This window comes from Scyliorhinus canicula, chromosome 16 (genome assembly GCF_902713615.1).
Source record: "Scyliorhinus canicula chromosome 16, sScyCan1.1, whole genome shotgun sequence".
Lineage (NCBI taxonomy): Eukaryota > Metazoa > Chordata > Chondrichthyes > Carcharhiniformes > Scyliorhinidae > Scyliorhinus > Scyliorhinus canicula.
This window is the reverse complement of record NC_052161.1, coordinates 126,481,617-126,553,705: the sequence shown is the minus strand read 5'-3', so window position 1 is coordinate 126,553,705 and position 72,089 is coordinate 126,481,617. Positions and strand designations below refer to the sequence as shown.

The 72,089-nt window shown below is 47.1% G+C and overlaps 1 protein-coding gene and 1 long non-coding RNA gene across 2 annotated transcripts in view; one reads left to right on the top strand and one right to left on the bottom strand.

The window, feature by feature from the left end:
- LOC119979416 (vesicle-associated membrane protein 3-like) overlaps positions 1 to 28,003 on the bottom strand; it is a 29,370-nt gene extending 1,367 nt beyond the window's left edge. The window contains exons 1-5 of the mRNA XM_038821613.1: positions 27,847 to 28,003; positions 11,303 to 11,396; positions 3,113 to 3,271; positions 2,094 to 2,145; positions 1 to 1,247 (exon numbers count right to left, since the gene is read on the bottom strand). The exon at positions 1 to 1,247 is cut by the window's left edge and continues 1,367 nt beyond it. Of these exons, the coding sequence (XP_038677541.1) occupies positions 1,231 to 1,247; positions 2,094 to 2,145; positions 3,113 to 3,271; positions 11,303 to 11,396; positions 27,847 to 27,848 (324 nt within the window). The 5' untranslated portion in view covers positions 27,849 to 28,003 and the 3' untranslated portion in view covers positions 1 to 1,230. The remainder of the gene's footprint in view (positions 1,248 to 2,093; positions 2,146 to 3,112; positions 3,272 to 11,302; positions 11,397 to 27,846) is intronic.
- Positions 28,004 to 32,801: 4,798 nt separating this feature from the next.
- LOC119950684 lies at positions 32,802 to 57,017 on the top strand. The gene is made up of 3 exons (XR_005457388.1): positions 32,802 to 32,824; positions 51,512 to 51,765; positions 56,817 to 57,017. It is a non-coding gene; the product is annotated as an uncharacterized LOC119950684 (long non-coding RNA).
- Positions 57,018 to 72,089: the final 15,072 nt, after the last annotated feature.

Genomic DNA, 72,089 nt, shown 5'->3' with positions numbered 1-72,089 from the left:
TTGAAAAAAGATTCTATTACTGCCCAAATCCAGAAGCTTGCAATGCTCCACCAAGATCATTCCAAGAGGTCACTCTCGGTACCCTCTTCCATCTCAAAGGGCAGCATTTGACCAAGGCTTTTCCTGCACCCATCACTAACCACTGGTGCTGAAGACAGGACAGCCCAGATGACCAAGACCACAAATGTCCTTCAAGGTCATCTTGGAAGTGGCCTGGGGAGGCTGAAGCCAAAACAAATGGTCACAGAAGAGCTAATGGTTTGAAAAAGTACATCATCCAACCTCAATAACAGGAAACTGCTTCAGAAAAGGGTGTTACCGTGGGCATGATTATTAACATGTTCAACAGAAAGTGGAATAGAGCATTGCAAACTTCAAATTCAGGAACCATCTTCCTGATTCTGACAAAAAGGGAACACACCACTCTGGCAAACTGGAACCGTTGGTTCTGACTGAAACTCGGATGTATGGGGACAATACTGTACTATTGTTATTGACTAGGAGTCTCACCTGGACATCCAAATAGCAAGAAGAATTTTTGCCCCTCATCCAGAGCATTCCTCCAAGACATGGGTGTGTGGGCAGCACACATCTCCATGCACACACCAACATTCATGATCAATTAATCAATCTTGGTCTAGTCCTAGTGGCCAGGACAAGCAACAGCAGCCTGCCATTTCAATCTGCATTCTAGTTTCATCTAAAACCTCCAAGTAGATGAGTTTTGATTGCCAGGAATTTACAAAATGCCCATTTAAAAAAAAGCAACAGGGTGATAGCTTGGAAAGGTGGGGAAAGAAAAAAAGAAATCACATTTGCTCAGCTCTACAGATAACCATCTTGATAAAGATTGATCATGATCAGGAGTTCAAGTGTGTGGCAACCGCCTCAATTAGGGCAATCAAGAGTTTGTAGCATTAGGACTCGTCTCCTGCAGAAGGTTTGGTCCCGCCGAAGGCAATGGTGCTAATCTCAGCTATCATCAATGGTGTCCCCCTGTTGCCTTGTTTGTCCATCACCAGTTTGTTGTGAGATCAGTGAGGGTCAAATTGAAGAGGAGAAGAATACTTTACAACTTTATCTGAACTCTTGATTATAATCAAATCTCCCCCAATTGTTAATTGTTTAAACCAACAGACAAACAAATTAACTCTCAAAAAGTAGATAAGGTGGGTTGAAACCAGAAAGTCCTCGTCTGTCTCCAAATTCCAACAGGCAAGAAGTTGGTCTTTATGTGGTCTGCCAAACTGCAAAAAGGTGGAAAAGGGGAAAAAAAGGCAGTTTAGTCACAAGAATAGTGCACAAAGATCTTTATTAATTGACCACTTCAGGCGATTGCAGGTTTGCGGTGTTGAATTTGTATCGAAGGAAGCATTCGGCAGCAAGAATCTGCTCAAACACTTTACAGAAATGACGATGCTTGAGATTACTTCAGATACACAAGCTTAGCAGGGCAACACCAAATCACTTGTTGCAGAAGAGGAGTTTAACCTTACTGAAAGTCTTGGACCTCAGCCTTAAAGTACCCAATTAACAGGCAATTTGGTGTGGCCAATCTACCTACCCTGCACATCTTTTGGGTTGTGAGGGTGAGACTCAGTGACATGGGGAGAATGTGCAAACTCTACACGGACAGTGACCTGGGGCCAGGATTGAACACGGGTCCTTGTCGTCGTGAGACAGCAAGTGCGAACTACCCTTATTGCTAGATTTTAAGAGAAGGCTCTGATGCGGGCAAGGCTGTTATTTATTACCCGTCTCTGGTTTTGGTTTCCTTGCCCATTTCACAGAGAGGAATGGAATGGAGAGTCAATTACATGCTGGGTGTGAATTGGGAGTCACAGAGCTTAGATTAAGCAAGGATAGCTGGCTTCCTTTTTGTCACTTTACTGAGACCATCTTTTTAAATTCTAGCTTTTTAAAAAAAAATGGAAGATAATAAATATGACCTCGTTGACTTGATGAGCAGAAGCTGTCCCTTCACAAGGGGGAAAACCCAACAGAAAAAGTGTGACAGGTTGACAGGAGAAAAGATTGAGAGCAATAAACAACAGCAACTGTAACAAAAAGGTATGAAGGATTTGGATACTCACTAATTATGACAATTATGATGATCAGGATGACGGCTATTAATATTGCCCACATCTGTGAGAAAGAGACAGACACAAAAAAGTTTTAATACGGAAGTATCAAGGTCAGAATAGTCATTGCTGAAGAAACAGTTGACCAACATTAACTGCTCACATGCATAGTTACAACTCTCTTCTAACTCCTATTCACATCAATTTCCTTGCACTCAACATTTGATGCTAAAAAGTGCAAATACAAAGTGAATGTTTGGAGGAGTGACTGATGTTCTTTTTCCAACCAACACTATTGCACCATGAAGTCGACTAGATGATCTGCCATAGAAAGCATCCTATCTGGCTGCAACACAACTTGGTGTGGCAACTACTTGGCCCAAGATTGTAAGAAACTACAAGAGAGTTGTGAACATAGCCCAGTCTATCACGCTAACCCACCTCCCATTCATTGACTCGGTCTACACCTCTCACTGCTTTGGGAAAGCAGGCAGCATAATCAAAGACCCGTCCAACCCAGGTTATTCTCTCTTCCAACCTCTATCAGGCAGAAGATACAGATGTTTGAGAACATGTACCAATAGATTTAAAAACAGCTTCCTCAGACTCCTGAATGACCCTTTTAGGGTTTGAACTGATCTTTCTACGTATCTTCTCTACAACTCTATATTCAGTATGCTGCACCCGATGTTTATGTATTCTCATGTATTTATCGTATGTTATGTTTTTATGTATGGAGCGATTATCAGGAATGTACATAGAACAATACATTTCAGTGTACCTCAGTACACGTGACAATAAATCTAAATCTGGAGTGGAATTGTGGAAAGTCAGCACCTCTCAACGTCATCATAGCAAGTATGGGGCTCGTACAACCTTCCGACCAGACCCAGACATGTGCTACATAAATCCAAATACCTGCTTCTTACGACAAGCAATCAACTGAAGGCGGATAGTTTTATTGCCATACTGGGAAGGGTTGTAAAACTGGATGGATGGAGCTAAAGTCAACAGAAGAACCTTGACCTTACCTTGCAGTTCTTCCACCAATATTTGCGTTTTAGTTTTGCGGCACTGGTCTCAAACTGAGACGCTCCGGCTTGAAGTGCATCAGCGCGGTCGTCCAACTCTGTAAGTTTCTGATCTCGTTCAAGAACTCTGTCTACATTCACTCTCATGATATCTACGACCTGAAGCCAAAAAAGCACAAGGGGGTGTAAAAATAAATTTCTCAAAGTTGATTATATGGACGACCGGGCAATTAGGGTACTTTCCATCTCTCATGAACTTCAAAAAAAAAATTATATTGAACAAACTGTAGAGATAAAAAAAATCTAGGCTTGATTAAAGGCTTCATAAGGATGCTGCAAAAGGGAAGGTAGAAGTAACATACATTTCTTTAATAATTGCTGTATAGCATTTCCTACTGGCAAGTGGGATATGATATTTCTCCATAGGTCGATAGCCAGGTATCTGCTCACACTTTACTTAGCACGCAAAACAAGTCCCAAGATAATCTAAACAGAAAATGCTAGATAGCCATAGCAGGTCTGGCAGCATCAGAGTTAATGCTTCAAATCCATATTACTCTACTTGAAAGTCCCAAGGGTCTAAAAGGAACTGGGGAGATAGGAGGGGTCTGGGAAGAGAATGGAACAATGGCAAATCATTGGTAGGGCAAAGGGGGATAATGCACAGGAGGCCATGGATTTTTGCATGGGGGGGGGGGGGTAAAGAGAAAGAGAAAGGTTGTTAGGACTAGCAGCTTACAAACAGATGTTGCTGATGGAGGGATTTAAAAATAAATTTCATGACTGGGAAAAAATGCGACAGGCTACAAACAGCAAGGTATTGGATGGGGTGAAAAGGTGGGTAGGAATGGAAAGTTGATCAGAACACTCGCAGCAAGTGTAATGGTGTAGAGTTTCAGCAGTAGCGGGACTGAAGCAGGGTGGAAGTCGGCGATGTTCTGCTGGGGAGATACTCTGGCACTTGGTAATTGGCTACTTGGTGCGACACCAGAGGCAAAACCGGAACCAACAATTCTATATCCACCCAATCAATTCCACTCAGGCTGAAAATCATTTTGTTGCCACCAAGATTTAGTCTCGATAGCAATGGAAAGGTAAACAGCAGTACCTAATCTTGTTTGCGAACTGCAACTCTTGGCCATCACATCAAGACCAGGTATTCCAGCATTGGATCACATACTCAAATCTGGATAACCCCTTTTGACGGCTGCCCATTTACAGAATATAGTTGATTCTGTGCCATGACCAGGCCCAAATCCTGGAATTCAATTTCAGCACATTGCATTTCCCCACACAACTTTGAGCAGATGTAGAAGCTGAAAAATCTTTCAGCCTATGAACAGAAGAGATCCTGGAGCTGTAGGCCAAGGGATTCAGGTGAGAATCAGTTTTCTTCTTCCCAGCCAATTCACAAATCACAATGAGACCTAGTAAGTGCACGGCATCCCATTCCAGGTGACATACTTGGGCATGATGTCAAGGCCTAGAGCAGAGATGTGGCAGAATGTAAACTATATTGAGAAAGGATAGAGAATTAATCGGGATGCTCACAAAGGGTTTTGATCAAGGAAGCAAGAAGTAAAGTTTCCAGCTGCAGGAGAGTCAGTCACTAAGGGACATATGCAGATCTGGAATGTGCTTTCATAAGTAATATAAGCAGATGATTTGATAGCAATTTTCAAAAAGGGAATTGGATAAATAGTTGGAGTAAAATTGCAGGATTACAGGAAAGAGAGGGAGACACTAATTGAATAGCTCTCGAAACAGAACCAGCCACGACACAATAAGTCAAAAGGCATCCTGGTACTTTGTACAAATCGATAATTCAAAAGTAGTTGAGTCTGGTGCCAAGCTTTGGGTTGGGTTACCTATTGTAACATATAACGTGCAAGAGTTCTTCCTGTTGATTTTCTCTCTTCCCATTTTCTTTTATTATTCTTGGTCCATGGACCCATGTGCCTTTAAACCAAGGATTCAAGCAGAAGAGACCTTGCCAGGACAGTGTGTTCCTAGGTTTTGTATTTTGGAGAGGAGAAAGTAGTCTCATAGGTGCTGAATGAATCTTAGGAACCGGAACTGGTTTTGGAGGAAGTCGATTCGATTGGCTAACTGGCAAGATATGGGTTGGCCAGGGACAGGTTCTGCCCGACAGTCAAGTGATTGGTTCCTGCATGAGAAAACTTGGCAGAAAGGATTAGACCTCAGAAGGAGAAGGAACAATCTCTCTCTCTCGCTACTGAAATAAAGAACTGTTTTATTGTTCTAAAACTGGAGAACGTCTGGCACATATTTGCTGTAAACCTGAAAACGACTCCAAATCTACAGAGAACGCAGACAACTTTGCAAGAGAAAACCATCAAGCCTAGAAGTACCACCAAAACAAAAGCCAAGACTTAACTAGAAGTTATCCCAGTGCAAAAATCCTTTATCCTTTTATTTTTATTAAAAATTCTTTACCTCTCAACTACCCTTTCCCCTCGTGTGTGTGGGTAATATTCACAGAATCTGCTTAAATCCACCTTCTGAGGGAGAGTTCCAAAGACCCACGACCCTCAAAAAAAAAAGAATTTCACCACATCTGTTTGAAATGGACAACCCCATCTTTTTTAAATAATGACCCTTCGTTCTAGATTCTCCCACAAGAGGAAACATCTGCTCACATCTACCCTGTCAAGACTCAGGAATTTACATGCTTCAATCAAGTTTCTTCTTACTGTAAATTACAAGCCTAGCCGGTCGAACCCTTTCCTCACAAGAGGACCAGCCCATGTCAGGTATTGGTCGGCTAAATCTTCTCAGAACAATTTCCAAGACGGTCATATCATTCCTGAAATAAGGTGACCAATACTGTACACTGTACTTCAAATGTGATCTCACTAGTGTCCTATACAACTGAAACCTACCTACCTAACTTTGTAATCAATTTCCTTCAAAATAAATGATAACATTCTATTAGCTTTCCCAATTACTTCTTGTACTTCCACACTAACCTTTTCAAATCATGCACAAAGGCACCCAGATCCCTCTGCAATCTCTCACCATTTAGTTAAGACGCTTGACTTTTATTCGTCCTGCCAAGGACAATTTCACGGTTTCCCACATTATACTCATTTGCCAGATCTCCATTTGCCCTAATGAGATAGAACATAGAACAGTGCAGCACAGAACAGGCCCTTCGGCCCTCGATGTTGTGCCGAGCAATGATCACCCTACTCAAACCCACGTATCCACCCTATACCCGTAACCCAACAACCCCCCCCTTAACCTTACTTTTTAGGACACTACGGGCAATTTAGCATGGCCAATCCACCTAACCCGCACATCTTTGGACTGTGGGAGGAAACCGGAGCACCCGGAGGAAACCCACGCACACACGGGGAGGACGTGCAGACTCCACACAGACAGTGACCCAGCCGGGAATCGAACCTGGGACCCTGAAGCTGTGAAGCATTTATGCTAACCACCATGCTACCGTGCTGCCCACCAGATAGTCCAGTCCAGTTCCTCGTGTCAGCTCAACAATGCATTCCAGGGAAGACGAAGCCACAACGAGTTGAAGATGGCGCCAGTGGCTTCTACTGAAATGTCTATGGTTCTATGAGCTGTACATAAACAAGCACCAAAATAATAAAAAGCTGAAAGGATGAGTGAACCAGTTATTTTCTTTTTAAAATGAGGCAAGTCAGGTAGTTTTATTAAGAGGGAACACTGATATGTCATCAACAGCAGACGTACCTCATCCAATCCAGCAACCATTATCCCAGCAGGAGACCGTACACTGTACATCCATCTACTCTATCTTTCTCTGCAACGGTCAAGGATAGCAACAAGGAAGTACCTTGAATAGTAGAGTGATGGACAATTCAAAAGACTTCAGAAAGAGTGTCGATGAATATTACCAGGATGTTATCAGGGATAAAAACTTCTAGAGGTTGAAAAAAGTTAAGACTATTCTCCTTGGAATAAAGAATATTAAGCAATGAGCCAACAGAGGTTTAAAGAAGAGCTTGGAACAATATATAGAGAAAAGCCCACCTCTGCAGGGCCAATAAATAACTAAGTCACAATGGAACATAAAACATCAGTGTCGGTAGGATGGGCCAAATGGTCTCTTGAGCTACGCACGATTCTACTTGTAATGAGTGCTTCCTGGAAGTATCTAGTCCCAAATTAACTTCCAACAACCACTATTCCACAGTATAAACGCCAGGTATCTAAAGCATCCTGCAAGAGTGGCACAGTGGTTAGCACTGCTGTCTCACGGCACCGAGGACCCAGGTTCCATCCCAGCCCCGAGTCACTGTGTGGAGTTTGCACATTCTCCCCGTGTCTGTGTGGGTTTCACCCCCACAACCCAAAGATGTGCAGGATAGGTGGATTGGCCATGCTAAGTTTTGGGGGGGGGGGGGGGGGGGGGGGGGGGGGGGAGAAAGAGAGGAAAGAGAATAAAAGAATAAGGTACTCTCCAAATTTAAAAAGATCAGACATCCTGTCTGCCAAACAGAATTGTGGGGTCTTGAAGGATGATGTTTTAGTAATTGCCTGTTAGCACTTTATGCTGAATAAACATTAGAAATCATAGCACATCAACCAAAGGCCTATATAAATACCTCAAATTAGCCAAATTATGGAGGAGCCATCGACTAACATTCTCAGACTCATTCACTTTGCACGCTGCTATTTGAAGTTGCAGTTCATTCTTTTGTGCATTGCAGCTCTTAACAAGCAGGTCTTAATCCAGTTTTCACACCAAATCGCCTTAAAGCAGAACAGTGCCATTCTGTTGTTTTGCAAAAAAGGCTGGCATCCAGAATCTGCCAAAGCTGTTTTGAGACCCAGAGCTGGGACCTTGCTGTGAAGTTAATGCAAAATCCCTTATATTTCAATTAGGCACTTTACAGCCTTCATCGAGTTCAACAATTTAAGATCATAACCAGTGTATTCCAATGTGGTAGATAGCATAGGAACAGTGCACTCAGAACAGGGGTCGGGCTATTAGCCGTTTGATAAGATGATAGCTGATTTAGTTGCTGGGGAGGCGGGGGGGGGGGGGGGGGGGGGGGGGGAAGAAGAGACAGAGTTCCTCATCTATCTTTTTTAAAAAAAATATTTATTTATTCTCCTCGTCGCATTTTCTCCCAAATTTACACCCACCAACAATAAACAGTAATCAATAATAAACAAAAATCAGTAACAAATAGGTCAATGCCATATCGATAACAACAATCCCATCCTCCCACCAAACCCCAAAACATCCTCGCCCACATGTTCACAATATCAACTGACAAAAAGGAATAAGGAATCACCCATGGCCACCATTAACATCCATCCCAACCCTCCCACCCACCCCAACTAATGTTCGATGTTATCCAGTTCTTGAAAGTGAATAATGTATAACGCCCATGAATTGTAGAACCCCTCCATCTTTCCCCTCAGTTCAAACTTAACCTTCAAGAGTCAAGAATTCCAACAGATCCCCTTGCCACGCCAGGGCACAGGGTAGAGAGGCTGCCCTCCAACCCATCAGGATCTGCCTTCGGGCAATCATCGAGGTGAAGGCTACAACATCTGCCTCCGCACCAGTTTCTGGTGCTAGTGCTTTCAATCCCGAACCCCTGCACAAACTCTCCTCCATTCTGACCCACTGGGAATCAACCCCTCTGACCCAGCTCCGCACCTTCTCCACATTCACCGCCCAGTAGTAATACATCAGGTTCGGAAGACCCAAACCCCCTGCCTGCCTTCCCTTCTGTAGCAGCATCTTTCTAACTCTGGCCACCTTCCCTCCCCATATGAACGGCGTAATCCTTCCCTCAAACTCTCTGAAAAAAGCCTTTTGGCAGGAAAATCGGCAGGCATTGAAAAATAAACAGAAATCGCGGCAACACATTCATTTCAATCGCCTGTACCCGACCTGCCAGTGACAGAGGGAGACCACCCCACCTTGCCAGAATTCCTCATCTATCTTGAGGGAGATCCCATTCTCAAACAGTGTTGCCTAGTTCCTACATCCTAACTCTTTGTGATTTATGTGCCAGGATGCTCAGATCCCTCTGTTCCATTGCAATCACTCTCCATTTCCATGTATTACTTTTCTACACTGCCTGCCAAAGCAGACTAGTTCACATTTTCCATCTTTGTGCCCACTCATTTAATATGCTGATATCATTTTGCAGATTCCCTACCTCCAAATTTAGCTACCTTACATTGGGTGCCTTCACTGGTAAGATTGTAAACAGTTTTAAGGCCTTAGCTTGCCAACCTGAAAAAGACCCATTTTTCCCTAATCTGCTTCCTATTGGCTTAACAATCTTTTATCCATGTAACATGTCACCAATACACCATATGCTCTTATCTGATGTAGTAACCTTTTAGGCAGCAGCTTATCAATTGCCCTCTGGAAACCCAAGATTCCCCATTATCCACTCAGCTCATTATTCGAGATTTCTCGTAAATAAATAAATTGAACATGATTTCTCTTTCATAAAGTTGGCTCTGGCTGATTTGTGATTTTCCAAACATACTGCTGGAACCTCCTTCTCTACAACATGTGTAACATTAGCTGGCCCACAGTTCTCTCTTTTCTTGATTAAAAAAAAAATTGTTAATTTTCCAATCCACTCAGATTCTTCCAGAGTCAAAGGAATATTGGATGATTATAACCAATGCCATTACAATCTCTTCTGCCACTTCTCAAGACCCTAGGGTGCAGGCCATCTGGTCCTGGGGAGTAATCAGCCTCCGTTCAAATACTATTCTTCCCCCCCCCCCCCCCCCCCCCCCCCCCCACCCCCTTTCAGATGGCTTCCTTCCTTTTCTCCTCTATTCAAATATGAGCCCCCGCCCCCATCCCACCAAGTCTTCCACAATGAAGACCGGCTTGTTCATTTTTTCATTTCAATGCTGCCATTTCCTGGATTTACATGATCAATTCCCCAGATTTAAGAGGACCAACATTAGCTTTACTAAGTCTTTTCCCATTTTAACCCCAAGTTTCACTATTCACTTTAGCTAGCTCTGCCTTCATACCCATGTAATTTCCTTCATTTAGGTTTAAAAACTCTAGGTTTAGCTCTACACATTTCTTCAATCCGAATGTGAAAGGTCGAGGATTAATGCCAACTACAGGCTCCTGATTAATTCTGTCTCATTTCTCGATTACCAGATCTAGAATAGCATACCTCTTGGTTGGCTTTAGAGCATACCTCCAACAAATTGTCTCAAATGCATGATGAACTAGGGCAGCACGGTAGCATGGTGGTTAGCACAGTTGCTTCACAGCTCCAGGGTCTCATGTTCGATTCCCAGCTTTGTTCACTGTTTGTGTGGCGTCTGCACGTTCTACCCGTGTCTGCATGGGTTTCCTCCTGTTTCCTCCCACAGTCCAAAGATGTGCAGGTTAGGTGGATTGGCCATGATAAATTGCCCTTTCCAAAAAGGTTAATTGGATTACTGGGTTAAGGGGATGTGGTAGAGGAGGTATGTGCTTTAGTGGGGTGCTCTTTCCCAGGGCCGGTGCAGACTTGATGGGCCAAAAGGTCTCCCTTCTGCACTGCAAATTCTATGAAATCTATGAACTAATTATCCAGGCTACCTTTGCCAAATCGGATTCATTCAATTCAGAGTTGCCCATGATTATTGTGGCACTTTTGTCGCCCCAATTTATTTTTTCCCCCCCCCCCCCCCATTTATTTTTTCCTATATACACCATCCCAGGGTGTAACTACCATTAGGGGGTCAACAAACTGCTACCACAAGTGATCCATTTCTGGCAGATGCTGCTTCTGGCAAAAATAAAAATCAAATCTCTCTATTGACACTGCCAGATTTATTGAGCATTCCCCCATGATCTAGGAATTCCAGTATCTACCTGTTTTTGTGTGGGTGCTGGTAATGATTGTGCTGTTAACATTTACAGCTCTTCTGGATACATCTTGTTTCTTTACATAGGTCTCGCATGTCACTACCAATCTCTTTCTAGCACCATCCTCTGTCATTTATATCAGGCATACCTTGCAGCTAAATTGGATCTCTTCCTACAGATACATATATTACCTTATGAGTATTTCCATCATTTTAATGTGCATACTGTGTATAGAGTGCCCAGCTTGAAGGGTACATCGTTGTGTTATTATATAAAAGCACACTGAACTGATCACTCAGATATTGCCTTGAACTCCTGCTTCTTACCTCATCCACTTGGGCTTGGGTCTGCTGCAGTTTCCTGTTGCTGCCATAGGGTGCCGGTCCAACCGGTGGATTACTCGAGGGGCCTGGGGCAGACCTGAAATAGAGTGGGACAGATTATTCCTGCAGAATTGAGAGATCTTAACATATGGGACAATGTGACTTGAAGTGAGAGGCCATGTTGGCTTGAGGTTAAAAGCAGATTTCTGAAAGATCAGGTTTATCCATCCATCAATCAAGGGGGTGATAGAATCCAAGCTGGAGTGCATTTATAGTCTACAAAAGTGTCAGCCACTCAAAAATAAAACAGCTCGTGAAGGTAGGGTTCATGCAAGTGCATATATTTGTACCGGGGTCACATTGAAAAATCATTAAACCAATTCTACAAAATCAGAAGCAGAGTGCCCCCCTCTCCCAGAGTAAGGACTGCAGTGGGCAATTCCTGGTCGGTTCCAAGGCAGCAGTCTGTGGGTGCTCCAATTTCTTTCAACAGTCTTGGTAGGTGTGGTGATTGGGTTCGCCAGCTAACTACAGATATTGATTTATTACCAACTGCTACAGTTCACAAGCATGAAGAGTGAGGCACAACAATTGATGTACTACACAGCAAATGATTAAGAATTGGAAAATACTGGAACTGCCAAAAATAAAAACCCAGAGGAAAATTTAGGGTTGACCCTCCACACACGGGCTGTACAGCTGTCACAAAGCACGCTGATGTCATTTGCGATATTTAAACTGCTTTTATGAAGGTTTTCTGCACTGCCTTGGCTTCAAGACTCAAGAGGCTGTTAGCTGGAAACTGGTTTGTCTGCCGCTACCCGCTAATGTTAACTGGCCCCTCTTGCTTCTGAGGGTCCAGCCAATTATACCTTTGTTCTAGTTTGACTCGGCTTTCAATGTATTTGGCTGTCTTCCCCCATGAATTTCCTTGACCCTTGACATGATCATATGTATATCTCATTGATCCTCTCAATCGCCTAGGTAAGCTGCTTCTATTCAATCAATTCACATCTGATTCTCATCAAAGAACAGCCTTTTAATCTCATTACCCAGCCTTTTGAATACTGGCTACTGCTACCTCCAAGCAGGTTTCTACCCGTTGATGGGCAGGTTGCACTTGTTAAATTGTTTTTTCTGCTGTTGCTGGGCAAATTCACGACAACATCAAATTCAGTCTAGAAATGGACATTGGCTAATGCTTTAAAGAATATGCCAGTTTCATATCCAATTTGAAGTACGAAGTGTAAAAGAAACTCCAAACCTGAACCACTATTAAAGATAACCAGACAAAGGGCAGCAGGGTGGCGCAGTGGTTAGCACTCTTGCAGCCGAGGTCCCAGGCTCGCTCCCGGCTCTGAGTCACTGTCCGTGGGGAGATTGCACATTCTCCCCGTGTTTGCGTGGGTTTCGCCCCCACAACCAAAAAGATGTGAGGGTAGGTGGATTGAACACACTAAATTGCCCTTAATTGGAAAAATAAATTGGTACTCCAAATTTAAAAAAAAAGATAACCAGGCACACACGGGATTGAAAATTCCATCCCAAACTCCAGGACATGGTAAAGTGTGGAGATGCAATTCGACCTTCTGCCACGAGAGGGAGTTCTGATCTGTAGAGTGAAACAGGAGCACTGTCCTTGCATTCCAATTAGATTCCTGGCTTATTTTAAAACTTCCCGGTCTATTCTTGCAGCACAGCCTACCCCGCCCGTTATACCACGACCGAGATCACAGGAAAAACCAACTGACCAAGATCACAGAACCCATTCTAGCCTCTAGATCCATCATAAAGACTGCCCTTCATGGCTCTGTTCCCAGGCCCTTATTGGGGCAGTGGACTGTCAGAATAAGCATATTGGACTGAAAGTGCACAACTCTGCCGGATAGCATTCCTGGCACTTTGCGCAAACAGTATCTTTGGAAGGAATGGTGCGAGAGAAGGATGAAGTGATGAAGATTTATCCATCAATGATGATTTCTCCCGGATGGGCTCAACTTGGGAGGAGAAAAACGGCACAGAGCAAACTCACAAACACTAAAAATAAGTGACAAACTGCAAGATTATCAGTTTGAATATTGTTTCAGGAATACAGGCAAAGACACTGGGGGAAAAATACTCTTCAAAACAGTGCCTTCCATATGGGGCATCAGTTTAAGCTTTTATCTAAAGATAAACATTGTAGCACTCCCTCAGTATTAGAACTGGGAGTGTCAGCCTAGATCAACTATCTTCAGCTTATTAATCATTGAACTTCCCTCCATCAATGTCAGAACTGGGGATGTTCACAGATGATTATTGTTCAGTACCATTCGAGACTCCTCAGATACTGAAAACAATCTGTGTCCATGTGCAGTATAACCAAGATACCACTGGGCTGATCAGTGGCAAATAACTTCACACCACACAAGTGCCAGGCAATGACCATCTCCAAAAAAAGACAGAATCTAACCATCAACCCTGGACATACAATGGCATTACCACTGCTGAATCCCCCACTACTGTATCAACATCCTGGGGGTTACCATTGATGAAGAACTGAACCACCCATATGAATACTGTGGCGATAAGAGCACGTCAAGAGGCTGGGAATTCTGTGGCAAGTAACTCACTCGACTCCTCAAAGCCTGTCCACTATCTAAAAGACAAAGTCCGGAGCATGATGGAATACACTCCAGAGCTCCAAAAATACTTATGAAGAAGCTCGGCAACACCCAGGATGAGGCAGCCAACTTAATCAGTAACCAATCTATTACCTCACCACCACCAGTGTCAAGTGTGTACAATCTACAAGACGCACTGCAGCAACTCATCAAGGCTTCTTTGACAGCTATCTAGCTCCACCAGCTAGAAGGACAAGAGCACAGACATATGGGAACTCCACCACCTCCAAGTTCCCTCAAAGTCACACAATTGATGTGGATCTATACTACAATCCCGTCATTGTTGCTGGGTCAAAAATCTGGAATTCTCCAACAACACTGTCAGTGTACCTACACCAGATGGATGGCAACAGTTCAAGAAATGGGCAATTAGGGATGGACAACTAAATGCTGGCCTGGACATCATCCCTCACGTTCCATGAAAGAATTAAACAAAACTCTGGAGCAGTGTTTGAAGAAAAGTCTGACCCAGGTACGAGTGTTATCCACAGTTATAGCAGACCCTATTCATTGATCTGGAACAGTTACTCATTCAAACTCCACTGTATATACCTAAACAAATGCTGGAAAAATCATCCTGCTGCATCTATGGAGAGAGAAACAGTTAGCATTTTGAATCCGTATGATTCTTCTTCGGAGCTGAAGAGAAGGTAGTAATGTGCTGAGTTTTATATTGTGGAGGTGGAGCAAAATAGGTCAGGGATAGGTAGGAGCTCAGGAGGGGCTCAGGAGGGATTTGACAAAAGATGTCACGGGCACAAGACAAAGGGAGTGCCAATGGTAATGTTAAAGACTAAGGGAGGTGTTTATAGTGGCCCAAAAGGCTCTCTCTGAAAGGAAAACACGAAGAGCCAAGGCTCTACCATACATTGACACAAATGTGGTAAAACTTGCTTAGAAGGAAACATTCTCTATGAAGGGGAGCGGGGCAGAACATAATAACTCATAGGCTTCAATTAGGTTACTGTGAAAAGCCCCTAGTCGCCACATTCCGGCACCTGTTTGGTAAGCCACTTGCTGCATGCCGATTAACTAATTTTATCCCCTTTAAGATATTCCTTCAGGGAAAGGTTGCGAGGGAGGTGCATTATGGTTCCCGGGGTTGAGCTAACGCGCTAGCTATTACCATACTGTAGGGAGAAGCATCCGAACTCACTTTTGAGGGCGAGTTGAATTTTGGTGCATTAAATTATATTCGAGGGAAATAAAAGCTTCTTCCATTTGTTTTTACATGTCCCAGGGCTTGTGGTAGATGGCAGCTTTCGTTCTCCATCCAACTTAAATGACGTTGTTTGAATTGTTAAAAAGCAGAAGAGTTTAGTGGGTCTGTGTTCAAGTTGCGTTTATTTTAAAAAAGCTTCAGTGAAGTTTGGGAAAGTTAATCTGGGTTGTGCTGGATCTCACCTCCAGTAAGGTTTGCAGTGACTGAATTACTCCTGTTGTAAGGGAGGGCCAAGAGCACATGGCTGAAGGCTACTTAAACTCAGCAATCTTTTAAATCATTGTAACTGTAGGTTCAGCGGGCCCTGGCACCAATAACCAGTTTGTTGAACTTTGTTTCACCCATGTCTGCTTGGGGGTCTCTCCCCACAAGCCAAAGATGTGCAGGCTAGGTGGATTGGACACACTAAATTGCCCCTTAATTGGAAAAGAAATTTGGGTACTCTTCAGAGTGCACTGGACTGTAGAGTTCCAGTGACACTGGTTCTGCAGTGACCAGATTGTTCAAACAAAACTTTAATTCAACGTTTTGATGGCTCTTGGCTTTGTATGAATCATCTTCAGATGACATAGCTGACAGGAACCTGACCTTTTCCTAGAGTCTGAAGGTTAGGTTTGACACTTCAAAAGAAAAAAAAAATCCCGACCAGCAATGAAATTTCACAGACTTCCAGTGGTTATCGCTAGGCAATAACCAGCTCTTAACTCATTCAACAGCTAGCCTTTGGGTAGGTAGCCTGTGGTGTGTGGCTGGAGGGCAATACAGTGGCATAGTGGTTAGCATTACTGCCTCCGCGTGTCCGCGTGGGTTTCCTCCGAGCTCCGGTTTCCTCCCACAGTCCAAAGATGTGCAGGTCAGGTGGATTGGCCATGCTAAATTGTCCTTAGTGTCCAAAAACGTTGGGTGGGCTGCTCTTTCCAAGGGCCGGTGCAGACTCGATGGGCCGAATAGCCTCCTTCTGCACTGTAGATTCTATGAAACGTTAAAGATGGCTGCCAAACGGCACCTGATCTTTTACAACTGCAATGTGGTGAAGCTTCTAGGAGGCTCCAAGTGGATTACAAATACATATATCCAGACATGGAAAAGGGTAAACAGAAACTCACTGCAATGGCTTCCCTGGAGGGGTGGAGTAGCTCTTCGCTGGATGAGACTATGCACCCCCTCTCCAATATGGAAGCATGATTCAACAGTGTGGGATTGCAGCCAGTGTGTGTTTTTGGACTCTGCAAAGGAAGCAGTAAGAAACCTTTTTTGTATGGCAGAGAGAGACAATGGCAATACGCAGTATTCAGCTGAAACAGCCACGTAAATCACATGAGAGCTGCGGTTCCCAGCCATGGGGAATTAGATTAAAAGGCATCCAGAAAAATCATCCCTGGGTGGCTGAGGCAATCTTCAAGTGTTGGTACCCAAAGTCTTCAGCAAGGACAGGCGCCCATACTCTCTCCTAGCATCTGCGCTTCCGATCGCCATCTACAAAGGAAAACTCCGACACTTCAACTTCAGCCATCACAGCTTCTAAACCAAACCTCGTTGCAAACCGTTCACTTTGGAAAGGAAATTCAAGCAACAGGCTCACAACAACCTCGCTCTTTTTATCCCTGTACCTGCATCTTAATCTTGCGTTTAAGTAACAATGATATTAACTAAACTAAAGTAGCAGTAGCTTTGTGATTTAACCAACTTTTGTCTGGTTGAATAAACTTGACTGATGTCGCAAATTAAAAAAGGGGGCTACATATATATACTTTAAGGAAATGCCGTTAGATGGTCATGACAACATTTTAAAATTAGTGAATTTACAGTGTGAGGGTCTTGGCCAGAGGCACTTTTCAAACTAAAACAGCACCCAAGTGCATCATGCTATTAATAGCATCACTTAGTGCATCACTTAACAACAACTGGAAAAAAGAATCACATCTCCTGTGCGCACTTCCTGTTGCGATCTCCTAATTGCATAAACTAGCTCGGGGCGATGAGGGTAGGAAGGGAAGAGAAAAATTGCTGACTGAAGGTTCGAGTGGAAAATCACAGGGTTATTTTTGTAATAGTAGGCATTGTACAGGAAAGCTTCCATCACTCCCCCTAAAGAATCAACCAAATAAAAATTGTCAATAATCCTTCGTTGAACAGTGATTGCTAATGAGGTCACTGGGAGAATGGTTATGAAGGAGTTACTCTCGCAGCCAGAAAAGAAAACTGAAATCACTTGATAATAATTAGGGGGGGGGGGGGGGGGGGGGGAGAAAGAGACAATGAAGCTCCTTATCTGTATTTGCCGATGATGTTTTGGAGCCAATCTCTCTCATCTCCTCTGCTCCCATGACCATCTGCGTGGCATATTCCAGAAACAAACTACACTAAACAGACGCTAAATCTTTGCATCTGTTTATTGTAAAATGGCCCCATGACAAGACTCCAAGTGCAGAGCCTGTATAAAATGTATTCAATTGGGTGCTTTGATATCCAACACACCAGAAAATGACCATTTTTATCATTGTGTAGGTTATGGGTTTCACGAGTAAGATTTAGCATTTACCACCCATCCCCAATTAGTAGCAAGCCACCTTCTTGAGCAGCTGCAGTTTGTATGTGAAGGTGCTGCCAAATGCCACAAAGAGGTGTTCCAGAATTTTTGACTCAGTGACAGTAAGGGCTGATATATATCCTAGTCAGGTTGGTATGTGACTTGGAGGGATGTTGGGTAACAAAACATTCAGCTTTCAATCGTGTATTTTGAGAGTCGCACCATCAGGACATACTTATAATGTTAAACTGATGCAAATAATAGATATCGACTTCTGGTCACTTGAATCAACCACACAAATGGTGATCGCAGCAAGCTCCTCCTGTCTATGCACAAACTATTTATCACAACAGTGACTGTCATGCTTTAGGCTGTCCCAGGATCAAGAAAGGTATTTTCCTTTTGAGAATAGAGCAGGCTAAAGGCCACTTAAGCTATTGAAATGCCAAATAGTAGGTGGAAACGTCATCTCCCCATTGACCTCAACGTCTACACCCAACACTTGTATTCCAGCAACTGCAGCCTTGCTGGCTCAATAGCAATCTTTAAACCAGTGCCAAAAGCAAAGTAAGTGTTGCCTCCGTGTCTTTGCAGCAAGACAGGGAGGGGCGCTTTATTTTTGAATTCCATGCATACTATTTGGAAGTGTAGAATCATGGGTGAAGTTTTTAAATCTTTGCAATGCATATTTGTTATCCCAGTTTACATCAACAGTGTAAGACTGGAAGGCATTTTAACAGGAAGAGCCCCAAGACAGTTTGGTATCCTGACATGGACCAAGTCCTGTTCCCACTAACACCACAATTGTAAAATTCTCATCTTAGTTTTCAAAACCATCTGTAGCCTCACTGCTTACACCCCCACAATGTTCTCAGGAACTCAGCACTCCTCGAATTGCAGCTTCTCATGCACAGGATTTTGATATTGTGGCTTCCATGCCGAGGCCCATGTGCCGTAATTCCCTCCAAGATGCTCCTCAAAAGTCTTTGGTCAGCTGTTGCCAATATCTCACATAACACAATGTCAAATTGTTTGATGGGTCACCCGTGAAGTGCTAAAGGAAATCTCACTACATTAAATGCACTATATAACTAAACATCAGTGGCTGGCATGAAATTCCCTTTCCATGAAATTGGTGGATGAATTCCACGTCAAGGTGCAGAGGGAATATCTCTGTCCCTCAGACCAGTGGTCTTCCTTTTCGATAGTCTAGAAATTTCAAACAAGTCTTGTCTTGCTTGCAGAAGAAAAAACTACCTATACTCTTGGCGGCCAGTCAACTGGAGCCTAGAATTTTGCCACACTGAAAACATTACACAAGCATCGCTGGTTATGTATGGGTTCTATAGCCAAATTTTCAGATGACACAAAAATAAGTGGGACAGTAAGTTGCAAGGAGGAAGTAAGAACCGTACAAATGGATATATAGGTCAGGAGATGGGGCCAAAATGTGGCAGATGGAGTTTAACGTGTAAAGTGTGAGGTCATGCAGTTTGGTTGGAAAAATGGGACGCAACTTCTTATCCAAAATGGGAAGAGACTTCGGGGTGCTCCGTCTGGGGATCCTCATTCAGGAGTCTCCGAAAGCTAGCATGCGGGTATTGCAGATAATAAGCAAATGGAATGTTGTCATTTATAGCTAAAGTAGTAGAGGATAAAGATAAGGAAGTGCTGTTGCAACTGTACAAGGCATTGGTGAGACCACATCGAGGTATTGTGCATAGTTTTGGTCCACTTATTTGAGGAAATATGTAGTGGCATTGGTGGCAGTTCATAGGAGGCTCACTAGGTTGATTCCAGAGGAGGGGTTTGTCATATGAAGAGAGATTGAGCAGTTTAGGCCGATAGGCCCACTAGAAGAATGAGAGGAGATCAAATTGAGGTATACACGAAGATAAAAAGATTTGGATAGACATGGAGTGGATGCTTCCTCTTGTGGGGAATTCTAAAACGAGGTCTTAGAATATGAGGTGGCAAATTTAAAACGGAGTTGAGGAGAAACTACTTCTCCCAAAGGGTTGTGAATTTGTGGAATTCACTACCCAGAGTGCAGTGGATGCAGGGACAGTGAGTAAATTTGAGGTGTTAAGACAGATTTTTAAATTGGTAATGGGTTGGGCAGCATGGTGGCGCAGTGGTTAACACTGCTGCCTCAAGGTATTTGGACCTGTTGGGCCCCCTGTTGGTCCGGATCTTTAACGAGGCAAGGTTTGTCCCAGGGAGCATTGGTGGCGGATTCATGGGCTGGCACAGGGCAGGGGTTAGGAGGTTGAGGGACCCGTTTGTGGAGGGGAGGTTCGCGAGCTTGGGGGAGTTAGTGGGGAAGTTTGGGCTCCCCCCGGGGAACATGTTTCGGTACATGCAGGTGAGGGCGTTTGCCAGGCAGCAGGTGGAGGGGTTCCCCTTGCTGCCCCCATGAGGGGTGCGGGATCGGTTGCTCTCGGACGTGTGGGTTGGAGGGGGGAGGATTTCGGACATATACCGGGTGATGCAGGAGGTTGACGAGGGGACGTGGGCGGATGCCCTGGAGAGTGAATTCCTCCTCTTCCAGTGCGAGGCTTAGCCTCATACAGTTCAAGGTGCTGCATAGGGCCCACATGACTGGGACGAGGATGAGTAGGCTTTTCGGGGGCAAAGACAGGTGTGCTAGGTGCTCGGGGAGCCCAGCGAATCACGCCCATATGTTTTGGGCGTGCCCAGCGCTGGGGGAGTTTTGGAAGGGGGTAGCAAGGACGGTATCGAGGGTGGTGGGATCCAGGGTCAAGCCAGGCTGGGGACTCGCAATTTTTGGGGTTGCAGTGGAGCCGGGAGTGCAGGAGGCGAAAGAGGCCGGTGTTCTGGCCTTTGCGTCCCTAGTAGCCCGGCGGAGGATTCTTCTTCAGTGGGAGGATGCGAGGCCCGGATCAATGATATGGCGGGGTTCATTAAATTGGAGAAGGTGAAATTTGCTCCGAGGGGATCAGTACAAGGGTTCTTTAGGCGGTGGCAGCCTTTCCTGGCGGAACGGTAGGGAAATACGCTGGCAGCAGCAGCAACCCCGGGGGGGGGGGGGGGAGAGGGGGGGGGGGGGGTGTTGGATCGGCGGGGGAGGGAGAGCTGTGTACATGGGCTTGTGGGATGTGGCGGGTGTTATCTCTTTCCCTTTTGTTGTTGGGTGTTCTTTTGCTTTTTTCTTTTGTTTGTAGTTGCTTTTGAAGTTGGTTGGGTATTGTTCTTGGGGTGTTACCGCGGTTGTTTTGTTAATAGAGTTGAGTTGTTTATATTTTGTAAAAATGTCAATACATTTAAAAAAAAAACACTGCTGCCTCATGGTGCCGAGGATCCGGGTTCGATCCCGGCCCAGGTCACTGTCAGTGTGGAGTTTGCACATTTTCCCCGTGTCTGCATGGGTCTCACCCCCACAACCCAAAGATGTGCAGGGTAGGTGAATTGCCTTAGTTGAAAAACAAAAATTGGGCACTTCAAATTAATTTTTTATTAAATTGGTAATGGGTTGAAGAGTTATGGAGAACGGGCAGGATAGTGAAGATGAGCGGACTCGATGGAACGAATGGCCTAATTCTGTTCTTTTGAACTTTGTGCAAGATTTAGATATCAGCGGGTCTTTTAAAATAAAAAAAGATGAAGTATACCCATAATAAACTAATTTATTATTTAGGAATTAGGGAAACTGGAGCACAAATCCAGGCTGTCATTTAAGAGCATTATTGAAGAACAGTGTGGTCACAAGTTCTGGTTTCAGATGAAAGTTCCCACTTCTTACTTCTCACAGGATGTTAAAAAAAAAATCATACTGCCATTATTTTGAAACAAAGCATGGGTGCTCTCCTTGGTGCCCTGGCCTTTAATTTATCCCTCAAACACTAAAAATTATCTGGTCATTAATTCATTACTGGTTGTTGCATTACAACATGGGCTATATTGGCTGTAAGCGACTTGTACTTATATTGTCCTCTATAATCGGAGAGACCAAACGCAGTCTGGGTGATCGCTTTGCTGAGCATCTTCGGTCTGTGCGCATTCTGGACCCTGACCTTCCTGTTGCTTGCCATTTTAACAAAAGACCTTGCTCCCATGCCCACATGTCTGTTCTTGGCCTGCTGCAATGTTCCAGTGAAGCGCAACGCACACTGGAGGAACAACATCTCATCTTCTTCCAGTTAGGCACACTACAGCCTTCCGGCCTGAACACCGAATTCAACAACTTCAGATGATCAGCCCCACCTCGACCATTTGTTTTCATTTCATTTTAACTGTCTTTTACCATTTCTTTCTTTCTTAATATACATTTAAATCTCCTCCCCCCCCCCCAATCTTATCCACCTTTCCTGCACCTTTCTCCTCTTTGCTTCCCCCTTCCCCTCCCCCCACACCTACAGTTCATCCTCTGGTGTTAGTTTCCCTGCTGTTTAACTTTCACATCTTTTATCCTCTCTGGGGTCTGCCATTAACACTTTCCCCTTGGTATCTGTGGCCATTAGCACCCAGTTTCCCTGGGTTTCTGTGGCTATGACTCATCTTTCATTCTCACTCCACAGTACAAATATTTCCCACTCACTGTCTGTTAGCTTTGACAAAGAGTCATTGGACTCGAAACGTTAGCTCTTTTCTCTCCCTACAGATGCTGCCAGACTTGCTGAGATTTTCCACCATTTTCCCTCCCCCTTGTACTTGTATAGTACAGTATCTCTAACATAGTAAAGTTTTGAGCAATGTTAATAAAATTTGACACCAAGCCACATAGAGTTACTGGGGCTACTAGAGCCGAGTTGCAAGGAGAATCTTTTTTTAAAATTTAGAGTACCCAATTAATTTTTTCCCAAATTTAGGGGCAATTTAGCATGGCCAATCCACCTAACCTGCACATCTTTGGGTTGCGAGGGTGAAACCCACGCAGACACGGGGAGAATGTGCAAACTCCACATGGACAGTGACCCAGAGCCGGGATCGAACCTGGGACCTCGGTGCTGTGAGGAAGTGCTAACCACTGTGCCACGTGCTGCCTGCAAGGAGAACCTTAAAGGAGAAAAGCAAACTAGAATGGCAGTTAAGGTTTAGGGACGGAATTCTAGAGTTCAAGGGCTTGAAGACATGGCCAGGAACAGATATTACAGAAGGTTGCAAAGTGTTAACAATTAGCCTTGCAACAAAGAGGTGATAAATCCTAAACACCCATGATCCAGGTGAGTGCAAAGACATGCTGGCATAAGGACCGGATGGGCTTCAGTTACAATCCAAGCCCCTTCTCCCTGCACAAATTCAAGGATTACACACGGCTGGGTAATGTGTCAAGATAGTCGGAAAAAAAAAAATCAGCACCTCTTGGACCCATATCTCAGTGAAAAATGTGTGGCATAAAAACACAATGCAACCCATAATATGGCATATAAACACAACCCATTATAGTTTTAACTGTATTGAGATCAGGACATTGCAGAGGACAATGACATCAGTAGTACAATTATCTAGGTGCACTTAGAGGCACTACTAAATAAATGCAACCACTAATTGGTGCCCATTCCACAAGCAGAATTAAATCACATTTACAGTGAGGCAATATTGATAGCCTCAACCATCAAGAGCAAGCCCTGTACTTCCAAGTTTGTTAATCTGGAGCCAATAATGCTGGATCCATGCTAGCAACCGCAACACGCAACGCAAGCCGACAACTGAACCATGAGGCATTGTATCCAGGGATGATTAATTTTCAAAGCTATACGTCACCCTCATAATAAAGATTATAAAACAAGTTGCACGAGTGGTGTACTGAAATTACATGCAGCTTCAAAGTGATTAATGAAAGCCCAGCCAATGAATAGCAAGAAGTCTTACAACACCAGGTTAAAGTCCAACAGGTTTGTTTCAAACACGAGCTTTCGGAGCGCAGCTCCTTCCTCAGGTGAATGGAGAGGTATGTTCCAGAAACATTTATATAGACAAAGTCAGAGATGCTGGACAATGCTTGGAATGCGAGCATTTGCAGGTAATCAAATCATTACAGATCCAGGGAGAGGGATAATAACAGGTTAAAGAGGTGTGAATTGTCTCAAGCCAGACCGTGTCTATATAAATGTTTCTGGAACATACCTCTCCATTCACCTGAGGAAGGAGCTGCGCTCCGAAAGCTCGTGTTTGAAACAAACCTGTTGGACTTTAACCTGATGTTGTAAGACTTCTTGCTGTGCTCACCCCAGTCCAACGCCGGCATCTCCACATAATGAATAGCAAACCATCAGATGCTCAATGACTTGCGTTGCTGCCCGAAGTCTGGAAACTTCACCTGCACATGCCCACCTCCCACTTCCCGGCTACGTCAAGTCCCTACCTTTCTTCAACTCTCAAGCTGCAAACTGCCAAACCTGGTCTGCATGGGCAAGTAAGTAGGTCCACACACAGGCTTCGACCAGTTAGCCAGAGCTTTAGAAAAACACTTGGTGGTGAAAGAATGACTTGCATTTATTTGATAGCTTTCACAAATGCTCCAAGGCACTACACAGGAGCACGACAAAATCTGACGCCGAACCATAAAACGTGGGTTTCCTCTTAACAGTCCAGGGCAGCACAGTAGTCCAGGGCAGCACGGTAGCACAAGTGGCTAGCACTGTGGCTTCACAGCGCCAGGGTCCCAGGTTTGATTCCCCGCTGGGTCACTGTCTGCGCGGAGTCTGCACGTTCTCCCCGTGTCTGCGTGGGTTTCCTCCGGGTGCCCCGGTTTCCTCCCACAGTCCAAAGACATGCAGGTTAGGTGGATTGGCCAGGATAAATTGCCCTTAGTGACCAACAAGGTTAGGAGGGGTTATTGGGCTACGGGGATAGGGTGGATGAGGGTTTCAGTGGGTCGGTGCAGACCCGATGGGCCGAATGGCCTCCTTCTGCACTGTATGTTCTAAAGATGTGCAGGTTAGGTGGATTGACCATGACAAAATTGCCTCTGGTGTCCAGAGGTTAGATGTGATTACAGGGATAGAAGAGGGCAGAAGACCAAGGCAGGGTGCTCTTTCAGAGGGTCACTGCAGACTCGATGGCCTGAATGACCTCCTCCTGCGTTGTAGAGATTCCATTTTAAAAATCTATAATAAAAAGTGGCCAAAAACCTGATCAAAATAGTATGGCCTGTGAAGCTGAAGCCACAGTAACTAATGGTGCAGCAGCAATTAAAATTTAAGGCATAATTAAAGTGAAGTAGGGATGGTGAAATTATCAAGATTTTAAAATGGTTAGAAATAGAAAAGGTCAAATAAGCAGTAAACCTCTATTAACATTGCACCGCAAAATTCTACTCTCTCTATCCAAAGTCACGTTCATCCATCACCACTGTCCTCATTGATTTAGGTTAGCTCAGACAATGCCTCAATTTTAAAATGGTCATCCTTATCCCCACCTCCCCCACCCATCTCTACCCACTTCCAACCTGAAATAGTGAGATCCCTGCACTCCTTCAATTCTGGCCTTAAGCGCATTCCTCCCCGCCCCCCCCACCCACCCAGTGGACCGGGGTCACCTATTTCTGGAATTCACTCCATAAAAACTTTTAAACTACTTCTTTTGCCAGCACTCCCACGCGCCCCCCCGAAACCCTAATATATTGTGTGGCTTAACGTCAAATTTTGGCTGATAACACTCCTGCCAAAGCACTTGGAAAATTTCACTATGTTCAAGGCACTGTATAAATGCAAGTTGTTGCTATATTTAGTGCCTGGAGTACCAACAACAATGCACTAAACTAGAACACTAGCTTGCTTTCACAGCAAGTCATGCCCTCGTGACAGACCAGGATGCCTCAACATCACTGATATGAAAGATGTTACAGCCACTTTGCAGTTTCCCCAAGACAGAAGAAATAAATTGACACTGTTCCAAATTCATGAGTGGAGAGGAGTTTAATTGTGATTGGCCAGCAGGCAGGCATTTACTCGATATTTAAAGCACAGTTCATATACAGAACAGGTTCTTTTCATTGACAGGACTCTGGACTTAAAATGAAGGATACCAGTTGCTTCCAAAGTTTCCAACGAGTGGCTTCAGACGATTCAAGAGTTAGAAGCAATGAAAAATATTACATGAGCAATGTTTCCCAAACCATTGGCTGCCTCGTTGGTCTAGGGGCAAGATTCTCACTTTGGGGCTTGGATTCCGCAAATTTGCGATAGTGCACGGGTTCAAATCTCAGACAAGCCCTTTGATGTTGCCCAAATCAGAGATTTCAGGGTAGATTGTGGTGTAGTGATAATGTCTCTTGGCTAGTAATGCAGAGGCTCAAGTTAATGCTCTGGGAATCTGGGTTCAAATCCCACTACGGCAGCCGTCAAAACTTGAATTCAACTTGGGTGGCACGGTGACACAGTGGCTATCACTGCTGCATCACAGCACCGAGGACCTCGGTTTGATCCCGGCCCACTGTCCATGTGGAGTTAGCACATTCACCCTGTGTCTGCATGGGTCACACCCACACAAACCCAAAAATGTGCAGGGTAGGTAAAATGGCCATAATTGCCCTTTAATTGGAAAAAAGAGAATTGGGTACTCTTAAATTTATTTAAAAAAAAAGAAAATGAATCTGGGGAGCTAGTTATGGGGAACAAGGAAACGGCAGAGGAATTAAACAAAAAAACAAACTGTTCCTCGTTAGTATAGTGGTTAGTATCCCCACCTATCATACAGAGACAGGAGTTCAATTCCCCAAGTGAGTGTTTTCTAGTTGTCTAGAGGTCCACTGGCAGGGTTTTGGGGCACAATGGTTAGCACTGCTGCCTCACAGCTCCAGGGTCCTGACTGTGTGGAGGTGCACTTTCTCCCTGTGTCTGCGTGGGTTTCCTCCGGGTGCTCCAGTTTCCTCCCACAGTTCAAGAAGTGCAGGTTAGGTGGATTGGCCCTGCTGAATTGCCCTCAAGTGTTCAAAAGGTTAAGTGGGGTTACAGGGATAGGGTGAAGGTGTCAGCTTAAGAAGGGGGCTCTTTCCAAGGGCCAATGCAGACTCAATGGGAAAAATGGCCTCCTTAATTGGAAATATACATTCAAAAACTCATGAAGGAACCCAAATACTAATTTGTAAACTAGGTAATCAAAGCATTCACTCATCAACTTGATTAATTTTTGCAAGTCTGCATTACATTTTGAACTTGGAATGTATCCCTGCCACATGCCTCGCCTCACCTCACCTCACCCTCCCCAAATCTCAGCAGCAGCCAGTCCCTCAAGTACAAAAATAAAGTCACCTTAAAACATTGGAGAGAGGGCAAGATAAGGAAATGGGATTCCATACATAAAAGCATACAGATTGTACTTGTGCTTTTACACAGAAGATCACTGTCGAGTGTGGCAAGTCAGGACAGGGATTTTCATGGTGTTTCAACTCTGCACACATCCAAAAATCAGCCCACCTCCCAAACACACAGCAGCTCCTGCAAAAGGCAAAACCTTTCAGGAGCGACAACAAAAAATTACTAACGAACCGCGCCGGTCACGACGTGTAAAAAAGTCGCTTTTGTAGTTTTGCAAAAAAAGTAAAATAAAGATTTTGACGGCGCAGAATATTCACAGCAATGAAACCAAAACTGAGGGTGAAGTAAAACTAACCAGGACTGAGGGTGAAGTAAAACTAACCAGGACTGAGGGTGAAGTAAAACTAACCAGGACTGAGGGTGAAGTAAAACTAACCAGGACTGAGGGTGAAGTAAAACTAACCAGGACTGAGGGTGAAGTAAAACTAACCAGGACTGAGGGTGAAGTAAAACTAACCAGGACTGAGGGTGAAGTAAAACTAACCAGGACTGAGGGTGAAGTAAAACTAACCAGGACTGAGGGTGAAGTAAAACTAACCAGGACTGAGGGTGAAGTAAAACTTTACAAAGAGAACTAGAGAAATAGAGATAGATAAGAAGGGTGTCCCTTTCAAATTGGTTCAAGGATCCCTGCCCTGAAGGTGGAAGAAGCTTCCGAGCTGATCGCCAGTGGCTTTCTGTGCGGCCCACACCCCAGGCCCTGTCTCCCCCCACTCCACGGCCTCGCCCAGAGGCTGGCACCGGGGTTCCAGCTGCTCTCGGCCGGCCGGAGGTGGAGAGTTGGGGGGGCCCGGCGGAAACGATTGAAAGGAAGCCGAGGAAGGGGGAGAAAGGCCCCGGCACAAACTTACATGTTTTCCAGCAGCGAACCGTCGGCGGGAGCGGAGCCTGGGTGTTGTCAGCCGGGTTGGAGACGTCACCAGTACCCGGAACACCCTCCCCCTTCCTCCTTCCCTGTCAACAGCGGAAAATCCTCCTCCTCCTCCCTCACACCAAAAAAAAACACACCTCACCCTCCCTATTTCCCGTGCGGGGCCACCTGGGCCAGTTTTAATTGGGTCTCTCTAATTACAAGGCCTGACTCTGGGCAGGGGGCCAATGGCGGCGGCGCCGCCAACAACAACAACAACGGACTCGCCTTCCCTTTGCCAAAGTCAACTTGCCAAACCCACATTTCACACCCCCCCCCCCCCCCCCCCCCCCCCAGCAACGCAAAAAGGAAAGAGAGGCATTGGGACCAGAAAGTGAAAGGTACAGCATGCAAATGAAAAGGAAAGTGGGAATCTAAAAGCAGCCAAGTGTGGCTGCCATCCTATAGGGCGTGGGCGAGGCCGCATCTGGAGTGTTGGTGTCCAGTTTTGGGCCCCTGGTTTGAGCCAGTGTTTCCCTGCAGCTTTCCTTTCCAGTACTCGAGCTGCTGGGGAAACCTCTTGTCGATTAAAGCCTTCAGTTCGGACTACATCTTCGTTTCTGTGGTTATTGATAGTGCATCAGGAAGGATGGAGGCGGCTCAGAGGAGGTTGGCCGGATTGATTCCGGGGATGAAGGAAGGGGGTTGACCGCTGAGGAGAGATTGAACGGTTTGGGCTTATCCGTGCTGGAGGAGTTTAGAAGGACGAGAGGGGATCTGATCGAGGTGTGTGAAATGCTAAATGGGATGGATTGAGTAAATGTAGACCGAAGTTCCCCCTTGTTGGGCAATCTAGAACAAGAGGCCATGGGTATAGGTTGAGAGGCGGTAGATTTAGAACTGAAACGAGGAGGAACTACTTGCAGAGGAGGATCGTGCCCTCAGTTTAGAATACTTTGGTGGACACTGTTTATTGCTTGCCACAGAGTTCACTTCTCCACTCTAACACTTCCCTAATACTGGCTGGCACTTTTTCTATGTACACATTTGTGTATAATTAATTAATCGATACCCAACACCCTTTTCACCTTATTACATTAAACTACAAGGTATGAAACATCCGTCAACAGAACCTATTAGATACTAACAGATTCCCCTCTTTTCTTTAAATTAAATTGATATCCAAGGAAAAGATACAAAATTATAATACATGTTACCGTACAATTTTAACATACTCCATATTCCCTCTTACTTCAATTTTGAAAAATAAATAAGGTTACAAAATGAAAATTCCCTGTTATCATAATCAGTTAGAACACAAGGCATCTCACTTTGAGCATCTCCAACAATTTATTTGGGTAAGTAATTCATTTTGTGGGACAATCCGACAACTGGTGACTTGCATTAACCCGTTATATTTTCTGAAACCTCATTCCTTTTCAACATCTTTTATACTCACATGATCAATCCTCAAACTCTTTTCCGTAACACTCATCTGTTGTTTCTACCAGCGCAAGTGTGTCCACAGCGAAGGTCCTTTCAACTACTCTCTTTATTTTCTTTGATTCCTAGGATAATGGACAACATTTATCGTTTCTTCCCACTAAAAAATATAATTAATCCTGTTGTACTTGAATAACCACCTGGAAGGTTAGCATATGAGGCATTAATCACAACTGCCAATTTCATCCCTTCTGGGCCACTGGAATCTGGAATCTAAGCGTACACTCTTCTAAAGTTATTGTCTTATTTACTCTTAGCACTTCCCCAACAGTAACATATTTTAGCATAGTTCTCAATTCTAATACATCTTATAACCCGTCCGGTCTAGCTTGTGTGCATTATCAGTTTAATTGTCCAATTAAGGATCCTAGCAGCATTCTCTAGGTAAGACCGTTGAGTTAAGATTATTTCTAACTTAGTCTCCCTAATGTACAACCCCGCATACTTAAAATCTCCTTAAGTGTGGCGAATGTAGGAATTTCAGATATATTATATTTTATGTATTTGGTGTAGTAAGTATATGAATGCTGCAGTCAGGTTTTTTTTAAAGTCTTGGTTTAAAGGACAGACACTTTGGCTACAAAGGTGCAATTACAGGATCGTAAAAGTAAGATCGTTGATTCCAACCATGTGTATTGTTTACCTAAAGGTGGGCAAATGGAGTTTTGTTTATATTAAGAAGGTTCCATGGGGAGTAGATAATTAGAGACATTGTGTTCAGCTTAAGTAAGATGATGTGGTTAACGGGAGGAGTCAGGCACTGAAGCTGGCAGGTGTTGAGTTTCAGTTCAGTCAAAGATCTGTCTCTGAACAGACCAGCAGTTTCTCTCAAAGCAATTCAGTTAAAATATTTTGCCTGTGAACAGAACAGCAGTCTCTGAAAAGGCTGACAGGTTAAACAGTAGTTTGACACAAGCAAGAATCTGCAAGCTTGTTCCTAAAGGATCTCTCTTTCAAAGCAGTTTATCTAAGACATCTCTTGACAGTAAATATTCCTGGGTTGGCTAACTGTATTAAAAAGTGGATTTTTATCTGAGATGGATTTTGCTTGAGTGGAGATAAAAGATAGCAGTTAGGATTTAGTGTTTCATTGTTATTATTAAGCATTACTTAATGGGTAATTGCAAGTTATTTTCTTGTATGATGTTAAAGTTATTTAAATCCTGTGTTAATAATAAAGTTTCAAACCATATCCTTATTTGTGTGTGGAATCACTCTTGGAGCAAAGTATCCTTTCCTCACAGTTTTGCATATTAAATAAAATATTGGGGATTCTGTCTCATACCTCAGCAATTTCTGGGGTCTGGTACGGGATCGTACTAGAAGCCTGACTTCGAATTTCTTTCCAGTTTTATCTATTGAAAATTTCTCAAATGTCGCATAATACTCCCCTCCCCCCACAGGAAATCAACTATGTGCATTAAGAAAAACCCCTCTGGTTTTCCTTCATCGTACCAATAAAACATTGCTGGATCTGCTTTAAGACAATTAACTTTTATTGGGACAACATAACTGAAAAATGCCATACCCTGATTGCATTGTTTAGCCTGTAAATATACTTATTCAACCTCCATAATTCCCCCTCTATATCTCCAGTTTCTTGTGGAGGCTTCTCTTTGAAATTGTTCCCCTTGCCAAAATGTTGGTTTGATGGATTTACGTTGTCACGAGTCTGTTCAAAAACTGCTGGGAAAATCCTCAAATGTACTTTTCTCGCTGTCAGAGTCTACTGTAACTTCCTGATCACCCAGATGTTCCTCAAATCCCTCAGCTATTCGTGTGGTCTTGGCATTATAAGTACCATGGGGAAGTACATACATATCCATCTATGCGGCAACGCTGATTGTGTAACACCTCCGTGTATAATGTCTGGAAGTAAATCTGGATAAATCTTCACTTTCAGGCAATCATCCTCTGTCACTAAAGGTCAGTGGAATTCCCGAGTCTGGTTATGAAGAACACACTTGGATTAGGATGCTTTGGTGAAAACTGTTTACTGTTTGCTGCAGAACTCACTTCTCCACTCTAACTCTTCCCTAGTACTGGCTGACCCTTCTTTCTATACACATCTGAGTATAATCCCCACAGAACATCTGTTCACTTTATTACTACTAGGCATTGAACATCACCAACAGAACCTATTAGGTACTAACAGCAAGGAGGCTGGAATTGAGAAATCACAAGGTGAACACTCCAGGAATACTTTCAATCGAAGTTGGCAACCACGATTTCTTGGTAAGATAGAGGAGGTCCTCTGAAACTCCACTAACCAACCTTAAAAAAAAATGAAAGAGTCATGACATGTACCCTTCCTATTCCAGCTCTTCTACTGACAGTGAGGGAGCTTCTATGCCACCCCGTTAGAGAATGGAAACCAATGAGGCAGAGCTCCTGCTACAGATCCAGGATTAATGCTGACAAGTGGATTCATATGGATGTCAAGTGAAAACAGGATCAAACATCCCATCACTTTCTTGACACCGCTGTAACAATGACCACTTCGTTGAGGTACCAGAGTCAGATCCCACAGCACTAGTTAGTCCCTTCAAGATAGTGGGGAGGCACTAATTGTACTGAGGAGCAATGTCAAGGTCAGTGCTGGAACATCATGAACTAACTCTTCAACTAAGTGGCAACAACTGACTGCAATAGTGTACTGCAGGAAAACAAAATACGTGACTTGTGAGATGTGGCTGAAATGCAGAGGCAAAATCCTGTCATTTGGAGTCCAGCCTCACACAGCACACATTTTGCTTAAAATGGGAGACAGTAACTTGTATGGTTATCAGGGCTGATTTAGCTCACTGGGCTAAATCGCTGGCTTTTAAAGCAGGCCAGCAGCACGGCTCGATTCCCGTACCAGCCTCCCCGGACAGGTGCCGGAAGGGACTTTTCACAGTAACTTCATTGAAGCCTACTCGTGACAATAAATGATTTTCTTTCTTTCTTTTCTTCTTTCTATCACTGAAAGCATAAAGCATAGAAAGTTACCATGTAGAACATTGAACTTGCATTGTCTCTGTATATTCCTATCATGCAAATCACAGCTCAGTGCTGTTCCTGATCAGATAACCAAGCTTCCTTTTAATTTCGGAGAAGTTTAGAAGAATACTTCCTGCATTATTGATATCGATTTCATATGTTCCTTGGGAGATCTAATTACTGGGAACTATTACAAGATATATCGAACTACTATTAGTTACAAATTAGAAAGCAGAACATTGCGGGGGTTGGAATTCTGGAATAACAGAAAATGCTGAGTTTTTTTCCCCAGCATTTACAATTTTTATTACTATTAGTCGCACTCTGCTCACAAATCTTTAACCCTCAGCCTTTCTGGATTAAAATTTGAGCCATAAGCTTTTTTAAAACACATGCTCGTAATCTCAGGATTCTTTAGGGATAAGCGGCTGCTTGAAGTGTTCATTTTTATGCAGGTCAATGACATTGGTGAAAGAGTGCACGCTAGAACTGAGGTGAGTGTGTGTGTTAACCAGCACATTAAACATAGCACAAGGTGGAGTTAACACGGCAAAATAAACTGCAGATACTCCCCGACTCTCTCACTTGAAATAGAAAGGGAAAACAAACTTGGAATGATATAGAATCATTGAGTAATGGAACACGGAACGTGGCCATTTTGTTCATCCTGTCTGTGCCGGTATCCCGAGGGGCTTTCATAACCACAAAGGTCCCGAGGCGTTTTTAGTGGAAATTAAATGCCTTTGAAGTGTAGTAATTTGCATAATGTAGGAATCAAGCTTCCATAAGTTTAAAAAAAATAAAAAAATTAGAGGGCGGGATTCTCCCATGCCGCGCCGTTTGGGAGAATCGCCATTCGCGCCGGATTTTCGTGCGACGCCGGTCCGCCATTCTCCCAACCGGCGAGAACGGCGTCATCGAGGTCGGTGCCGTGCCGCCCGGAGAATCGCCCAAGGTGCTAAGTTTGGCGATTCTCTGGGCCCCGCCCCCGCTATCCAGCGGGCCAAAGTCCCGACGGCGTGACCCCAGGTCACACCGTTGCGGTTCACACCTGCAAAATAAATTCGGCAGCCAGTCATGCTGTTTTGGGGAAGGTGCCGCCATGCTCGGTGGGGGGGGGGGGGGGGGGAAAGGGTGCGGCCATGTTCGGGGGGGGGGAGGAGGAGGGGTGAAGAAGGGGGTCTCCATGTTCCGGGGGGTGGGGGGGAGGGTTTTCCGCGGGAGCGACATGCCAGCTGGCCTGCCGTGGCAGGGCGGTGGCGAAGCCATGCCTGCAAGTTGAGGTCATGCTGATGGGCAAAGACCACTGGCGCTGCCATTCCGCGCGGCCACATGCCTTGCCTTGGGTGCGCCCAGCCCCCCCCCCCCCCCCCCCCCTCCACAGATGCCACAACACCCAGCTAACGGAGACCATCTCTAAGAAGGGTCGAGGCGACCCACATGCCAGCCCCTGTTAGGGTATGGCCCGGCCACGGTAGCGCAATATGGAGGGATGGGCAAAACTGGGCGGTGGACGGATACTGTGGGCAGGGGTCAGGGTGCCTGTGTGTCTGTAGCGACACCAGCCAACCGGGCACACATGTATCCCATGGCACTTGGCTATCGAGGTGTCAGTGCGCCATCGTTAAACATGTTGTATCTCCACACACCCCTCCTGCAGATTTTAATGTTTGGGCACCAGCCAGCGATGTTTACCGCTGTGGCGGGAGCCGCTGCCCTGCAGGTGGCGCAGAGCAGCTGCGGCAGCGGCGGCTGCAGCAGAGGGACGGGCTGCAGAGGGCCCCGTGCCACCCGCTCAGGCTGTAGGCCCGCCCAACAGGTGCAGGAGGAGGCAGAGGGGCACGATGACCACCACATTGATGGGGAGGCACAGGACGAGGATACCGATCTTGATGGGCCGTAGGGGGAAGAGGAGGAGCAGGTGGTGGTGCCAAGGCGCCGGAGGTGCCCCATGAGGCCTCGAGTGTACCGTCACTGCATGTCCTTCGAGGACCTGCTGGACAGGGCATGCAGGAGGAGACTGGATGAGTAGGGAGACCGTCGCACAAATATGCCACCTCATGGCACACCTGGCACCACGTGGAATGGGGGGAGGACATGTTATCCCGGTGGCTGTCAAGGTGACGGTTGCCCGCAACTTCTACGCGACGGGGTCGTTCCAGGCGCCGAACGGGGACCTATCCGGTATCTCCCAGGCATCGGTGCGCCAGTGCATCCGAACAGTCACCGATGCCCTGTATGCCATCGCCAACCGGTACATCCAGTTTCCAGAGGACCACCAGGATGCCCGGGCAGCGGGATTTGCCTCTGTGGCCAAGATACCAATGGTCCAGGGGGTGGGGTGATGGCTGATGGGGTGCACGTCGCCATGCGTCCACCATCGGAGAATAGAGACGTGTTCATGAACAGAAAGGGGTTCGACCCCATGAACATTCAGGGCGTCCAGCACAACATAGCCCAGCTGAGGGGCGATGTCCTGGAGGAGGAGGCACAGGGGGAGCCCGATGAGGGCGACGCATCTGTACATGAGGATGGGGAGGGGGGGGCACAGACGCGACATGGGGGCTGGATATGGCTGGGAGGCTGCACGGCGCCACCGACTTGGCGAGCGAGCACGTGAGGCGTTGATCGCCGCACATTTCACCAACTAGGGGGAGGGCATCGCTGAGCAAGGCACTTGCACCACTGTTCCGCCCAAACGCACCACCCAGCACCCCCCACCATCCGACATCCCTAGCTCCCACACCACCACTTTCACAGCACCTTACACCTGAGGCACAATGGGATGGTCTCACACAATTGCTTGTGTAAGCGGGTGTGATCAGTACCATGTTGAATGATGACAACCCGCTCTGCAATGAGCTGTGAGCTCCGGATCATTAGACAATGTCTGACTCATGGTCACAGCTCCACCCTCCACCTGGGTGGTCCCTGTATGCGTCACGGACACTCCATCACATGGCCATGTGGGGTAGCTGACGTTGGTGTTCCGAGGACGACGGGAGGTTGGGGGGCGGGGGAACACACACCCGGCCTCACCATTGTACCGACCTTCGACCCCAGTGCCACTCGGTCCCCTTCACGACCCCTCAGGCACCGGACAGAGCACAGAGACATCTAGGTTTGGTGCAACAATGACTTTAATCGTGACATTCTCATACATGTGCCCTAGCCCCTATAACTAAGCTGTACCCTGCACCCGTGCCAACTTACTACGTGTCACTCTTCTTTGCCTTACGCGCCCTACCACTATGCCTTGGTGTTTCCCCACAGCAGGAGTGGAGGCTGACTGCTGGGACTCCTGCCCTGCGACTTGGCTCCCCATCGGCACGCGTTTCCTTGGGCGGCCTGGCTTGGATGGGCCAGGCTGCTTGGTGGGCATGCTGGATGGCGTGGTGCCACCCTGCTCTGTCTACTGCCACTCGATGCACCAGCGACGGAACGGGGGGAGTCCGAGTGTTCCGGGACCTCCCTTGCAGGAGTCACCGGGACGGGCCCTAGAACCTCTTGCTCCCTCAGGGAGCCCGGCAGCCCCCCGGCCTCACTATGGGACGGTGGTGCGTGCGGGGACAAGCGCCGTGGCACCACCGACACCTGGCGCTGCCAGTCCTGGAGGCCCGCTATGGCATCGACCAGGGTCTCGATGTTCGCAGCGATGGAGCTCAGGAAGTGCGTCATCCTTGTCGGGGACTGTGCAACCTCCCTCTGGGCTTGTGAGACGCCATCCAGCACGTGCGCAAGGCCGCCGATGCTCTCAGCGATGGCCTGCTGAGACTGGGCCAGACCCCAGAGTGCAGCGGCAATGTCCAGCTGGCTCCAGGACATGGCTGCATGTGAGAGGGCAGCCCAGCCCTGGGCCACGGATGACGCATGCACATGAAGCCCCACGCCTTGCAGAACCTGACCCATGTCTGAAACCATTGCCTCCACCGCGGACGCCACCTGTCCAGTGTTGGCCTGGGTGGCAGCCACGACCGGAAACACTCCCTGCTCCTGAACCCTCCAACCGCGACTGCAGATGATGGAAGGCGGCCGTCATCCCGTTGACATCTCCCTGGGTTTCCAAACGCATCGGGTCTGTGGGTGGGTCTGGTAAGTCCAGGAACCCAGGAACCACCTGGGTGGCAGCTGGGTGCTGGGGCTGGGCTGCCTTCCGACCGTCCAGCCCCTCAGCTGCTCCTACCTCCGGTTCGGCTATGTTGTGCGCACCAGTCAGTGTCCCAGAAAGCTCATCACTAATGTGCCCAACCGAGGCGAGGGTATCTTCGATGGTGGAGGGTGAGGGTGACAGCAATGATGCAAGGTCCATGTCCTCATCGGACCCCAGGTCTAGGGTCTCCTGGGTCGAGTCTTGGACCTTCTTCTGTGCGTCACTGTCCTGAGTCTCCGTCCTCTCTTCGTCCGTTTCATGGACGTCAGTGTCCTGACTGTCCGTCCTCTGTTCGTCACTGTCATTTGCGTCGGTCCTCTTCCCCTGTGTGTCCGTTTCCTGTGCCCTGGCTTCGGACGAGGGCCCTCCTGTCCATCTTCCTTCCCCTCCCTGGCTTGCGTCCCTGTGGGCGGTTGGACGTGTACCTGAGCGGCGGTGGCTTGTCTGAGACGTTGCGGGCCCTGGAATACACAATAAAGCATGTATCGTTAGACACGCGGAGTTGGGTGTGAGGGGGTGGAGGGGGCAGTGTGAGGGGGCGGGGTGTGGGGTGGGGGGGGTTAGGGGGTGGAGGGGGCAGTGGGAGGGGGTGCAGTGTGGGGGGGAGGTGAGGAGCTATGTGAGTGTAGCCAGGCAGGGCAGTTTTACTTGGTGCTGCGCCTCCAATCTGGGATGGCTCTACATCCCGGGTGGCGGCTCCCCCAGCAAGGTCCAGAGCCCTCTGTTCATGGATGGTGAGGGGGTGCAGAACAGGTGATCCCCCTCCAATTCGTGCACACTCACAATGGGTATGGGCTGTCTTATCCTGCAGGGGGGTGGGGGAGAGCATCAGAGTTAGGTGGTCAGCAGCAAGACGTGCAGATGTTTAGCTGTTTAGCACAGGGCTAAATCGCTGGCTTTGAAAGCAGACCAAGGCAGGCCAGCAGCACGGTTCAATTTCCGTAACAGCCTCCCCGAACAGGCGCCGGAATGTGGCGACTAGGGGCTTTTCACAGTAACTTAATTTGAAGCCTACTTGTGACAATAAGTGATTTTCATTTCATTTCATTCATGTTGGCAACATTATGACTGGGGAGGGGCACTGTGCACCATGCCACGGCAGCTCGCAAGGGAGGGTGTGGTGCCCATGTGGGTCGGGTGGAATGTGGTGCCGCCGCCCCCTCCTGCGTGGGCATGGGGGGGCGCGACACGTGGTGGGGGTGGGGGACGGGTAGGGTGTGGCCCGGGGGAACTCTCGGGGTACTTACCCTGACTGCCTTTGTGAGGTCGTGGAGCTTCTTGCGGCACTGCTCTCCAGAACGTGGGATGTGCCCCACAGCGCTAACGGCGATGCCCACATCACACCAGTTGCCCCTGACTGTGCTGGCCGGGTGCCGGTGGCTACGTCTTGGGCACAGGATCGCCCTCCGCTCTTCCACAGTGTGCAGCAGTGTCTCCAGGTCATTGTCCTGGAACCTGACAGCGGCACGGCGGAACGCACATCAAAGGACGCGGCGCCGCGTCATCCAGGCTCCGCGCGATGACGGTGCCACTCCCACCGCGTTTCTCACGGCCGCACTGCTGGTCCTTTTCAGGGCCTGAATCGATGCTGCCGGTGGCCCGTTAGGGTGGCCAATCCACCTACCCTGCACATCTTTTGGGTTGTGGGGACGAAACCCACAAAGCTCCCATAAATTTGAGGGATATTGGTTGAGAAATAAATATCACTCCAATCACTTGGGGAAAACCCTCCTGCTCCACTTCAAAACCGTGCCATGAGTTCTACTGCAACCATCCGAGTTTGGTGTCTCATGCCAAAGACTGCAGGTGGCAGGGGCTAACCCGGAACAGTAAAGGTAAATTGCAGCATAATGCTAAATAAAGCTACACGGACGAGAAGGTCCAGGGAGAGCATGCACTTGAGAACATCAGAACCAGAGGACGCCCTCTGTGGTTGAATATGTGCACACAGCCCTCAGTCAGGGCTCATCCCTAATCAGAAAGATCACTTGAACGAGAGTGAGTGAGGGCAGAGGAAGTGCAGCAGACCATAGGGATACATCCTGACTCTCTGCGTGAAAGCGAGTCAGCAGAGGCTTTGCATCGTCCTTTATCCTGTTGAATTCAAAGTGAGATCCAACCAGCTGTGGGCTCGCTGTTACCCTTCATACAAAGTCAAAATTACCCCCATGAGTCAGGAGCTGAGAGAATTCTTATTGGACAAAGACAAGAAAAATATTAATGAAAACCTCATTTAAGGGTATAAAACTGTAAGCAGCATGCTGTAACACAGTAGCTGGAGACAGGCAGGGAAATAAAGACTGATGTTATTGTCTCCTGTGAGTCTCTGGAGTATTCGTTCTTCCTGTGTTTACAGCAGGTTTTTTTTTTAATGGTTTTATCATGCGTTTCCCTGACAGCAATACCTGTAACCATGCAGTGGGGCACTAATCACAGCTTGGCCACATTCCCGCATAGCTAAACCAAACAATTTGTGTAAACTTGGTATCAGCCGTGACTCAGTAGGAGCATTTTCACTTCCGAGTTGGAAGGTTCGGGTCGCACCCCTTAACCTGAACACATAATCCAGCACTGAGGGAGTGCTGCATTGTCAGAAGTGCTGTCTTTTGGATGAGAAGTTAAACAAAGACCCCATGTACCCTCTCACATGGATGTAAAGAGATCCCATGATACTATTCACAGAACAGCAGGGAAGTTGCCCCCTAGTGTCCTGTCCAATGTTTATTGCTCTATGAAGTGCCAGTCCTAACAAAACAAATTCACTTCTTTCTGCAACTACTGAATTTACAATTTGATTAAAGATTGGCGACCTTGGGTAAGTTTAAATCCTCATCCTCTTTTAATTCCCATGTGTCTCCACTTGCTGCCAAATAGGTGACAGCACTTGCTGCCAAATAGGTACCAAATAGGTGACAGCACAAAGAACAGCCCCTGCCCAATAAAAAACAAACCAGTGTGTAAGATTTATAAAAGCACAGAGGACTGACTGGCCATGGGTGCTCAGCCACCACTCCACTACAGTGCTGAGGGAATGCTGTATTTCCAGAAGTTCTGTCTTCCAAGCCATTTGGCGCATTTGATGGAAATGTTGGAATATATATCCAATTCTGGACAGGTGGCAATCTCTCCAATCTGAGATGACGGAAATCCTCAACTAAGGTAACAGAGATGATGATACGGGAATTGCTGTTTGACGATGGCTCTGCCCTTCCAAAGATCACGGACTGCTTTTCAAAAACAGCTGGGGCAACCATCAGCTTAAGCAAGACGGCGATACCCCATCAACCATCATCAAATTCTGTTGATACCCCAACTACTATAACTATCAATGAAGCTATAGATGACTTCACTGTCTCGGAAACACAATCTCCAGAAATATAAGCATTGACATTGAGGTGGAAAACAGAATTGCCAGGGCAAGCTCAACATTTACCTGTATATGTAAGCGACTGGAGGAAATAAGGTATCAAACACAACAAAACTTGCTGTAACCTACTTTTATGCCTATCGCACATGCATGACTCTAGACATATTAAGCACAGGTTCCACAAGAGATGCATTCAAAATATCATGGGTATCAAATAGGCGAACCAAAGGCTATGTACCTGAAGAGGTACTTCAGAGAGCAGAAAGGTCTGAAATTGAGGCACTCAGTACATAGGATTCATCATGGATTGTAAGGCGGTCATGTATTCACGACTGAAACCCGGACACTGTGAGGTAGGCCAGGATTAAAGTTCAAGGACGCCTTGAAGGTGAACCTCAGGGAATGTAGCATGTCCACAATTGCCTTGGAGAAAAGCACAAGAAAGAGCAACCTGGGGAGGCCGTCTTAAATAGTGCTGTTTCCTTTTGAACAGGAAAGAGTACATGCAGCTAAATGTAGTAGCAGGTGTCAATTCTGGGTGATATGCTAATGAGTGGACTAGCAATCCAGAGGCTCAGCCTAATGCTCCAGGGACGTGGGTTCAAATCGCAACACCAATTAACAAAAATCTGGAATATGAAGCGATTTTCAATAACAGTGACCGTTTGTCATTAAGAACCCATCTGGTTCACTGATGCCCCCTTAGGGAAGGAAATGTGACTTCAGACCCAAAGCGGTGTGGTTGACTCTTAACTGCCCTTATTTCAAGGGCAATAAAGGATGGGCAACAAATGCTGGCCTTGCCAATGGCGCCCTCATCCCATGAAAGAATAAAGGAAAAATACGTAAGGCAGCACGGTGGCACAGTGGGTTAGCACTGCGCCCTCACGGCGCCGAGGTCCCAGGTTCGATCCCGGCTTTGGGTCACTGTCCGTGTGGAGTTTGCACATTCTCCTCATGTCTGCGTGGGTTTCACCCCCACAACCGAAAGATGTGCAGGGTAGGTGGACAGGCCACACTAAAATTGCCCCTTAATTAGAAAAAAAATGAATTGGTTGCTCCAAATTCAAAAAAATAAAAAACATATACACATATTCACAGGAATTGATGTGATGTCACAGGATCTTGGCCTCTCTTGCAGGCTTCAGAGCAAGATGAAGCCACTGTAAATATTCTCAGTAAAGTTAGTGTCTTCCTTATCTCAGTAGACTATGCAACTATTCTCTGTTAGCACAACGTGACCTGGAATAATATATGGTGACAGCGAGTGAAAGAACAAGCATGGAAAAGTCTGCCAGACTTCTTAAGCTGGTCTCAGGTCTCAACCAGGCAGAAGCGTGGCTAAATTGGTGCAGAAGATTTGCCAAATATCACATTGCATCTGGGCCCCGTGACGAAGCTGAGCGACAAGCGGGTCAGCACACCATTGTATGCAATGGATGGCTATGCAGACGATATCCTATTCAAGCCAGGGCTCAATGAAGAAAAAGCTATGTCACGATGAGCTCCACAGCGCCAGGGACTCAGGTTCCATTCCCAGCTTGGGCCACTGTCTGTGCGGAGTCTGCATGTTCTCCCCGTGTCTGCGTGGGTTTCCTCTGGGTGCTCCGGATTCCTCCCACAAGTCCCGAAAGATGTGCTTGTTAGGTGAATTGGACATTCTGAATTCTCCCTCTGTGTACCAGAACAGGCGTCGGAATGTGGTGACTAGGGGATTTTCACAGTGACTTCATTGCAGTGTTAATGTAAGCCTACTTGTGAGAATAATAAAGATTATTATTATTTGGTATAAAATGAATAAAAGCATTTGATGCATACCTTAATCTGAAAAAGAACACCATTGTCGAGAAGGTTAAATTTAACAAGTGTACTCAATGACGAGGCAAAAGTATTGATAGATTTATTAATGATTTGTATAGACCTTCAGAGAACAGTGAATATGACAGCGTAAAAGATGACCTTTTAGGGACAGAATTGTTTTTGGATGAAGCTCTGCCTGACCACTTGCAGACAAGAGATGATTCAACGTTAACGAAGACAATTCTGAGACTCGATATACTGATTGCCCCAAAGACGTTTTGGCGTCCCAAAATGTTGAGCCAGAGTAAGATATTTGGTGGTCAATCATCGGAAGAGAAAGTTTGCACATTCTCCCCGTGTCTGCGTGGGTTTCGCCCCCACAACCCAAAAATGTGCAGAGTAGGTGGATTGGACACGCTAAATTGCCCCTTAATTGGAAAAAATAATTGGGTAATCTAAATTTAAAAAAAAAAAAATCATCGGAAGAGATGATATTGAACTGTGTTACTTGTGTTATTCATCGTCATGAGACAAGAGAACCGTTGATGTCATCTTTATTTCCAGCAAGACCATGGCAACGTTATGGGATGGACGTCTTCGAACGCAGTGATAATATGTTTTTTTACTGTAGTAGACTGCTACTCCAGATGGATCACAGTCAAGCAACTGCAGGGTTACATTTCTGAAGCAGTAAGTACATCACTGAACGAGATGTTTGCAACACGTTACGGCACACTCGGCAAGTATGCGGTCAATTCCAGCCCCACACGTCCCGGAGTCACAACACAAGTGAATTAACCAATAATTCTTATAAAAATACCCAAGGTCTTTGGCCCTTGGCAGTCCAATAATTACAGTCACCGGGTTTGTAAATTGAAAAACCGTCACTGCTTATTTACAGCAAGAATAATGATGAAAAGGGCAGCACGGTGGCGCAGTGGGTTAGCCCTGTTGCCTCACGGCGCCGAGGTCCCAGGTTCGATCCCGGCTCTGGGTCACTGTCTGTGTGGAGTTTGCACATTCTCCCCGTGTTTGCGTGGGTTTCGCCCCCACAACCCGAAAGATGTGCAGAGTAGGTGAATTGGCCACGCTAAATTGCCCCTCAATTTAAAAAAAAAATGAATTGGGTACTCTAAATTTATAAAAAAAAAAAAAAAAATAAGAATAATGATGAAATATGCTGTGGTTACAACTGGATAACAAGCAAGGTAACGTGCTATCCCCTTTTACTGTCACACCCTCTACCCACACACACAAGATAGACAGACGAATATAGAGGGGGGAAAGGGGTGAAAATAATAAGGATGAAGGTCAAAAGTTAAGATTCCTTTGTTTCCAACGGTAGTTCTTGATCAAAGTCCTTGGACTTTGCAGCCTGTAACGTTCTTCACTAGTTTAGAAATGTATAACTCACAGCCTTTCCTGGAGAGGCCCCATGGCTTCACATCAAACTCTGCTTTCAGTTTGTGGTTTACTTCCAGGACTCTGCCTTTTCTGGAGAGAGAGTGGGTCGGTTTACATCAGCCTTTTCTGCAGAGAGAGTTGCTCGGTTCCCCCCTGCTTGCACAGCCTGTAATTGTTTTCCTATACATAGATTCATCCAGACTCCCTGCCACCTCTGAAACACAGTCTTTCTGGAGAAAACAGAGAGGGCAGCAATCCTTCCTCAGGTCTGCCAAAATGAAACTGAAACCAAAACTCAACCCTTGAAACTCTGAATCATTCCAATGGGATCAGGTCCAATCGCCACCTGTTACCAGGGAGACAACAGCCTTTTGGGCCAATTCGTTGGACATCAGCCAAATCATTCAACCCGAGTCAGCACTGATGTCAGCCAATCTGCAATCAGCAGTCTAAAACAGCACAGCCTTCTGGATTTAAGGCACAGGCTGTTTGAATTAAAGGCATAGGCTGCTTTGCCTTAAAGACACAGATCCATTAAACATCCATGGATCAAAAATGTTACAGCAAAAATAAAAGAAAGAAAAAATAAATGATGAATCAGGGAATTAACAAGAGCAAACAGGACGGACCCTTACAAAATGGAATCCCAAATCTTGTAATCTCAGACAATGTGCCACAGTTCATCAATGAATCAATTTTAAAGAGTTCACGGCATCATATGGATTTGTCTGTGCCAACAGCTCACCAAGATGCCCTCAAACAAATGGTGAAGCTGAAAGAAGAGTGTCCCAGTGTAAGCATTGTTGAAGAAGAACGATGACATCCAACTTGCAATTTTGAACTATCGCTCAATTCCACTCCAAAATAGTTTTGCATCATGGTAACTCCTCATGGGAAGATGACTGTAAAATCAAATCCTTACTCTCCCACCTTCATGTCGCCTGTACAAGTCGATGATCTGGACAAGGCGAGGGAGAAAGAAGACGAGTATTGTTCCAGCCAGATGTGCATCTATGACAAACGTCACAAATCACACAACCTGCCAAACCTCAAACCAGGAGAGCCATTTTGGACCTGTGACCCAGTTCACTATAGACAGATGGTTCTACAGACACCGCGTCCACGGTCCTACCTCATTGAAACAGATGGTATTACAGTGAGACTGAACAGGCAGTCACTCGTTGCCATGCAGAAGCAACCTCCTAGCTGAATCAGTCATCAACACAAAAAAGAACAGACCAGATATGCTGCATTCATCAAGAGATCCATTTGACAGCCAGACTGCTGAACCGGAGTCATCTACAAAATCTACTTCTGCCCAGCAGAACCTGAGAGATCCACTGCAGGACTCAAATCCCCAATCTCCCCCAAAGCAACTGAAGACTCAGTCTGGTAGACTAGCGAAACCGGCACAGTCGTTGTCCCTATATAAAAAAAATTGAAGTCAGAGACTTGGGAAAGATGTAGTATAATGAGGGAAACCAGAGACCTGGGGGAAATGTGGCATAAAGAATGAGTAATTATTGCTTAATGGATTAATAGTTATGCTGATGAGGTAGCGATGATTCCAGAATGTAACAGTGACATCAGCAGTCGTATGGCAGAGATTCTGTGGAGCAGATGGAATAGTCTGTGTACAAGAGAGAGATACTGGTTAGTTCAGTTGGCTTGACAGCTGGTCCATGATGCAGAGTGAGGCCAACAACGCGGGTTCCCACTTGCCCCTTGCCTGAGGTGTGGTGATCCTCGGGTTAAATCACCACCAGACAGCCCACCCTCTCAAAGGGGAAACCAGCCTCTGGTCATCTGGGACCAAGGTGACTTCACTTGCCTAATAGTTTATCATGCCTCTAGTGTAAGTGAAGTAGTTTTCACCTGAGTCAGACCTGAATAGAGGGAAACCTTCCCAGAGCAGATTAGGATTAAACCATGAGATAAACGACAAGTCACTAATGAGAGACAGGTCACTAATGAGACGCCAAAATCGCGTTCGGCGACGGGGCGGAGAATCCGTTTTAACGCCGAAATCGGGAGCGGCGCTGGTTTTCGGATTCTCTGCCCCCTGAAAAGTGGCGTATTCTAGGAGTGCGCCGCGCCACGTATCCACGGCCTCAGGCCATTGACTGAGGCCCGCCCCACGATGCTCCATCCCCGACCGGCCGAGTTCCCGATGGCGTGGGTTATGTGTGCTCACACCGTCCGGGATCCTCGCGTGGTGGCTGTGGACGGAGTCCAGCGCCACCACAGTCGGGGTGGGCCAATCCACGGGCAGGTGGGCGGGAGTTCCAAAGGGGGGCACTACGTTTGCAGTCCGGATCCGCAGGCTGGGTCCGCCGTGGAGCACGGCACAGTCGCTGCAGACCCCCGCCATACTCATGCGCAGTCACAGACTCGGCAATGCTCTGGGCCGTATCGGCAGCTAGAGCTGTGAGCTCTATGCTGCCTCCCCACTAGCCCCCAGCAAAACGGCAAATCGGTGCCCGTTTTGCACCAGTTTTCCTGGCGTAAAACACCACCGTTTTCACGCCGGCATGGGGGCTTAGCCTCCTCAACGGTGAATCCAGCTCAGGGAGTGGGCAGCATGATGGCACAGTGGGTTAGCACTGCTGCCTCATGGCGCCGAGGTCCCTTAATTGGAAAAAATTAATTGGATACCTTAAATGTTAAAAAAAAGAGAGACGGAGTGATGCAATGTCACATGATCCTGCTCTCCCTTGTGGACTTCATGGCAAGATGAAGCCACCGTTTTTCAATAAAGGTAGCGTTTTCCTTACCTCAACAGACTCTGAATATTCTGTGTTTCGCACAACCAGACCAAGAACATTATACTGAGGACAGAAATGCAAGCTAGAAAGACTGAGCAGCCTTAAGAAAATTAGACAATTCATCCTTGCCCGCACTGTGAAAAGCCACAAAGATCTGTAATTGGGCTCCACAGCCACATTAGAATGAACAACAGAGAACTCTGTGCAAAAGGAACGGCCATCTTCAACAATGAAGGGAAACTGATGACAACGCCGGCACTTCCTTCCAGAAGAGTTAAAATAGTTCCCTGTCTTCCTGTTCCGGCATTCATGTGGATTGTAAAAGCTCCCACTACATTATTTGAAGAAGAGCTGGGCAGTTCTCCCAGGTGTCCTGAACATTATTTATCCTTTCACCAACATCTCTATCTCGTCATTCTCACATTGCTGTTTGTGGGAGTTTGCTGTGAGCAAATTGGCAGGTTTTCGACATTACAACAGTGATTACATTTCAAACAATAAGAGGTGAAATGATCCTTCATCTCAGTTCCTGTTTGATTACAAATAAATATGGTTACTATGGTCATTCGGAGCAATACTAGGGAAACTTCCAGTATAACTGAACAAGGGTGTATTTGGCAGCAAGTAAAGGTGAATTATAGACAGGCACAGAGTCACTAAACAGGTCTTCACTCTCTGGCTCCAGGCTCCACTCTGCCCGGGATCCCACACCCAGGCCTCGTGCCTAATCCTCATTGGTTGGGGTTCACATGCTCCCCTCCGAGCACTGGTGTTGACTGCTGGCTCCAATTGTTCCAAAACTGGGGTTGTGTTCCTCTGGCTTCTTACGTGGTCAACGTGCTTCTGTACTGTCCTGCCGTTCAAATCCACCACAGACGAGACTGAACTTGACTTTGATACAATGCTGGATAGAAGAAAGTTGGCTAACCTAAGGCTTAGGGGTCTGCTGTTCGGAACGTCTGCACAGCCCGCTCCACTAACCCGTGAGAGGCGGGGCGATAGGGGGGCTGTTCTAGTTTGACGAATGCCATTGGTTTGGACAAAGTGTCTTTGAGTGAGTGCAGGCCCTTTGAGGACCCGGGTTCGATCCCGGCCCTGGGTCACTGTCCGTGTGGAGTTTGCACATTCTCCCCGTACCTGTGTGGGTCTCATCCCCACAAACCAAAGGTGTGCAGGGTAGGTGAATTGGCCACGCTAAATGCCCCTTAATGGGGGGAAACAATAATTGGGTACTTTAAATTTATTTTTTAAAAGTTCCTATTTAGCAGAGGTCACGGGGAACAAGATGGTCCACATCTCGTGACCTGGGTTGTAACACTGGGGCTGCTCTATTCACAATGCAGCCATTTTCATACCATGCCTTCAACTTCAAAATTTAAGTACTAAAACTTTGCGGTTTGTGATTTGATGAAAATCTAAATAATGCCTCGTCTTCCATCCTTAAAATGTTAAGCTGTACAATATTTCTTAGGTGATTGGCCAGATTTTTTTAGTAATTTATTTATTCGTTTTTTTCTTTTTTAAAATAAATTTGGAGCATTTATTCACCTAACCTGACCTGCACATCTTTGGGTTGTGGGGGTGAGACCCACGCAGACACGGGGAGAATGTGCAAACTCCACACGGACAGTGACCCAGAGCCGGGATCAAACCCAGGTCCTCAGCGCCGTAGGCAGCAGTGCTAACCACTGTGCCGCATGCTGCCCTTTTTAAAAGTAATTTAATGGTTGATACCTGTGATTCGTCTAGTGAGTTCCTGCAATTCCAGTTCAGAGCCCACCACATTAATGTGGATTAGAGTCATGTATAGATCAGGATGGGTAAGGAGACTGGAGGGAAGAACCTAATGTCTGCCTGCTGAGTATTGCTCTGTTTGCCCGGAATAAGAATCCACCTCCATCCACTAGTTAAATCACCCCAAAATACTTACCGAGTATAGATACAGAGACAGAATGAGCCAAAGTTCAAGACGGAAGAGAGATGAATCGAAAATGCTTCAGGATGTCAGCAATAAAGACACGAGAAGCCGCAGCCTCTCTCCACGTGGCAGCAACTGGACCCTGCCGAACACCACATTCAGGTGTGGAAAAGTCTGAGCTGAGCACTACCCTCATTGAGCTGGGATAATTCAGAAAGGAAGCAAAGGATGCCCATGGGAAAGTGATTAATTCAGCCTCCGAACTGAAACAAACTGTCAGTGGTTTGGGAAAGAGGGTAGTGGAGTCTGAGGACAGACCTTGTCAAGAAGTACAAAGAGAGAGAGAGAGAGTGTGTGTGTGTGTGTTGAGTGATGGATGGGCGAATGTATATTTTGTTTTACAATGACTTGAATAGAATTTACATCACTAAAACAGGCCATGTGTCCATTCTAATCTATGCTGATGTTTATACTCCAGACAAGCCTCCTCCTACGTTACTTTATCTATTCCAAACAGCTTTGATGATCGAGTATTATTGTATTGTCCAATAATACACTTATAGACCTGCTAGTGGGTGTTCTTAGAGCACCACTGAAAGATGCTTTGAATAAGGAATAGCGTGGGACGCAGCCAAGACTCAAACAGAGAAGTAGGAAAAATAAGCTGAAAATTGTTTACAAAAGATGCGTTAACTTTGATTATTTAAATACCTTTTGAATAAGAGATATATACCAGATTTGTAACGTGCCCCTCCCAGCGACAGCTGTGACCTGTATTCCAAAACTAGAGAGACTTTGGCAATTGCGATGGAAAAGTCATGTGAATGGAATTTGGCATCAACTGAGAAACGTGTTATTGATGTTTTAAAATTAATTGTCGAGATGTGAGTATTACTGATTAGGCCAGCAGTTAGTTCACATTCCCTGTTGACACAACTGAGCGTGTCGCTCGGCTACGCAAGGGGACTGTTAAGAGCCACCACATTGATGTGGATTAAAGTCATATATAGGTCAGAATGTAAGGAGACTAAAGGCCTGAGAACAGAATTTTTCTTAATTTTTCCGATTAAGGAGGGCAGCACGGTGGCCTAGTGGTTAGCACAACCGCCTCACGGCGCTGAGATCCCAGGTTCAATCCCGGCTCTGGGTCACTGTCCGTGTGGAGTTTGCATATTCTCCCCGTGTCTGCGTGGGTTTCGCCCCCACAACCCAGAAATGTGCAGAGTAGGTGGATTGGCCACGCTAAATTGCCCCTTAATTGGAAAAAATAATTGGGTAATCTAAATCAAAAAAAAATAAAAAAGTTTCCGATTAAGGGGCAATTTAGCGTGGCCAATCCACCCACCCTGCAAATCTTTGGGTAGTGGGGGTGAGACCCACGCAGACACGGGGAAAACATGCAAACTCCACATGGACAGTGACCCTGGGCCGGGATTGAACCTGGGGGTCCTCAGTGCCATGAGGCAGCAGTGCTAACCACAGCACCACCATGCCGCCCTGGGAACGGAATTAGTATGGTTGAGGATAGCGACATATGCAGCGAAAGGCTACTCTCCTATTTACTCCGGAGAGACAGGCACTTACACCGGGGTAGGTTTCGGGAGGGTCGCAGCCCTTGGTCACCGCGTTCCTGATAGCTGCGGCCGGCTTTTAAAAATGCCGGTTGTGATGGACTTTTGAAATTGCTGGCCTGGGCAGCACGGTGGCGCAGTGGGTTAGCACTGCGGCCTCACAGCGCCGAGGTCCCAGGTTCGATCCCGGCTCTGGGTCACTGTCCGTGTGGAGTTTGCACATTCTCCCCATGTCTGCGTGGGTTTCACCCCCACAACCCAAAGATGTGCAGGGTAGGTGGATTGGCCACGCTAAATGGCTCCTTAATTGGAAAAAATGAATTGGGTACTCTACATTTATAAAAAAAAAAGAAATTGCTGGCCTTCCCATGCAAGCGTGCCGGATCAACAGTGCGTAGGCCCGGAGCCCAGTGGGGTGGACCACCTCCTCCTGATATAAGCTATCCAGGGCCAGTTGTTTTACAGCAAACTGAGTCCTCCCACCGGAAACAGCAGCAGAGAGCAGGTCACGCTCCCCATACGCTGACATCACGTGTTCTGGGCGCAAGAGAGATTCCACCATTTTGAAGCTGCCAGCAGTGCTGGTGTGAACTCCTAGGCCTCAGGCGAACAACCCATGAAGAAGCTGAAAAAAGAGGGCGGCATGTGGCGCAGTGGTTAGCACTGGGATTGCAGGGCTCAGGACCCGGCCCTGGGTCACTGTCCGTGAGGAGTTTGCACATTCTCCCCGTGTCTGCGTGGGTTTCACCCCCACAACCCAAAGATGTGCAGGTTGGGTGGATTGGCCATGCTAAATTGCCCCTTAATTGGAGAAAAAAATAATTGGGTACTCTGAATTTATTTTAATAAATGAAAAAAGGAGCAAAGCAGCATAAAGAAGATTACTTTTTAAAAAATAAATTTAGAGTGCCCAATTCGTTTTTTCCAATTAAGGGGCAATTTAGCGTGGCCAATCCACCTACCCTGCACACCTTTGGGTTGTGGGGGCGAAACCCACACAAACACGGGGAGAATGTGCAAACTCCAGGAAAAACTTTCACTTGAGGTGTGGCTTATTAATTGTGCCACTGCAAATCAGGATTCAAAGTTCATGTGGGTTATATGCAGGAAAGTACTGGCAAATGAAAGTTTAAAACCTTCAAAACTTCAAAGACTAAACTTGGCGAGTTTGAGGACAAACCTTTTTTTGCCAATGGTGCAGTGAGATCTCAAATAATCAGCTGAAGTCAGTATCAGAAGTGCAACATTGAATAACAAAGCAAGTGAGATTGTGAAGACCAAGCAGGCTCACCTGTCACATTAAAGGTAAGTGAAAATGGTGGGTCGTGAAGGACGGCCGGCGTGAGTCACGTAGGTCGGCCGTGGTGGGTCGCAAAGGTTGGCCAGTTGGTAAAACTGGGTCCCGGGCAAAAAGTTTGAAAACCACTGAGTTAGACGACAGATCTGAACACCTTTGGGGCAGCACGGTAGCATGGTGGTTAGCATAAATGCTTCACAGCTCCAGGGTCCCAGGTTCGATTCCCGGCTGGGTCACTGTCTGTGTGGAGTCTGCACGTCCTCCCCGTGTGTGCGTGGGTTTCCTCCGGGTGCTCCGGTTTCCTCCCACAGTCCAAAGATGTGCGGGTTAGGTGGATTGGCCATGCTAAATTGCCCGTAGTGTCCTAATAGTAAGGTTAAGGGGGGGAGTTGTTGGGTTACGGGTATAGGGTGGATACATGGGTTTGAGTAGGGTGATCATTGCTCGGCACAACATCGAGGGCCGAAGGGCATGTTCTGTGCTGTACTGTTCGATGTACCTTGAAAATGTAATGAGACGGAAAAACCAGCGATTTTAAGGGGTACCAGAAAATTCAAATGACGGGGACATTATCCAGTGGGTCGAAAGCTTTCTCAAGGACCTACTTAAACTCCTGGCCGATTTTCCACTCCAACTAGAATGGCCTACAGATCGCTGCAGCAAAAGCCGTTGGATGCTGATGCCCCCCGAGATCATTTGTGATAACATTTCTCAGCTTCCGGATGAAACAGTATGCTCTTGCCAAGGCAGAAAGTGCTTTGACAAAGAATCATCCAGACGTAAAATGTTAGCGCCGTTCTCTCTCCACAGGCGCTGTCAGACCTGCTGAGATTGTCCAGCATTTTCTGTTTTTGTTTCAGATTCCAGCACTCGCAGTAATTTTACTTTTATCTTATCATTCTCACCAAGGCTTGGGGGCGAGAAACACCTCCAAAGGAGGGTGAATCACACCAGATCGGGACGACTCACCAGCTCTGCAGCGGAAAAGACACGAGTATGCGGATATTAAGAAGCAGCTTGGGGAGAAGAAACCAGGTTTGTGGTCCAAACGTCTTACCGGGCGATGCTGAGAGTCCATCTCGAGGATGGAAGCAAGACCTTTTCATCACCACGGGTGGCTGCAGAGGAACTGAAGCACCTGATCATGCCGAGCACCTCGGAGGGTGAGCAGCTGGAGAGAGAAAATGCACCACATCAGATGGCACACAGCTGGTAGAAGTTAATAATGACACGATTCCCTGTTTAGCAGTCTGATGGTCCATGATGTAGAGAGTCGGTGTCAGAGACGTGATGAGGGAGTGTGGTGTTAAAGCAGTGGTGAGATATGTCTCAGATATCAGTGGGAACATACGGCGCTGAGGACCCGGGTTTGAATCCCGGCCCTGGGTCACTGTCCGTGTGGAGTTTGCACATTCGTGGAATCATAGAATTTACAGTGCAGAACGAGGCCATTTGGCCCATCGAGTCTGCACCGGCCCTTGGAAAGACCCCCCCATTCAAGCACACACCTCCACCACCTGATTCCCTTAACCTAGTAACCCTATTAGAACTGTAGAAATAGCCATTTGGCCCGTCATGCCTCAGGTAGAGTTTTCCAATTCAGTTCCACCCCCCTGCTCTATCCTCATAATTCTGAAAAGCTTTGTCATCAATTATTTATCCAATTCCCTTTCGAAAGCAGGGTCGGGGAATCGCCCGGGGCCGGCATAAACCCCGCCCCCGCCGTGGCCAGAATTCCCCGCCACCCGGGAATCGGCGGGAGTGGGAATCGCACCGCGCATATCGGCGTGCCCCCCGCGGCGATTCTCCGGCCCGCGATGGGCTGAAGTCCGCCGCTGACAGGCCTTTCCCGCCGGCGGGAATTGGAACACCTCTGGTGCTGGCGGGATTAGCGGTGCGAGCGGGCCCCCGGGGTCCCTGGGGGGTGCGGGGCAATCGGACCCTGGGGGGTGCCCCCAATGTGGCCTGGCCCGCGATCGGGGCCCACCGATCGGCGGGCGGGCCAGTGCCGTGGGGGCACTATTATTCTTCCGCCGCCGCCACGGCCTCCACCATGGCGGAGGCGGAAGAGACCCCCTCCACTGCGCATCTGCCCATGGCGACGTCAACGGCAGCTAACGCACCGGCGCATGCGCAAACCAGCGAAGGCCTTTCGGCCAGCCCCGACGCCGGCCGCCGGGCATCAAAGGCAGTTGGCGCCGGTTTTGCCGGCAGTCGGCATGGCGCCAACCACTCCGGCGTGGGCCACTCCAACGTGGCGCCAAACACTCCGGCGGGAGGCCCGACGCCGGATGGTTGGCGCCGTTTCACTATGCCGGGACCCCCCGCCCCGTTGGGTAGGGGAGAATCCCGGCCCAGATCTGTTACAACGCAGGCCTCTGAAATTTCAAGGGTGATGGATGTGGAGATGATGAATAATATCAAAAGAAAATTGGATGGGGACTTGGGAGAAATAAACTTGCAGCGATATAGAGATAGAGCGGGAGGAATGAGACTGAATAGACTATTCTACAGAGAGCCAGCATGGTCTCAGTGGGCCAAATGGCCTCCATAAGACTCAATAACCTACCATGGAATAAAGATCGGCCCACTTATATTGCTCCCTCTCCCTCAACTATTGAATATTAGAAAGACCGGATTTTAAATCATGAATTCCCCATATTACATACACCTTACAGCTCATCGGTAGTGTTAAAATAAATAATTGTTGGAGTTTTTTTTTTTTATAAATGTTTTTATTCAGTTTTCGTATTTTATATTGAACAAATTACAAATTGTTAGGAGAGAGAAAAAAAAAACAAACAAAAACAAACACGCAAAAATTAACACACATATTTACAGGTAAGCATCTTCGTAGTAGTAACTGCGCCCCCCCCCCCCCCCCCTCCCCCCCTCAACATGTTTATTTAGCTTGGTTTTGGGCCTTAGCTAGCCATCGAACCCCCGTAACGAACCTGTAGCCCCCCCCCCCCCCCTCCCGCTACCTTCCCCCGACTATTCTTCCTCTTGTACATTGGCCACAAATAGGTCCCGGAACAGTCGCATGAATGGCTCCCACGTTCTGTGGAAGCCGTCGTCCGACCCTCGGATGGCAAATTTGATTTTCTCCATTTGGAGAGATTCCGAGAGGTCGGACAGCCAGTCCGCAGCTCTGGGCGGTGCTGCTGACCGCCAGCCAAACAGGATTCTACGGCGGGCGATCAGGGAGGCAAAGGCAAGGGCATCCGCCCTCCTCCCCAGGAATAGATCTGGCTGTTCTGAAACCCCGAAGACCGCCACTATCGGGCATGGCTCCACCCTCACTCCCACCACTTTGGACATTACCTCGAAGAAGGCTGTCCAGTACTCCACGAGTCTGGGGCAGGACCAGAACATGTGGGCGTGGTTGGCCGGGCCTCTTTGGCACCGTTCACATCTGTCTTCCACCTCCGGGAAGAACCTACTCATACGGGTTCTTGTTAAGTGGGCTCTATGTACCACTTTTAGTTGCGTCAGGCTGAGCCTTGCGCACGTGGAGGTGGAGTTGACCCTATGCAGTGCTTCGCTCCAGAGTCCCCACCCGATCTCCATCCCCAGGTCGTCCTCCCATTTCCTCCTTGTTGCGTCCAGTACGGTGTCGTCCCTATCTACCAGTCGGTCATACATGTCACTACAGTTCCCTTTCTCTAGGATACTTGCGTCCAGTAGGTCTTCCAGTAGTGTCTGTCGTGGCGGTTGTGGGTACGTCCTTGTCTCCTTTCGTAGGAAGTTTTTGAGCTGCAGGTACCGTAGCTCGTTCCCCCCAGCTAGCTGAAATTTCTCTGTCAGTTCGTCCAGTGTTGCGATCCTGTCGTCCGTGTATAGGTCCCTGACTGTCAGTGTCCCCCCGTCCTGCCTCCACCTTTTGAAGGTGGCGTCGGTCAGTGCTGGTTTGAACCTATGGTTGTTGCAGATGGGAGCCCTGTTCGACATTTTGGTCAGGCCAAGTTGCTGCCGCAGTTGGTTCCAGGATTGGAGGGTGGCTGTCACCACTGGGCTGCTGGAGTGTTTTTTGGGTGGGGATGGGAGTGCTGCCGTGGCGAGGGCCCGGAGGGAGGTTCCCATGCAGGAGGCCTCCTCCGCACGCACCCACTCAGCTTCTGGCTCCTGGATCCATCCCCTTACTCGCTCGGCTGTTGCTGCCCAGTGGTAGAATTGTAGATTCGGGAGGGCTAACCCTCCCCTGGTTTTTGTTTTTTGTAAGACCTTCTTTGGGATCCTAGCATTTTTACCCCCCCATACGAACGCCATGATGAGTTTGTCCAGCGCTTTGAAAAAGGCCTTGGGGATGTAGATCGGAATGGATCTAAACAGGAAGAGGAACCTGGGCAGTACGTTCATTTTGATCGTCTGAACTCTCCCCGCGAGGGAGAGCGGGAGTGTGTTCCATCTTTGCAGGTCCTTTTTAACTTCCTCCGTCAGGCTGGTGAGGTTCCATTTGTGGATCCCTTTCCAGTCATGGGCTATTTGGATCCCCAGGTAGCGGAATTTATGTCGGGCTTGTTTGAACGGCAGCCCCTTTAGTGCTGCCCCCCCCCCCCCCCCCCTTGCGGGTGTAATGGGAAGATCTCACTTTTGCTCATGTTGAGTTTGTAGCCCGAGAAGGCTCCAAACTCTTTCAGGAGCGCGATGATTCCGTCCATGCTGCTTTGTGGGTCCGAGATATAGAGGAGCAGATCATCCGCATAGAGTGAGACTCTGTGCTCTCTACCTCCCCTTCGGATCCCCCTCCAATTTTTTGCTGCCCTGAGCGCGATTGCTAGCGGTTCGATTGCTAGTGCGAACAGCAGCGGGGACAGTGGGCATCCTTGTCTGGTGCCCCTGTGCAGCTGGAAGTATTGGGAGTTGGTATTGTTGGTCTGTACACTCGCCATGGGAGCGTTGTACAGGAGCTTTACCCAAGCGGTGAACCCTGTTCCAAGCCCGAACCGCTCCAGTACCTCTATGAGGTATTTCCATTCGACTCTGTCGAAGGCCTTTATAATTGTTGGAGTTGATTAATCAGGCTGGATCCACAGTAAGAAAATTGTCAAGTATTGTACTTGGATTTGTACGTTTACGGATTTCATTTTTTAAAACCAATTCATTAATTCTCAGGATGCCATAACACACACCATGCACCACACAGATTGTAGTTCGTTCAAATGATCAAAGACATGATGAGACTGCTTCTTTACAGAATTAATCCTAGAACAGTTACAGTATGGGAAACTGTCAGCTCTGTGCATTAGTGAATCAGCTAGTCCCTCAAACCCCTAAACTTCTCCCCTCGCCCTACAAGTCATCTCTCCTCAAAATAATATCCACTTCCCTTTTGAAAGACCCGCTTGAATCTGCCCCCACCAAGCAAGTAGTAATGTTTCCAAAATTGCATTAAGTTAGTTGATCTCAGTAGTGTTGGAGGCATGCAGTCAGCGCGTTAAAATTATCCTCACAGCCTCGAGGTTCCGGAATTGGGAGTGTGGTCTCGGCTTCTCTCCAGCAACACCTGGCTCTCCGTGTCTTCGTGGGTTTTGCCCCCACAACCCAAAGATGTGCAGAGTAGGTGGATTGGCCATGTTAAATTGCCCCTGAATTGGAAAAAAATAATTGGGTACTCTAAATTTAAAAAAAAGGTATAAGTGGGAACAAAATGAAACTGTTTAAATTGCAGACTGTTTAAATTGGTTCCTCCCTCACAAGTAGTTTCGGGAGAGACTGCGGGGATCCCAATCACTTATACACATTCTGGTTGTGCCCAAAGTTGAGGGAGTATTGGGATAAGATATTTAAAACATTGGCCGAGGTATTTCACATGGACATCACACAGACCCTCCCTAACTGCTCTGTTAGGTCCAATTCCAGAAGGGACGGAAGGAAGAAAACATAACTATCTTTTACAAAATTTGCTGATAGCTGCCATTAAGGATTTCAGCCTCAATTGGCTGAAACCCATGTGGTCAACCTATGAAACTTGGTTATTCAAAGTCAGAGAGTTATTGGAGATGGAATGAATCATGCATGCGTTACTTTTACAAAGCAAAACATTATTTCAAAGGTGGATCCCAGTATAGGAAATATTGTTCACATTAACTAAACCACAGAGAGCAATCCCTACCCCACCCCAAACCAACACCATTAATTTTATATATATTGCCTATCCCCCTTATTTTGTAATCGTGCTTTTCCATTCATTTGCTATCGTCATTTTTCACAGGTATTTGATGTAAGGAAACAACTTTTATATGGACCAGTCATCAAGTTCTTGTTTATCTGCAACATCAAGACTTGCCTGTACGCATAACATGATTCTCTGAACTAAAAGTGCCTTTGTAATATTGTCTCTTTTATATTTCTGTTAACAGCACTGATGATTAATGTGATGATCAGTGAATTCCAACTCTTTTACCATGTTAAATCTTTTGTTTTTGTGTGCTGTGAGAAAATACAAATAAAAACAATAAAGTTCAACAAAAAAAGAATGGGAAAGGAGAACAGGTTTCCTTCCTGAAGAGACATGAGTGAATCAGGTGGGTTTATTACAATAATCTGGTCTCTTTGTCTACTGATTTCTTCTTTAACTAAATTCAAATTCTCAAACTGGATTTGAACTTCGATCCTCTGGATTACTGATCCAGGAGTTTAACTATGACAGTGCCTTGCTCCTGTTCTTTCTACAATCTCGATCACAGAATCATAGAATCTACTGTGCAGAAGGAGGCCATTCAGCCCAACCGACCCTTGGAAAGAGCGCCCCACTTGAACCCACATCTCGACCCTATCTCCGTAACCCAGTAACCCCACTGTTATAACCTGCTTGCTTACCACTGGCTGGGAACTAATGGCAATCCCACAATCCTTAGGGAGTATGAGCTTCCCTAATGATGGGGGAGGAGAAATCATTAGCAGATTCCCTGCATAAATAGAGCTGGGCAGAATGGAACCAGCTAGTGAGGAGTGAGCAGCAAGGGAGTTACCACTGCTGTTGTTGTGTGTATATATATATATGTTATTGTACATAAATGTTATTTCTATTTTACAACTCGTGCTGGATTCGTCATGGCCCTCACAAAACTGGCGACGAGGGTTAAAGTGAATAGCTGTCCACGCTGCTGAAGCCACCTCCCTGGATTTTTGTTGGATACAGGTTGCAAGTTGTTTTTCTGTTACACCATGCCTCTGTATGGATGTTTGGATGTCTTTGATGCTGCACTGGAAAGTTGGAACCAGTCCGCACAACGGATGCGTTACTATTTCTGGGCAAACAACATCACCGAAAACGAGCGGCAGGTGGTCATTGCGTTCACTGCTTGCAGCCCGCATACGTTTGGGTGATTAGGAGCCTTACATACCCAGCTGCGCCAGACACCAAGACGTTTGATGAACTTGCGACCTTAGTGGGGCAACATTTTAACCCAACCCCGCCCACGATAGTCAAGCGTTACCGGTTTAATACCGCTGAGAGGACCCCATGAGAAACCCTTGCAGAGTTTCTATCCAGGCTACGCAGGATTGCGGTGTACTGTGACCCGACCATTTGGTTTGTGGTATTAACAACGCGGCCACCCAGAGAAAGTTGTTAGCTGAGCCAACATTGACTTTTCAACAGGCCATTCAAATAGTATTGTCCCGAGAGAGCGCAGAACGGGGAGTGCAGGAGCTACAGGGAATGGAGGTGCACGCCTTGGGGTGCAACCCCTTCCGCCCAAAAGCGTCACCCTACACCCCTGTGGTACCTTGGGCGGGGAGGCGTCCGGATTGACACCAGTGGTCGCCGGACGTTCCTCCCCGAAGGGAGCCTTATCCAGAACCAATGGATGAGGAGCCATGTCCGTGTCGGACTTGTGGATGCCGACCCCGTCGTGGATGCCAGAAACTGGGACCAGCCCAGGGGCCATACCTTCCATTTGGATGAACCTGCGGCGACTACTCCCGAGGACGTGGAGACGGAGGAAGACTGCCTGCAGCTGCATTGTGTGGCAGCTCCCCATGTGGCCCCCATTGAGGTGACAGTACGGGTCAATGGTCACCCACTTGAGAAGGAGTTGGGCACTGGCGCAGCGGTCTCCGTGATCGCCCAGAGGACATTCGACCGCATCAAGCAGGGTATACAGACCCTTACATTAACTGACACACAGGCCAGGTTGGCCACCTACACGGGGGGAACCATTGGACATTGCAGGAACTACGATGACCCCTGTGGTTTATGGACGCCAGGAGGGGCGTTTCCCACTTATCGTGGTGCATGGCCACGGGCCCAGCCTGTTGGGTCGGGACTGGTTGCGCCATTTGCGGCTGCAGTGGCAGCACATCCTCTCATCAGGTTCTGGAGGGTTGATGGAGGTACTAGGACGGTACCCAGATGTATTCCACCCCGGTTTGGGGAAAATAAAAGGGGCCGTATCCCGTATCCAAGTCAAACCAGGAGCCAAGCCGCGCTATTTCCGGGCGTGCCCGGTGCCTTACGCCTTGCTCAAGAAGGTAGAAGGGGAGCTCACTCGTTTGAAATCCTTGGGTATTATCAGGCCCGCCCGTTTCGCTGACTGGGCAGCACCAATTGTACCTGTAATGAAGCCAGGTGCCACAGTTCGCTTGTGCGGCGACTATAAACCTACAGTGAATACGGCTTCCCGGCTCGACCGATACCCAATGCCTCGCATAGAGGATCTCTACGGGAAGCTTGCAGGCGAACTCTCGTTCACGAATTTAGATATGAGTCACGCCTACCTACAGTTGGAGCTGGACCCTGCCTCTCGGCCATATGTAACTATTAATACACACCGGGGCCTGTATAAATATACACGGTTGCCCTTTGGGGTATCTTCTGCCTGCGCTATCTTTCAACGCGTCATGGAGGGCATCTTGAGAGGTTTACTGCATGTCGCTGTCTAATTACGTTTTGATTACAGGGACATTGGAGCAGGAACATTTGGAAGATTTGGAGGCTGTCCTTAGACGCTTTTCAGAGGCTGGAGTCTGTTTACGTCGCACAATGTGCGTCTTTCAGGAGAAGGAAGTGGTCTACCTGGGTTATCGGGTGGACCACGAAGGTTTGCACCCCGTCGCAGAGAAGGTGCGCGCAATTCAACAGGCCTCCGCCCCGACTGACACTTCGCATCTTCGTTCGTTTCTCGGCCTCGTAAATTAATATGGGAAATTCCTCCCCAATCTGGCAACTCCACTGGCCCTGTTGCACCTTCTGCTAAAGAAGAATCACACCTGGGTTTGGGATCAGCCGCAAGAAACCGCTTTCCAGCGGGTAAACCAACAATTGTCATCGTCTGGGTTACTAACTCACTATGATCCTGGAAGGCCTTTTCTCATCATGTGTGATGCGTCCCCATATGGTGTTGGGGCCGCCCTGTCCCACAAGATGGAGAATGGGGCCGAGTGGCCAATAGCTTTCGCCTCTTGCACATTAACTGCAGTGGAAAAGAAGTACGTGCAGATCGAAAAGGAGGGCCTGGCGGTGGTCTTTGCGGTGAAACCCTTCCACCAGTCTGTGTATGGCCACCACTTCACTATCGTGACTGATCATAAGCCTTTGCTGGGACTTTTCCGAGAGGATAAGCCAATACTGCCCATTGCTTCCACACGGATCCAGCACTGGGCTTTGTTGTTCGCTGTCTACGAGTATTCTCTGGAGCATAAACCAGGGACCCAGATAGCGAACGCTGACGCACTGAGCTGATTGCCTTTATCGACTGGCCCCATGTCGACCCCCACGACTGGTGAGGTGGTTGCAATCCTAAATGTTATGGACTCCTTGCCTGTCACGGCGTCACAGATCCGTGAGTGGACCCAGACGGAGCCAGTCCTGTCAAAGGTTCGGCACATAGCCCTGTATGATGGGCAACATAGACAGCTCCCAGGCGAGTTGCGGGCATTTTCCTCCAAGCTGTCAGAATTTAGTGTGGAAGATGGTATCCTCTTGTGGTGGACGTGTGTGATTGTCCCGAAAAAGGACAGGAGCTGATACTAAAAGACTTGCATAATGGGCATCCGGGTGTGACCAAAATTAAAATGTTGGCCCGGAGTTATGTCTGGTGGCCAGGCCTCGACGCCGACATTGAGAAGTTGGCCCGAAACTGGTCCATTTGCCAGGAGCATCAGAAGCTTCCGCCGGCCGCTCCCCTATATCACTGGGAATGGCCAGGGCGGCCCTGGGCGTGCTTGCATGCGGATTTTGCAGACCCTTTTCAAGGATCCAGGTACCTTCTATTAATCGACGCCCAGCCTAAATGGCTAGAGGTGCATAAGATGGGAGGCACAACGCCTGCGCAACAATCGAGAAGATGCGTTTGTCTTTCAGTACGCATGGCCTCCCCAAGGTGCTCGTCACGGACAACAGCACTCCGTTTCACAAGTGAGGAGTTTGCGAGGTTCATGAAGCTGAACGGCATATGCCACATCCGCACTGCCCCTTACCACCCGGCTTCAAATGGGTTGGTGGAGTGCGCAGTGCAGACATTCAAACGGGGCCGAAAGAAAGTCTTCCGGGTCTATGGACACGAGACTGGCTCATTTTTGTTTTCATACAGGACCACTCCACATGCGGTGACTGGGGTAGCTCCCGCGGAACTCCTAATGGCCCGGAGACTTCGCACCCGCCTTAGCATGGTTTTCCCGGACATTGGCGCAAAAGTACGCCGCACTCCAGAACAGCAGGGACATGGCCTTTCTCGGCATCGGCCGATTCAGTTTACGCCCGGTGACTCAGTGTTCATTCGAAATTTTGCTGGTGGTGCCAGTGGTTCCCTGGCGTTATATTTTGCTGAATGGGCCCAATCTCTTACCAGGTGCAAGCCCAGGGCCGTCTCCAGCGCAAACATGTAGACCACGTTCGGTCCAGAAGACCATTTCTTCCAAAGTTTGCCCGCCCCCAGAGCTCACTTCTACAGCCACAGAGACCAGACACAGTGGAGAGTATTCCTCACAATCTTCCTCTGGTGCTGCACTCAAAGCCTGCGCAGGTCGTTGCAGAACCGCGTGGAGAAAGGGCGCCGAGATGACGGAGGCAGTGGACTCCGACTCCGAGATGGAGACACAGGACGCATCAGAGGGGGTGTCCTCGGGCCCATGGGCCGTGGATGTACAATCGTTACGCCATTCATCACGGAAGCGCCATTCTCGTTACATGCCGCCTGATCCAACGCCTCGTGCGAATGGTGTCCGGCCTGCGGCAAAACAAGTCCGACGCCCTCCTTCGCCAGGGTCTTCGGTGGATTCCTTGGACTTTGGGGGGGAAGGGATGTTATAACCTGCCTGCTTACCATTGGCTGGGGACTAATGGCAATCCCACAATCCTGTGGGAGTATAAGCTTCCCCAATGAGGGGGGCGGAGAAATCATTAGCAGATTCCCTATATAAATAGAGCTAGCCAGTATGGAACCAGCTAGAGAGGAGTGAACAGCAAGGGAGTTACTGCTGCTGCTGTGTGTGTATATATATGTTATTGTACATAAATGTTATTTCTTTCTATTCTCCAACTCGTGCTGGATTCTTCGTGGCCCTCACAAAACCCACCTCACCTTTGTGGATAATAAGGGGCAATTTAGCGAGGTCAATCCACCTCATCTGCACATCTTTGGAGGAAATCAGAGCACCCGGTGGAAACCCACTCAGACACGGGGAGAAAGTGCAAACTGCACACAGACAGTCACCCAAAGCCAGAATCGAACCCGAGCTGTGAGGCAGTAGTGCCAACCACTGTGCCACCGTGCCACCCAACTCAATGTGCTGAGAGTTTAAAAAGTAAAAATGAGCAAACTTAAACCAAGGACACGTTGAGTAACTAAAATTGGCAAGTTATTGTCTTTATCGCACACCAATACCTGGCTTGTCTCCTGCCTCTAATGCTGTTGTTTTGCTGTTTGTTCGGTGCCATGACAGAGTTCTGTCACATTTTTCACCACAGTGAATAAACCACCAGTATCATTTGCTGCAAGAGAAAACTTTGAAAATTATTTCTCGATTCCAAAACAATCAAATAGTACCAAAAACCTTTTGGGATAACGATATAATGATGTCCAGCTCACCTGTGTGGTCCTCGAAAGGTGTTATCCCCTCAGGTTGCGACAGGCTGTGGCCTTGGTGTTCCATCGGGTTGTCGATCATTTTATCCTGTAGCCTCTAAACCCTTCCGAATCGCAGTAGTCTTGTTTAGTTTCAAGGTGTTAACCAATTCTGAGGGGGGAGGGGGGGGGGGGGGGGTAACTAATCCATTCTGTGCAACTAGTACTCTGAAAACAAAACTTCTCATTTTTTGTTGCATACACATAGAGAAACAGCTTCCAGTGGCAGGAAGTTTGGCATAAACAGGGGATACAGGTTTAAGGAGGTTGGCAGAAGAAGTGACAAGAGGTAAAGCTTTTTCCGCAGAGTTGTTGTGAAAGGGCAGTGGAAGGAGAGACAAGAGCAATTCACAAAAGAGAACCGGATAAATATTTGAAGAGAAAGAAATTCCTGGGCTGAAGGGAACGAATAGGAGAGCAGGACTGATTGGGGCTCTACTGAAGAACCAGCACAGGCACAATGAGCTGGGTGGTCTCCTGTGCTGTAGGGAGGTGCTATCATTCTGGGGAAGTCATTTTAGCCTAACTGACCAGTCAGAAAATCCTGGCACTCTGGTTTTTCACGCTGCCTAATATTGCTATTCAGTGGGTGTGGTGTTAAAACAGCTTTGTACCCAACCCTGTCAGTTTCCTGATAGCCAGATTGGGTTAAAATTATACCCATGGTCTTCTTTGGGGCGTGTGGCATTTGTATCAAAGTCTCCCAATCACAGTGCAATTCTACTCATCTGTATTTTCATAGAATTTACAGTGCAGTAGGCCATTCGGCCCATTGAGTCAGCACCGGCTCTTGGAAAGAGCACCCTACCCAAGGTCTACACCTCCACCCTATCCCCATAACCCAGTAACCCCACCCAACACTAAGGCCAGTTTTGGAAACTAAGGGCAATTTAGCATGGCCAATCCACCTAACCTGCACATCTTTGGACAGTGGGAGGAAACCGGAGCACCCGGAGGAAACCCACGCAGGGAGAATGTGCAGACTCCGCACAGTGACCCAAGCCAGGAATCGAATCTGGGACCCTGGAGCTGTGAAGCAATTGTGCTAACCACTATGCTACCATATCACCCATACCCACACCTGAATGGTAAACGTGAACACCTGTATATAAGATGGTGTTCCTGTTTGTTGTCAGTCTTCCTGGGACAGAACATGCATTGGGTCCAGTGCCAATTATATGTCCGCTAACAATGATGCCATTGACGTGCAGGCACGGTGCATTACCTTCCACTGATGCCACACTTCCAGCACTGTTTAATTGAGAACATAATGTGCATTCAAGTCTATTACTGTTTCACCTGCGTGGAGCACCATTGTGATGGAGCTGACAAACATATAGAATTACGGAATGCCCTCGCTCTAATTTTAACATTGTTGGCAGAATTCAGAACAAGGGAACACAAACGAAATCGACGCAAGAAATTAAAACGGAAAATGCTGGATAAACTCAGCAAGTTCTGTTAGCACAGGGGGAGAGAGAAACAGAGTTAATGCTGAGTCTGTATGAAGAAGACCCCATGATGACTGGAGCATTTGGATTAGACAGTTCCCTCCCACCCACCCCACATGCAAACTCCGTCATCTCTCCATAGCCATAGAATTTACAGTGTAGAAGGAGGCCATTCGGCCCATTGAGTCTGCACCGGCCCTTGGAAAGAGCACCCTACTTAAGCCCACGCCTCCCTATCCCCTTAACCCCACCTAACCTTTTTTGGACACTAAGGGCAATTTATTTTTAACTCTTCTGAAGGATCATTTGGACAGGAATTGTTAACTCTGTTTCTCTCCCAAAGTGCTGCCAGACCCACTGAGTATATCCAGCATGCTCCGTTTTTAGTTCAGATTTCCAGCATTCGCACTATTTTGCTTTTATTGAAATAGAAGCATGTTTCTGCTCATCACCACAACGAGTCGTTCAACATTATGCATCGTACAAAACTTGTAGTCTGGAAAAGAGCAGCTGGTCCATCAAGCTTACCCTATACACCATGGTGGCTGGAGGATTTTGACTGGACAGTTCTCTTGCACCCACCTACACCTCGTCCTCTCTCTGTATCCATAATAATTACCTAGGAAAGAGGCAAGACGACCCAAGAAAATAACCAGGGCCAGTCTGGAACAAATACCCTGTAAAATGCCTTTTTGACCCATCCCTCTGGCAATTAAAACCAGTCCAGAAATCACACTGAGCAAGTGTTATCTTGGAAAGACACTTACCTTCTATACGATGAGATCTCTAGCCCAGTCAGGAACAGGTCCATCTTCCCTCTCGAAAGCGACCAGAAGGTCAGCCCCCACCAAGTTCCTGAGGCTCATTAGACTTGGGTGGAATTTACTGGTCTTGTAGTGGGTGGGGAGGGGGGGGGGGGGGGGGGGGGGGGGACTTTGCCAGGACCAGAAAGTCCTGCTGACGGGGGAGGACCTAAAATTTCACTCATTCTCAATAGAACCTGACAATTTACAACACTTGCTGCATGTGGATGCTTTGCTGCATGTGGAAGCTTCGCTGTTAATGTATCACTGTATTAGCTAAAGAGGTATTGAAAATGCGGTTTCGTGGGGGGGGGGGGGGGATTTGTCTACGATATACCGCAATAAACGTAAGATAAGGAAGTAACACAACACGCAGCAACAAAAGGATGAACCGTGTAAGTGTCACATGACTCAAAGTAGTACATTGAGTTTCCAACCCCTTCCATTTCATGGGAACAATTGAACTAAATGGGAACGAAGTCCCATAGCCAGGACCTTTAGCCGCGTGTTTCCCGGCACCCGCAGCATCAAGAAATACAGGGCGATAAAACGCGACTCGCGCTAAATCAGGGACTCAACGGGGATTGGAGTTGAGGCCACACTCAGCCCCACTTTGTGCACTGAGGAGCTCCACTCCTCAGTGTAGCGAGAGATCGGAATGCCATTTAAAAATGGCAAAGGAAAATCCTGAAGAAACTAGCTGTCTCGCTTTAACATGCAGATTTGCTAAGAGGTGAAATAGCCCACAATGGGCGGGATTTACATCACAACATCTCGCGAGATTGCGTTAGACCTTGCGAGGCGTTGTGAACCGGGTAGATCCCGAGAGCGGTGTCTCCTGCTTTTATCGGCCATGCTGAACTGCGGCGAGCTGCTTTTCAGGTGCAGCATGGCTGATAAATTTCACCCCACATTTGGTACTTTCTCCCTCCGCTGTGTCTCCCACCCCTCACCACTGCCTGTCTCGCTGATTGTTTAGGAGGCTGGATATTTGAGGCCTATGGCTCTCAATCCCTCCCCTCCCCTCAATGAATAAATTGGGGAAGAATTGGACTCTCATTTGATAAATCTGGAATTTTCTTGCTAGATTGGTGAAGCTAGGTGACTGTGGAACGGTGTGCCAAGGCAAACGATTAATGCCCACGATTCTTCGTCGTAAGTTGGTAATTTTTAATAGGATACTGAGAAGGAGGCATCAAAGTTTCCCTTCAAGTCTGTAGCAGAATTCAGAAGGTCGATTCAGCAGGGTTGCCATCTGTGCTGGTGGTTGAGTTGAATATCCAATGGCGAGGGTGGCTTTACCCTTTAATCTCTTGCACAGACTTCCCAGTTCCGATTTTTTTTTCTTGCTCATTCTAACTGTGGGCAAAATGACAGATAGGCGACCATCTTCCAGGACTCAAAGTTTATTGCGTTCATGTGAGCATTCGTGATTGTGCAGGAGAGCTACCCAAGGAGGCCTTCTTCTGGTTTACCTCTGTTCTGTCCGACAATGGAGCTAAGTCAGTATCACACCTCAATTGTATGATTTGGCACTCCAATACACACCTCCATTTTCGATCATTTCTGTCTCTCAGTCAAATAAGTCAGAAGTTGCAGCAACGCCCTCCTCTTGGCAGAGCAAACTTGGTCACTGATGACACAGATTTGGCTTTAATGTTCCAAGTGTTGGCTTTTTGTAAATCTCCAGCACAAACACAAATCGGTAGAATATTCTCAGTGACACTTTTTTTGATTCTCCCAAGCCCCCCCCCCCCCCCCCCCCCCCCCCAACCATTTAAAGACCACCCTTTTGTGCTGAATCCAATTTGCTGTGTTACCTGCTCCTGGGGTTTGGCCTGTTCGGCCATCATGGGGATGTGCAAAAGCAAATGATTCAGCCTCCGGTTAAACAAGATTGGTGAGGTGCTCGGATACAGGAGGCACAGAGAGGTGCTGCTGCTGTTAAGGTGGTGTCTTGTCAACGGTTACGCCTCTTCATAATGTATGGTGCAATTTAGGGTGGTGCAGTCCCACAGCAATGCCTGCCCAGTGAGCTGTATATTCATTCCATCCGCACTGCTGGTGGGAAGTGAAGGTGGGGTCAAGGCACCGGGCAATAAATGGAAATGAGACATTTCCCCACAAAGGTGATGAGCGAGCGAGGACGTGCAAATCTTTTTACAATGTTCCTTCAGTATAGTTCACCATTGTTAGGCCCAGGGAGAGGTCTACTTCACTGGTCACAGAAAAACGATGGACAAAAATGACAATACAGTTGGGAGCCGTACAGACCCAAAGTGCAAAATGATGATGCCCAGTTTGAACCGGGATGGCTAATCACAGCCAGATAATCTATAGGTCCTACAGTTTCAGATGTAACAATTGGTTTCCCTGCCACTAGGTTAGAGAATTGAAAGAGATCTTGTTCAGGCTTCCAGTTCCTGGTCACATTCCAGTGAGAAAGAGTACTTGTGCACAAGTCAGCTGAGAACATCAATGATCTTGGTTGTGATGGTCAACATGGTTCAACAGCCCATTGACACTCATTGTCTAGGCCAACAGATGAAGTGTGACCAATTGATGGAGTTTCCAGGAATTTAAGATGCATCTCCTGGACACTGCTGGAAGCAACTGAGTATGAAAAATCATATGGGTCATTAAAACAAGTTGTGTCATCTTTTCATTTTCCTTGAAAACTTTTGTTTAGTAATCAAAAAATATTGGAGATGAGATGAGAGGCAGTTGGAGTCTGGAGGTCATGTGATGAAACTTCCAGGAATACATCCAACCAGAGGTTGCAACCTAGAACCTAAAGGGCACCATTAACCTGTGCCCCAGCTGAAGGAAAGAGGTGAAAGGAAGGTGAGTTGCAGGAAATGAGAGATCTAGAGGAAGGTTAGGTCGAGGGGAGGGGAGATCCATGGGAAGGCAAGGACCAGGGGAAGGTGATGTCCAGGGGAAGGCGAGGTCCAGGGGAAGGTGAGGCTCAGGGGAAGGCGAGGCTCAGGGGAAGGTGAGGTCCAGGGAAAGGCGATGTCCAAGGGAAAGTGAGGTCCAGGGGAAAGTGAGGTCAAGGGGAAAGTGAGGCTCAGGGTAAAGTGAGGTCCAGGGGAAGGTGAGGTCCAGGGGAAGGTGAGGTCCAGGGGAAGGTGAGGCTCGGGGAAGGTGAGGTCCAGGAGAAGGTGAGGTCCAGGGGAAGGTGAGGTCCAGGGGAAGGTGAGGTCCAGGGGAAGGTGAGGTCCAGGGGAAGGTGAGGCTCGGGGAAGGTGAGGTCCAGGAGAAGGTGAGGTCCAGGGGAAGGTGAGGTCCAGGGGAAGGTGAGGTCCAGGGGAAGGTGAGGTCCAGGGGACGGTGAGGTCCAGGGGACGGTGAGGTCCAGGGGAAAGTGAGGTCCAGGGGAAGGTGAGGTCCAGGGGAAGGTGATGTCCAGGGGAAGGTGAGGTCCAGGGGAAAGTGAGGTCCAGGGGAAGGTGAGGTCCAGGGGAAAGTGAGGTCCAGGGGAAGGTGAGGTCCAGGGGAAGGTGAGGTCCAGGGGAAGGTGAGGTCCAGGGAACGGTGAGGTCCAGGGGAAGGTGAGGCTCAGGGGAAGGTGAGGTCCAGGGGAAGGCGAGGCTCAGGGGAAGGTGAGGTCCAGGGGAAGGTGAGGTCCAGGGGAAGGTGAGGTCCAGGGGAAGGTGAGGTCCAGGGTCAGGTGAGGTCCAGGGGAAGGTGAGGCTCAGGGTAAAGTGAGGCTCAGGGGAAGGTGAGGGTCAGGGGAAGGAGAGAGCCAGGGGAAGGAGAGGTCCAGGAAGGTGAGGCTCAGGGTAAAGTGAGGCTCAGGGTAAACTGAGGCTCATGGGAAGATGAGGCTCAGGGTAAAGTGAGGCTCAGGGTAAAGTGAGGCTCAGGGGAAAATGAGGCTTGGGGGGGAAAATGAGGCTCAGGGGAAGGTGAGACCCAGGGAAGGCGGGGTCCAGGGAAGGCGAGGTCTGGGGAAGGCGAGGCCCAGGGAAAGGCGAGACCAGGGAAAGGCGAGACCCAGGGGAGGAGAGGTCTTGGGAAGGGGAAGGCTCATGGGAAGGAGTGGTCCAGGGGAAGGTATGGTCCAGGGAAAGGCGAGATACAGGGGAAGGCGCAGTCCAGGGGATGGTGAGGTTTAGGGAAAGGCTTGGTCCGGGAATGGTGCGGTCCAGGGGATGGTGAGATCTAGGGAAAGACATGGTCTGGGCATGGAGCGGTCCAGGGTATGATGAGGTCTAGGGGAGGCCCCATCTAGGGGAGGCCCCATCCAGGGGAAGGCCCGATCCAGGTGATGTGCAGGGGAATGCACGGTCCAGGGGAAGGCTCAGTCCAGGGGGTGGCGAGGTCCAGGAGATGGCGTGGTCCAGAGGAAGGTGATGTGCAGGGGAATGCACGGTCCAGGAGAAGGCTCAGTCCAGGGGGTGGCAAGGTCCAGGAGATGGCGTGGTCCAGAGGAAGGTGATGTGCAGGGGAATGCACGGTCCAGGAGAAGGTGCGGTCTAGATGGGAGGGGAAATGAAATTAATGACGTTAAAAAAGAACAACAATAACCCACCATCCGACAATGCCCAAATAATCAATTAATTGGAGGGCACCATGGTGCCAAGAGTCAAAAGAGAATGAGTTTCGAACAATGTATATTAGAAATAAACTTAACAAACTATCGTGGGATTTTTCTTTGTTTTTTTAATTTACAGCAGAAAGGATTATAAAGCATTCAAAAACATCTTACATAATTTTAAGGGCAATTTAAAATGTTTGCATGACTCTGGCAGCTGGGCTATCCCTTGTAAAGCTTCTAAACAGCTGTGACCCAGCGACACTCTCACATGCAGACATACAAAAACAGGAAAAATTAAAACGAAAGGTAAAATTAAAAGGTTAAAAAAGGAGAGAGGGAGAGAAAGAGAGAGAGGAAAGAAAAGAAAGCAAGAGAAAGAAAATAAAAAAGGGACCTACACTAGTATCACATGCAAGTGTCAGCAACCCCAGGAGTGTCGTAGCTTACAGCTCTGGGCTGTTGCGAGTGTGCAACAAAGCTTTGCATTTTCTAGAATTTTCTTTTTTTAAAGTTTTTTTTGTGCAATGTTATGACCTGTTTTTCTAATCTCAGATGAACAGATGAAGTGGACATTCTCTCTGTTATTGTCAGATTTTTTTTTTGTTCGCATATATTTTTTAAAATTTATTGTGTTTGTGTGTGTGTGTGTGTGTGTGTGTGCATCGTATCTTCACGGTATTTAACACACGGTATTTAACATAAAAATGTTTGTTAATCTTTCTTTTCAAAGAGTGATTTATGGTATAATGCTATATATATATATATTATATCCTTACAGTAATCTGCTCAGCAAAGATTATAACTTAATGTTGTGTCTTTTCATTTAGCAATACAGCATTCACATTATTTGGCACCCATTGGCAAAGGAGATAGGTTTTGGTAGCCAAATAGAAAAGAAATATGTAAACGTAAACTTTTCAGTTATATCATTTTGCTGTTCGTTTTCTAATTCTAAGTACAGTAGTTTTTTTTTGCAATTAATCATGCTTTAGCAAAAATGCCCTTCTAAAGAACATTTAAAATAAGGAATTCTTACAGTGATTTTTTTTTCCATTTTACAGGTCGTTTGTTTCTAATACTTCCTTTTGTTTTTTTTTTCATTACAGTCATGCACATATCTCCGTTGGTTTTTTTTTTCATCGTTTTTAAGTATATGTACAATATATACAAACAGTATATCCACATTGCTAGCTCATTCAATAAAACTATACAAATTCCCATTCTGCCTTCCCCATCTCATAACAACTCACAGTAAAATAATTCATTGTTGACATCCCCCGTTTTTTTTAAATTCACTTTGCACTCATTTCCCTATCATGTTCTTCTATATATACAGAGTCCACCAGGTTACTGACAGTAGCCAAGAATATGGACATTACTGGCCAGCAGAATACATCATACTAATCCTTATTGGCTTGTATGATGTCAAGGCAATGAATGTGACCCCTCAAAAAAATCGTCCATTTTTGAAAGGCTAAAAAAGCTTAAATGCTTTTTAAAACAAAAAAGAGAACACAAAATATAAATTAAATAATAAAAGCTTTAAATAAACTATTTATATATTATTTATATATTAAAAAAAAGTTCAGACTAAATAAAAAGTTATAAAGTAAGGCAAAATAAAGTGCTGGACGTGACGGACACTAGCTAGGTGACAGTGACTGTTGAGGAAGAAAGGTTTTGGGAGTTTTTGGAAAAGGCTAATACCCAGCTTATGTGGAACTGTTCCTCCCTTCGTCCAATTACCAACTTTTGCTCTGCACTGTGGCCAGGTAGAGAGAAGCTAGGGAGCCTCTCCCGCAAACAGGTGGGGTGTGGGACTCTCACCCTGCCTGCTCTCCACTCGCATGTTCTCCACACACCATCTTGGTTTCAATCTTTGTCTCTCACCAGTTGCCACAGGCTTAAGTGTGCCTGTTACATACATCATAAACGCAAAAGACAAAAAGATAAAGGGCAGTTTATCATTTCTTTTTACATCACAATGCTTTAGTGGTCTAAATTACATCTGCTGAAGATACAAAATAATGATTGCAAAGGACATTCCAATGATACCCTCCAAGAGTTAACAAATCCTGGAGGAGGCGGTGGGGAGGAGGGAATAATTTATCTATTCGTTAAAATCTTTATTTGTTAAGTAGCTTTCATTCCTCCCCCATCCAATTTGAAATACAGTTTAGGTGGGGGTGGCTCTTGTTTTGGAAACCTCAAGCATTCAACTGACTGCTGCAGTCAGTGCTAATGCTTCAATTCAACGCTTTTGCCAATGATGTATCAACAGACAGCATGCCTATGTTAAGCAAAGGAGCTGCTCCCTACTGGAAATACTGCCATGTTTTCCGCTTCTGAACTATCATTCCATGTTTTGTACAGTGCAGGTAGCTCTGGGAGCATTCTGTTACGTTACCCTTCAGTGATTTAAAACAATGTTAAAAAGAAAAAGTGTGCGGATTTCACAGTGTAGATCACATCCATTGAGAGTGAAGCAGTTTCCTACCTGACCACAGCACTGGGCACAATGTAGATAATGAATTTATAAAGGGTTGGGCTTCTGTTTATATCTCAGTTTAAAGTTAATCTAAAACACCTAGCCCTTTACAACAGGAGAAACAGATGGTC